A 58509-nucleotide genomic window follows, 5' to 3' on the forward strand; every position below is an offset into this window, starting at 1 on the left:
CTAGCACTGAACCCTGTGGAACTCCATAATTAACCTCAGTGTGTGAAGAGGACTCTCCATTTACATGCACAAATTGGAGTCTATTAGATAGATATGATACAAACCACTGCAGTATAAACAGTTGTAAACAGTTGTAGAATTATAATTATCGTATTGTACAGAATGATTGTCTATACAGCATATACAGTAGTGCAGTTAAGATAAGTGAAATATGTGGATAATTTCTACAGAGGCTATGTAAAGTGCTAGTGGTTGTGAGTGGTGGTTCAGTCCATGTTATTATTGTGTGTATGAGGGTACAGTTGTCCATTTGTTTGTTTTTGTTTTTGTCCATTGTGGTGTATGTGGTATGTGCTGTCCTTCTAAAAATGATAAATGTAAACTACATAGTAGATGCACTGGTCCTTATATAGCACTTCTTCTATTTAACATGACAATTCAAAAGATTTAATACAATACGCTTCATTCATCCAATGGATGCAAGTTGGGGTTAGTATCTTGTCCGAGACAATTTGGCATGCAGACTGAAGTAGCCAGGGATCAAACCACCAAACTTTCAATTAGTAGAGGACCTGCTGTACATGCTGAGGTACAGCCACCCCTGTGCCTCAGGAGGCCAGTATTAAGCCACTGGGTGTCACCTCTGTCAGTGCGCCCCAGGGTGGCTGTGGCTACATGTAGCTTGCCATCACCAGTGTGTGAATGTGTGCATGAATGGGTGGATGACTGAATGTGTAAAGCGCTTTGGGGTCCTTAGGGACTAGTAAAGCGCTATACAAATACAGGCCATTTACCATTTACCACTTTGTGTATATGACCTGTTAGTTATATTCTAGTTAGTTATATACAAATGGAGATTGGGATGTCTTCAAGTGACTGAACATTAGCTTCATAGATGTGTGTTAAGTGAATCTTTCAGTTTCTAGTTTTACGATGTTATTGCATCATGCTCATACAGTTTATGTATGCGATTTGTTAACCAAGCTTGCAAGTGTTAGCTGATAAGTTCAACTTTGGTCAAAATAGGGTTTTGGACATGAAATGGGAGTAACTTCAGAACTGAAAAGTAGTCCAAAACCAATTAAATTCTGATTACCTGTTGATCAAGAATGGTCAATATTTAGAAACTCTTTTCTAATAACTCTTTCTTTCTGTCTGCTTTGCTTTTGTTGCAAATCCATCACCTCTCTACAGTTTTTGATTTATTTGTATGCTCTTTACACCTGTGTTTTGTCCCTCCTCTCTTACTTAGGGCGTGTCCTGTGCTTGGAGTGCACTGTCATATATTAAGTATCCCACATTCTTTAGTGACTCACAGGTACTGCAGGTTAGACAACACGACTAGCTATTTCAGCAGCCTGTAATATAATAGTTGCCATTTACTGGGCCTGCTGAGAAGTTGTATTTTTACTTTTGTGCATGAAGGCTGGATACTGTGCGGTACTTAACTAAAGGTAACTTGTAGTGCAAAGGCACAGTGCTACATGGAAACCATAGAAAGCATTGCGGCAAATACTGCTCTTGTTAGAGCCAGAGAAGGTAAGAACTTTCTATATCCAGAAAGTTTATGTGAGAAGATGACATGCTAAAATGCTGACAATTTTTGACTTATTTCTCAATTTGGGACATGACCTCCATCAGAAGTAGTGCTTATATGGGTTATCTCAGGACAATGATTTTTCAGTCACAGTGTGGAAGAGTGATGTATGATAAACCTGATCAATGATGAGTTTTAAGTCTGGTTTTTTTTACTCACCAGTTCAGTTTAGGATAAATCAGTTTATCAATTTTAGCATTTCTGAATAAAGTGAAATTCTCTCTGAAGGCAACATAAATTTATTTGCTGTTACTTGAGACATGAAATAAATTTGGAGTGTGGAAATTGAGACGCAAACTATGAGTGATAGTGTGTAAAGTACGTTGCAGAGTAATGTGGTTCCACAGGCTTTGTTTAATTTGTTCCTGGAGCTATTTATAGTTCACTCACTGTAGTCGAACAAGCTATTGTCTGAAACCTGAAGGACTAGGCATGCTGATTGACATCTCAGTCTGAGTTATTCAATATGTCAGCACTTTGGTTATAGGCATGTATGCATATTCACAACACTAAAGAACTCCTTTTCTGTGTCCCCACTGTCTGTAGGTGGAGGAAGGAGCTGGAAATGGAAAGAAATGCTTCGCTTTCCCCACATTAGCCAGTGCAAAGACCTGGCCATGAACATAGGTGTGTATCTGCAAGTGTGTTTCAATAGTGTGAACAAGTTCTGGTTCTTTGTGAGATTTCACACCATATATTTTATTTTATATTTCTCCATTAGAACGAGACTACTATAGTCTATGTGTGAAGCAGCCTATTGGCAAGAAACTGTTTCAGCTCTTCTGTCGGAGTCGGCCTGATCTGCAGAACTACATTTCCCTCCAAGATGCTTTGGTACAAACTGTGAAAAATTCTTTTACTGGAATTTGAGTCCTTAAAAATATTGAAAATAATGGCACTTAAATATCAGTAATTATTTCAGAAGCTAGAGTTGCATTGCTCTTGTGTGTTTTAAGTAATGACATTGCAGTGCAGTGCGCTTTTTAAAAATATTAAACGAGAGATAAGAGATTAAGAGCAAAACAAATGTGAAACTAACATGAAGAACATTAGAAAACTGAGAACTGAAAATATACTTGAAGAATTACACCATAACACATATAATATAACATCAAAATAATCTATAGCATGTTGGAATTTCCATCTGTTATTTTTTTCTTTCTTTCTTGATTACTGATGGATAATGATGCATGAGACACCGCGGCATTATTAAATGATAAGAAAAAAAACATCAGCCAAATTTAACTCTGGTATATTCATATTGAGTAAAAAAGAAATTTTGGACTTCAGTGCACAAGAGGGTGACTCTTGTAGATACAACAGCTCATATAACCTTGTATCCTGTGCAGAAACAAAGTGTTACTGGACAGGTAGTATCTAATGAGCCTGACCCTCAAAACACTCAAAGCACCAGCGTTAAGCGGCAGCTGATTGCCTTATCAAGTGGCTAACCACTGCAACACTGGCAAATGTTGCAAAACAAACAAACAAACAAAAAACCCTAATATTTTTACCGTTACTTCAACTGGCAAGTAATCACATCCAGGGTACAGTAGGTAGTCTCAAAGGCAATATTAAACCTGAGAAATTAGATGAGAAGTGTGCTTCTCTAAAACATTTTAACCGCCCGAGTTTACACAACATTTTGTAAACAATAAATTATTCATTGACACAAGATCTTTTTAAGTTTATTGCACGACTTACAGATTGTGAATGAACTAAATCATTTAATTTACTGGTGATTTGCTTCATGTGTGAGCATCTGTATGTCTGACCACTTAAACATTTTGCAGTAAATAGCTCAAATTACTTCAGAAAAACTGACATCAGACCTTCTGTCTGATACTAGATTTTACTGTCTAAACCCTTTGAAGAACTAACCTGTACATATAGACTCTGCATCCACATATGCAAACAATCTTAATACCTATTTTCTTCTTTAGGACAACTTTGACATTCAGTCAGATGACAAAAGGAAAGAGTCTGGGAACAGGATCATCCAGAGATTCCTCATGAAGCAGGTGTGACAACATTTGTAGAAAACATGGTTGATAGTTTACAACCGTGGATATTTTTCTTTCATTATTTTCTCCTCTGAAGTTTGAAACAAGAATTCTTATATCATGCTACACATCACTTTATCCAAGTGTATCATGTTCCCTCAGTCCAGTGAGTGTGTGTCCATCCTACTGAGGCATGAAAGAAGCTGCAATCAGAGTCTGGAGCTCAATCCCTGTGGTGATGTCTTTCATGGCTGCAGGGAGTAAGTTATATCTCTCTGGTCTGCTTATAGATGGTCATGTTAAAACAAGTTTGTAGGGGACTCAATGCAGTCTAGAATACTTTGGTATACACAGGAATTCATAGTCGACTCAATGACTGCAAAGTGCCCAGGTCCTGTGGTTGCATTGGTGAAAAAGGTTATTTTCATCAATCTGGCATTATACATTGTGGCCAAATGTATCCAGTTTGGTTTTGTCTGTCCAAAGGACATTGTTCCAGAAGGTTTAGGGGTTTCAGATTTATCTTCAGCTATGCCATATTTTACTTAGAGAGAAGCAAGTTTCTCCTGGGAAGCAACACTTATTAGATCTTTTTCTAATTGTACTGTTGTAAATCTTTAACATTTAGCATGCTAACAGAGGCCTATAGAGTCTGAGATGTATTTTTTGTGTGTTTTGTAATTTCTTTGAGTATTGCACAGTCAGATTTTGGTGTGAATTTTCTGGGACATCCATGCCCAAATCTTCCTCAAATCAAACACATCTGAATGCATCTAACCATAACACTGCACTATACTGACTGTATATAATTTTAACTACTGGCTTAACTGGAGTTTTGCTGGCCTGATGTGATGACTATTTTTCTAATTTTGCTAAATTACTGGGATATACACAGTAATATATACAGTATGTCCAGTAGCCAATAGAAGAACTGCTTTTCAGAATCAGTTCTCTAAAGTGTGGCACATGCTGTTGAAAACTGTTGACCAATGGAGCAGATGGAGTTCATCTTTCTTTTGTGGATTAGAGACCTACATAAATACCTCAGCAACGAGCCCTTCACCCAGTACCAGGACAGCATGTTCTTTGCCCGCTTTCTACAATGGAAACAGTTGGAGAGGTCAGTAAATGTGTATGCCCAACAAAGGTATGAGACGAATTGTTTCATGGATCAGTGGTTAGCCAAGTAGCTGCTGTTTACAGTTCTTCTTAAAAAATGTATTTACAAAAATATTTCAAATGAAAACAACATGTCTGTCTCTTTCAAGGCAGCCTATCATGAAGCAAACATTTCGACAGTACAGACTACTGGGGAAAGGAGGGTTTGGAGCGGTATGTATGTTTTGGGATTTACTCTAAGACACAGTGTTAGCATATCAGACACTTTATGGTATATGTTTTTGAGGTATGTCTTTACCCACGGTGTATCAAAATGAAGGTAGTTTTTTTATTTTTTATTTTACATACATATTCCCTTGGGGGAATTCATGGACTTAGACCTTCACAACACAGTTCTACATCTCTGTTACTCTTTAGTTCCCTTACATATATTAGTATACTTTCACTTTGCAGCAACCTATTCTTTTTTGACATATTGAACAGCTCTGATACTGGCAACAGCATTAGATACAAATTTATCACAAGGGTGTTATTGTCTTACAATCCTGTTATTCTGTCTTGAGGTGTGGGCCTGTCAGGTGAGAGCCACAGGCAAGATGTATGCCTGCAAAAAGCTGGAAAAAACCCATGTAAAGAAGAGGAAAAGAGAGGACATGGCTCTCAATGAGAAAGAGATACTACAGGAACTGGATAGTCGCTTTGTGGTGAGACTGCTGTGCTCTTCAAATATTTGCATCATTTTTTAATTTGTCAATTTTTTTTACATTTTCAAACTAGTTTTTGTTCATTGTGATGGTTTTCACATTGCCTTGTTCATTTTTTTTTTTAAAATCAGTATGTTTGTTAACCAGTGTTATCTGTGTAAGCAAAGTTGGGTTATTCTTAAAAAGCAAATCCATGACCTGCACTGTTACAATGGTTGATATTTCTTTCTTCGTTAAAATAAACATATACACTGTTATTGAGTTACACTGTGACTACAATTCAGTTGAATTCAATTCAATTCAATTCAATTCAATTCAATTTTATTTATACAGCACCAAATCACAACAGCAGTTGCCTCAAGGCACTTTAATATTGTAAGGTAGACCCTACAATGATAGATACACAGAAAAAACCAACAATCATATGGCCCCCTATGAGCAAGCACTTTGGCGACACTGGGAAGGAAAAACTCCATTTTAACAGCAAGAAACCTCCAGCAGGCACAGGGAGGGGCGGCCGTCTGCCGCGACTGGTTGGGGAGAGAGAGAGAAGACGGTAAATGGTAAATGGCCTGTATTTGTATAGCACTTTACTAGTCCCTAAGGACCCCAAAGCGCTTTACACATCCAGTCACCCACCCATTCACACAGACATTCACACACTGTTGATTTGCCATCAACAGTGTGTTGATGGCACCCACCCTGGGGTGCCATCAACCCTACACCCACCCTGGGGTGCACTGATAGAGGCGAGGCTGCCGGGCCACCGGGCCCTCTGGCGCCACCGGGCCCTCTGACCACCACCAGTAGGTGGGCAAAGGGTCAAGTGTCTTGCCCAAGGACACAACGATCGAGACTGTCGGAGCCGGGGCTCAAACCGGCAACCTTCCGATTACAAGGCGAACTCCCAACTCTTGAGCCACGATCGCCCCAGCGGGATAAAAGACATGCTGTGGAAGAGAGACAGAGATTAATAAAGCTTAAGCTCACACCGAACGAGACATTAATAAGCAATTCAAAATAGTCTTTATAATTCCATCATAACTGACACTTGTTAAAAACTCCAGCTGCCAAATGTTTGAACAAATCATTTAACAAAAATGATCTTTACTGAATGTTTATACAAGGTATTTTTACAGTGAAGAGAAGTTTATCCTGTGACACCGATAGGAAACCTGTATAGGGTATACCCCATCTTTCACCTTATCACAGTTGGGATAGGGATAATGGACATGAACTCTTCTCTATGTTTTATAAAAGACATAGAAGAGGTGGCTGTGACTCAGGAGGTAGAGCAGGTCAATTATTAACTGGAAGGTTGGTCGCTCCCGTCTGCATACTCACCTATCCTTGAGTGCTCAAGTTAGGCAGAAAAGTACTTAATAAGAACCAGTCGATCTACTATTTATATATGCTTAATTAGAGACTCATCACATCATTCAACAGGTTTTATACATGTTCTGACACACATCCATCCATCAATTTTCTTCCATCCATCCATCCATCCATCCTCTTCTGCTTTTATCCACTACATCGAGGCTGTAGCCTATCGCATCCATCACAGGATGAGAGGCTGGACTAACAGGGCTAACATTGAAGCAGACAACTATTCAGACTCATCATCATCTTTGAGCTGTGGAAGGAAGTCTGAGAACTCTAAGAGAACTCATGCAGATGAAGAGAGAACATGCAAACTATACACAGAAAGGCCTCGGACTGGATTCAAACCAAGGACTTTCTTGGTGCCACTATACCTCGTCTCAGCAATATAGCTGAGTATAAAATAATCAGGGAGAGAACAAGTTCAAAAGCAACCTCGGTCAGACAGAATTCCTTTTATACTGATCTACTGATTCAGATGAATTTCGTGATCAAATAGTCTTATTTTTCTTAAGAATGATGTCCAGTTTTTATAATCAGTGAGCACAACTCAATTTTTCTAAAATGTGTATTTGCAGTTTCTTTTAACCTCCTAAGACCGGAACTCTTCCATGACATGCATTTTCAATTTCTCTTTGATATTTGGGCTGATTGGGACCCAATTAATGTAAAAACAAAGAATTACCAGATTTTTTTTTTTTTACCTGATTTTTGTTTCTAAGAAAAATGAGAGCCACATATGAGGATATTCATTTAACATTTTGATAGCACAGTAGCAGTATAATGTCCTCGTAAGTGGATATAGAGCAAAATTGAGTATTTTGGTCTAAATAACCCAAAATGTGATGTCCACATATGTGGATGCCAGGTCCTAGGAGGTTAAGGATAATGTTTAATCCTTATGATTGGCTTTCTTTCATAGCGAGTGGTGTTCTGCACTGAATTATACTGAATTGTTTCAAGTATTTTGTAAAAGCTGAATTTATAGTATTGCTGATGCCTTAGTGAGTTTTGTTTTCTTATTTTTGTTTTATTTTTTTATTGTTCAGGTGAATCTGGCATATGCTTATGAGACCAAGCACAATCTCTGTATGGTTTTGACCATGATGAACGGCGGTGACCTAGGGTTTCACATACATCGCATGGGGTCACCTGGTCTGACCAAAGACAGGGTACGTTTCTACGCTGCAGAAGTCTGCTGTGGTTTAATTCACCTCCACCAAAAGTCAATATTATACAGGTAAGTGTATTTCTACATGCATTAAATCACATCTCTACTAGTCGGGAAGAAGTTTTTAAATGCTGTGTTTCTTCTAGAGATTTGAAGCCAGAGAACATTCTCTTGGATGACAATGGTATGCGCAACTACAAAACAGTGTTTTTTTAATCATTCATGTACAATAAATAGCCTCAACTGTACTACAGTAACATCCAAGCAGATAGCATTCCAACATCCACACATAGCAAAAGCTGGCAGTTACTTTCTTGCTATTTTTAACTCTGAAAATAATCTGACTGTTTGAAATGCCACACATTTGGCCATGCAGCCTATCAGAAGCATCCACCTGCTCTCAAGAAAAATCTGTGTTGATTGTATTTTGACAGGGGTAAAAAAGAAAAGAAAAAGAAAAATAGTTTGAGGAAGTAAAAAAACCTGTTATCTATTTATAGAAACTTCCACACCTGTTCCTTCATTCTTGGAATAAAAGCAACAGTTGTAGTTTCCCATTGTGTCAGCTGGAGAAAAGTGAAGCCTAACTTGACAGGGCAAAAGTGAAAGTATGTGAGAAAAATAATCTCAACAATCATGCCATTTCAGTTAATCTTACTTTTTTTGTTCCATTAAGGACACATCCGCATCTCTGACCTGGGTTTGGCTGTGAAGATGTCTGAGGGGAGTCTAGTACCAGGCAGGGTGGGCACACTGGGCTATATGGGTATGTATGGAACTTCTACAGACCCACATAAATCACTAGATTATATGAGTGTGTTGGAAAACAAAGCAATTTATTTTTATGATTGTATGACTTTTATCCATACCTCTCAGTGGTGCTTACTGGCCTGCACACAGATGGATGGACTGCTTAAGTACTTACATAGAGTTTATCTATGTAAGTTTATCCATCACAAAGTCACTAATTGAAATTTAAGTTTATGATGCAGTTTGCATTGTGCTGGGAGTTGGTGATTTGTAGACCTGATTGTTTGTTTTAACACATCAGAAAAACAACAGAAACAAAAAATCAAACAACTGTCAATAAAATCAAAGCAAAGCAAATGGTGATTTTGCTATTTTCTAAGGAACTTTGAAAGAAAGGAATTGGAATTCTTTAAGTTTCTTGAAGATGTTTCACCTCTCATCCAGAAAACGTCTTCAGTTCTAAAACCAAATGAGTCCCAGGTATCTAAATCCTTGTGGGGCTTGTCACTAAAAGGGTTGTTGACCCACTATTAATTGTGTCACATGAGCCAAGGTGAGAAAAAGGCATGGATCATGACCAGCAGAGGTTTTGAGAGAAACTAATGTGATACCTTGGCTCACCCTATTAACCTGAGGTTAACAGAAACCTGAGGCACCTGGGAATAGATCTTAAAATTGCATTGTATGTGACTGACAGTTGGTGTCACAAGCCACCCCCTCTATTCAGTGATGGTCATTCACAGTGAAAATAGATGGCATCTTTTACTCCTCTTTCAAACAATCTGTCTTCTCAGTTCAGAATATGAAAATTGGCATCCTCAAAAGATTGACCTTTAACCTTTAGGCGCAGATCTTTAGCTGGTCTTGTCCTGCTATGTTGTGCCATGCATTGATAGGATGGCTGTTTGGTGTCTCCAATGTAGAATCTCTGAATTCTTGTATTGTAATAGTTTAAAACTTTCAAATTACCTGATGCTGTCAACTGGATGGGAAGAAAGAACCTATTATGACTTTATGTCTACAGTGCTTTCAGAAAATGTTCACAGTGGTTCACTTGTTCCACATTTGTTATGTTACAGCCTATTTCCAAAACTGATTAAATTCATTTGTTTCACCTCTACACACAATACCACATATTGACAAAGTGAAAAAATTAGCTTGAATTTTTTATTTTTTTTTAGCAATTTTATTAAAAAAACAAAACAAAACTGTAACTTAACTACCCACAGACTTTGCCATAAGACTCCAAAGTGAGTTGAATCCTGGTGCACTGGTCAGATGTTTCTATGACTTGATTGGACTCCACCTGTGGTAAAGTTACTGGGACATGAAGACATAATGTCCAAGGAATTGTCTGTAGACCTCAGAGACAGGATTTTATTGAGGCACACATCTGGTGAAAGGTACAGAAAGATTTCAGCAGTATTTAAGTTCCCAATGAGCACAACAGTCTCCATCATACGTAAAAGGAAGAAGTGTGGAAGCACTCCAGCCAATCTGATCTAAATCGGGGTAGAAGGGTCTTAGTCAGTGAACTGACCAAGAAGCCAATGTTCACTCTGGCAGAGCTCCAGCATTGCACTGTGGAAAGAGGAGAACCTCCCAAAAGGATAATCATTTCTGCAGAACTCTACCAGTCAGGCCTGTATGGTAGAGTGGCCAGTTGGAAGCCAATTGTCATTAAAAGGCACATGACAGCCTTCCTGGAGTTTTGCAAAAAGGAACATGAAGTACTTTCAGACAATGAGAAATAAAACTCTGGTCTGATGAAACAAAGATTGAAATCCTTAAAGTGTCATGTTTGGAGGAAACTAGGCAGCAATGATCCCCTGATGAATGCAATTGCTACAGGGAAGCATGGTGGTGGCAGCATCATTCTCTGGGGTTGTTTTTCAGGAGCAGGAACTACGAGACTAGTCAGGGTTTGGTTTTTAGTAATTTTCACGACATGGAAATATAGACTTATAGAGTACACAAGAATATTGCCTTGGCAATAAGTAACAGCAGCAAAGCATAAAAAGATTATTCGTTTGCATTCCCATTTCAGCTCCTGAGGTGATCGGCTATGAGCGTTATGGAATGAGTGTGGACTGGTGGGGCCTCGGGTGTCTGATTTATGAAATGACTGCAGGTCGGCCCCCTTTCAGGGCCAAAGGAGAACAGCCTAAATCCTCAGAAATGGAGAGAAGGATTCAGAATGAACATGAAGAATATGGCAACCAGTTCAGCAAGGAGACAAAAGACATCTGCTCCTCAGTGAGTTCTTCAAAATGAAACTATTTTTATTTCAGCATGCACAGAAGATGTTCTTTCATCCACATCATACCTTTATCCCCTGATGTATGTCAGATTGTTAAGACAGTACAACAATTTCCAAAAGCCAAGTCATATTCTAATAGGATAGGTTCAGGGTTGCTTACACCTTAGAGATTTACTACGCATACATGTGCTTTTCAGCCTAAATCCTAACCCCAATTTCGGAAGAGGCTGTATTACATCCTTCAAGCAATGAGAACACCTTTTTTTCCACTATTGTAGCTGCTGACCAAGGACCCCACAAAGAGGCTGGGCTCCCAGAAGTCTGGGGGAAAAGATGTAAAATTTCATCCTTTCTTCCAAGAGATCAACTTTCGGATGCTGGAGGCAGGACGCGTTGACCCTCCATTTAAACCTGATGTAAGTACCCAAATGAGATATCTATATCTATAGATTGATAGAGACAGATATCTAGATATGTATGTATATGTGTGTGTATGAATTTGAATTTTGAATATGTATACATACATACATACATACATACATACATACAGGATTACATTTATGTATTTAAATTGGATTCCATTTAGCTGGATGTAGTGTTTTCGATGTAAGAAATATCTTGTCAAGTGACTTTGGTTTTTAAAGAGTATGTAAAGTACTTAAATAAAAACTGATCAAATGTAGAAGAAGAAGATTTTAACAATCTTAAAGCCATTTAAATTTGTACTCACTGCATGTGGTCTTTTATTTTTAGCCCAGTCAGGTGTACTGCACTGATGTACAGGACATAGAAGAATTTTCCACAGTGAAAGGAGTCCATTTTGACCAGACTGACAGCTTCTTCTACTCCCAGTTCAACACAGGAAGCAATTCCATAATTTGGCAAAATGAGGCAAGTTCTAGGTTACATTACCAGGGTTAATCCAGACAAGAGCTTCAAACCTCACCTTCCTTCTCTGTCTTCCATGTAGCTAATAGAAACGGGATGTTTTGAAGAACTGAATGTTTTTGGCCCTAAGGGATCTGCATCTCCAGATCTCGACTGGTCCCAGGCCCCAGAGAGCCCCAAACGCAGCCTGCTGCGCCGAATCTTTCGCAAAAACGTAAGGACATAAAATACATTCTGTCAAAATGTGTGCCCTTTGTGGAAAGCTGAAGATATCTTTCCTCTTTTCACTCAAACAGCATCATTCAGATTCTGACGGAAGCAGAGAGAACCTGTTGTCCAGTGAGGGCTACAGCTCATCAGGAATACATAACTCTGCCCTGAATCCCAGGAAAGTCTAGAACAAAGACACCAAAAAACAACAAGTCATTGTAGCAAAGGGTTCTTCCCTTTAAATCGCAGCACAGCAGGCATTTATTTTGTGTTTTCATTGTCTTCCTTACACCTAATCTGTATTAGCATTTTCTGCTTCTCTCAGGTAAAACAAATGAATAATTTTACACCATCCCAACTTTTTAAAAAGTACTTGAATTTTTAAACAAGTGTACTAGTATATATAGTATATAGTACTAGTATTTTTTTTTAACAATTCCAATATAATAAATGTCATCTGAATAATAAATTATGTGGAATTATCTGGATTAAATGGGTCACCTGGACGTCCAGACGTGTTCAGACCTTTTGGGATTTCTTTACCTGGATGGAGCATGCATCAAGACATTAACTTGTAATAATTTTTCAATTAAAAAAGCAAGCTTGAACCAGATATTTGACATAAACATAAAAACTCAAAGCCAAGTCAGCAGTTAAGCAAGGTTCCTGGTAGAAGTAAAGAGGCAAGGGGGACCTAGTGTTATCTCAGGTATCTTTCAGGGACACAAATGAAGATTTAGGTTGGGGAAAATTGTCAGCCATCCAACTTTTAATAGAGTCTAAGCATCTATTTGGATGCCTTTAGAAAAATCTTGGAGCTTAAAAGAGATATTTAATTAGATGTCATGTTCAGCACAATTTGAGCACCTTTAAGGGCATGCCTTATCTCTGCTAAGAAGAGGGGAAGATATAACAGAAACAATAAAGGCTCCAAAATAGAAAGGCCAACTAACTAGGTAGCACCAGAAACGCTTGCTTGCTAACCAGGCCTCGCTTCCACAACAGGCTGAGCTTCACATGGACGCCTACTCTATTCTGTTCTACTCTACAGTGGGAGTGGGACGAACTGCAGCCGTCCGCATCAAAGCCAAATACTAGGGCTATCATTGTGGAAGTTTACTAGCTGCCACTTTGCTCTCTCTTGATGTTTTTTTCCTCCAAATCGCACAATTAGCTACAGGCAGCACTAAGTGTTTGGTTAGCTTAGACAACTATGCTCAGCTTAAACTAGTTTGGCAACGGATTATGGACACACAACCAGGCGAGTTACTGGTTGCATGAAGCAGCAGGGGAACTGTAGCTAAACTGAGCAGCACCCAGAGCTTGGAGAACCAATCTGAGCAAAGAATGAATGACATCTGTGGGAGCGCAGCAAAATCAAATGGGTTTTAGGCCTGAAGAGTAGAGGTGGTGAAAGCTGCACACTGAAACAGAGCAGTGTGGCCAGTGAATGAGAAAGAGGCTGCAGGCGACTGTGGACAACTTTAACTTTTTTTGCTTTTACAATAATTTTTAAAATGTTTATTTTGATGTGGCCAGTTTTAAAATGCAGGCAGTGACTTTTGATAAAGTACATTTGTAACTTTTCCACAAAGCTCTTCTTTTACAATAAATAAATTGTTCAGATGATAGGTATTATACTGGCTTTTTGTACCCTGTGTGTTAATAGGTTCTAAAATATATTTCACCTTCACTCTCTGTAATGCAATATTTTTTTTTTGTAAAACTTTATAAAAGCTATAAATTAAATCTTAAATCTGACTTCTAATTTGGGAAAAATACCTTTTTCAAGATCTTCCCAGTGGTATTGAACATTTTCCTTGGTAGTGGGTGAATGATGGTGTTCATTACAGCTCATTCAGACACAGTATAGGAGAGAAACTGTGTATAAATTAGTCTTTCTACATCATAGATACAAATAATTTCAAAGTTCACCAGTAAAGCAGCTCCTTAGAAAAAGGCTAGGTGAACCAAAAAGACCATTCAACAAAAAACAGATTTAATTAATCAGATCAACTTGGATGTGGGATTTTTTAATTAAATTTAACCCAGTGTAAAAAAAACACAAACAAATAAAATTCACCCAAAAGAGACAATAACAAAGACTTTCATTTAGACAATAAGTGAAATGGTGAATTGGCTCTGTTTGGCTGCAACAACACACACAACTTCATGGTGCCAAAAATGTGTTGAACTAAAACCTTTCTAAAGCATAACAACTTTAAATTATACACATTTGAAACCGGAGCACCATAAGTAAACTAATTCAGAAAAGCCTGATATGGAACTTCGCCCTATGGTAACAATGATATGCAGCCCACAGTTCGGTGTCATTTTAAATGTTTTATGTCTAGGAAGAATTCATTCAGCCCATACTGCTGACGATATTTTAATATTGCAAGAGCTGAAATGCTGCTTATTTGACCTACAGTTTACTGCAGGCATGAAGTGTTTTCATTTTGGCTATCTAAAGGTTGAACAACGTTTTTGACTCAGGGGTGTGTGTATAGTCAGTTCAATGTTTTCATCCCTCCCATGGAGGACTACGTCGTCCATCCACATCAGTCTCCACATGGTACAGCATGTCAGCCAGAGTGTGTTCGATCACAGCTCCCCAGCCCATGTCACTCATCTGAAAGTAATCAAACAATGACTCAGAGGAAGTTTCAAGATCATTTGGAGAAAGTTGGGAATCTTAAAAGGTATGAAGCTCTCACCGGCTGGTACTTAACATCCTTTGGAGGGTATTTGAAGTGGGGTCCAAAATTGACAGAAACCTGAAGAGGTAAGGGTATACTTAAAAAAAACAAACCCCTTTCCAACCTTAAAATCAAATAAATCATCAAATGTGCATGTGTACTCACTGTGCAGCTCTTGTATAGTGAGATGGCAGGGAAGTAGATGCCCTCAAACAGGTTTTCAAAGGCAACACCTTGGTTCACTCCATTTTTGTAGAAAATCATCTGAAAAACAAGAGCCGGGCCAATAAGAGGTAGGTAGTGGAAAATGACAGTAGGTTTTCTCCACTGGAATTAATTTTGAAAAAATGTTCTAACCCTGCTGGGACTCATTGGCTTGAGGCTTTTCTCTGCTTTGTCCACATAGTCCTTCTCCTCAAAGTACAGGTAACTCTTAAACTTAATTAGTGCCTGAAAAGAGAAACTGGTTTTAGATCCAACTAGTCCAAGAAAGACATGAAAACACCACACCCACACCAACCCCTGAGTCCCCGTGTTTTAACACGGCGGGCGTGATTGCGGATGCCGTGCAGGTGCGTCCGCACGGCACCGCAAACCACGCCCCACCACATACCCCCATCGCCCGATTGAGGCCGGGGAGCAATCTGGCCCCGCGAACTGGGGCGAGACTCGGCCCAAAACATCGGCGCCCCAGCCCAAGCGACGGGGAAGCGTCCATTCTGGTGGCCGCCCGCGCATCCAGCGGCAACGGCGAAGTTGGCCCGGAGGTCGGCCGCGTAGCAAGCGGACACGGCCCCACAGGCATGGCCGTGAGCTCCTGTACCCAGGCAGCTGGGCAGACGTCAGGCGCGCAGAATCGACTGGTGGCAGCGAGGCTGGACTAGCCAGCCCGCCGACCCCCGGCTTAGCGGGGCTGTCCCGCTCCTCTGCCTCCAACTCTGGCTGCGCAGGCTGCCCTGGAGCAGGGACCTCCGTCTCCTCGCACAGCTGCTCCGCCACTGCCTCCGCCACTCCCGTTTGGAGCGGCTCCCCGCACTGCGCCTCCGCCTCCAGCAGGCACAGCCCCTCGTCCACCTCTGGGTGGAGCGACTCCTCTTCCTCCGGCAGGTGTAGACCCTCGCCCGCCTCGTCCTCCGCCTCCGATTGGAGCGGCTCCTCCACCACTCCCGGCAGGAGCAGCCCTTCACCCGGCTGCTCCTCCTCCTCCGGCAGGCTCGGACCGCCGCGTGACTCGTCCACCACCTCCGGCTGCCGAGGTGCCCCACACGGCTCCTCCACCGCTTCACTGTCCTCGGGACACACTTGTAGGGGTGGCGCCCAGGCCCAGAGCAGCGCCACCAGCTCCCCAATCCTTTCCAGGTGGCGCTCGGACCGGTCCTGCAGCTCTTCCTGCTGGCGACGCACCTCCGCCGCCTGCTCCCACTGGGCGGCCGCCATTTCGGCCACCCTCCGGGCCAGCTCCTCCATTCCCTGGCTCCGATACGGACCCGCCGTGCCGCCTCCTGGGTTTCGGCACCAATGTGGCGTGAATAAGGCACGGCGGGACCCCGGAGCAACGTTCAGAGCCAACTTTATTTAATTCACGTCACACCACACCCACACCAACCCCTGAGTCCCCGTGTTTTAACACGGCGGGCGTGATTGCGGATGCCGTGCAGGTGCGTCCGCACGGCACCGCAAACCACGCCCCACCACAAATATATATTTATATTATTTTATTTATTTATTTATTTTTATTTACTCCAGCCTAGTAATAATACTGTTAATTTGTGTTATTTCTACAACACAAATTCTGGCTCAGAGGAACACATCTATCATTCCAACAGTTGCTGTTCCTTTAAAAAATACTGGCAGTGGTATCCAGTGGTATAAATCTGATTGGCATTTATCTCTCTTGTATAAGTAACATGGGAGGTGGACAAATGAAACACAGCCAAGCTCTTGGGACCATTTTGATACAACTGCATGTGACAGAAATGCAATGCTGAACACAAGAAGAAATCAGAAGTGCAGCTGATGTAGCTGCAGTTACCTTGTCCTTGTATGTATCAGGCAGAGCCTTCGCTGTCTCTGTGTCTTCAGGCAGCTCTATGAAGAAGCCCAGTGTGTCTCCCTGACTGTAGCCTGAGGAATAATGTTTTCCTATTGACTGGTGAAACCGCGTCCCTTTCTTACTGCGCCAAGAGTAGCTGAACTTGTCATAACCCAGAGGCGCCTGCAGGTTACCTAAGTTATAAATAAGATCCAACATGTTAGATATTGTGGTATTAACATTTTGTCAAAGCAGCTGAGTATCTAACTCTATATTAGGGCTGCCAGATTATGCCAAAGAATGATATCCACTATCCACTCTGGTAAAGAGTGACAACACAATTTATTATTTAAATTGAAGGGAATACATATTAACTGAAAAATGAGTAAGGACAAACAAACCTTAAAGCTGAAAGGAAAAAGAGGACCTGTTCTGATGTATATATCAATACATAATAATGGCAGATACTCATTAAAGAAAAATTTTGAGGTTTGTGAATTTCTTAGCCTCCCATCTAGTTAGGAGCCACAGAGGTGGCTGAAGGCTGTCCCCGAAGTCACTACATAAGACGCAGTATACACTAGGGCTGGGTCATATCATACAGTTCATGGTAATACTGGTATAATGTTGGGCAACGATAAGAAAATGAAATATCGTGATAGAATATGGGTAAAACTTGCATGTGCAGTGCCTTTGTTTTCATAGGCACATGGCAGAAAAAGCATGGCGGACGAAAGCGGATCGTTGAATGAAACGGATGAACCAGAATTGGTTTGTAAAAATGTTGCAACTTCAGTGTGGAACTGGTTTAGCTTTCGTCCGTCAGATACACAACAAAGTACTATTTTTGGTAGAGCATGCTAGCGGGCCGTCGTTATTACCGTGTTTTTTGGAAAATACGGCACACTTAAAATTAATCCTTTGATTTTTCTGAAAATCGACAGTGCCCCTTATAATCCCGTGTGCTTTATGTATGAATTCTGGGTGTGTTTACTGACCTGGAAACGATTTTATGTACACATTTTTATATAACTTTAATGCACATAAAAACAAAAACAGGTGCTAATGATCAACTGACCACTTTTTTTCTATGCTTAAGTGCTTTCTATCCAACAGTCACACGCCGATGGAAACAATGGAGAGCAATTTGGGGTTAGTATCTTAATATCCCTGCCAGTCTTGTGACCTACTCTGCCTCCTGAGCCAAAGCCAACATTAAATGTACATGTTGTGCATTTTGAACATGTTAATGTATATACAACTAATCTTTATTGTCCAAAAACTGAAAATAGCTCTGTAGTAAAAGCGCTATACAAATACAGGCCATTTACCATTAGATCGGCAGTAACAGCAGGTAGCCCCAATATAATTACTATCTCAGGAGCACAGCTTTGAGAGCCCAAAGGCAAACTGAATTCTGATGTGCCAAACACATTTGCTTTGTCAAGGGTAGCTCTACAAATCTCTCCTGCTACTCAATTTCTTTTCCTTAAACATAAATAAATAAAAAAAATAAATAAATACTATTCACATTAATATATTTATTACATAACAATCATGATAAGAGTGAGAAGCCAGAGATCCAGGAGATCTGAGCCCTGCATGGGTCCTCAAGAGTACAGAAGACCCAGACATCACCATGCACAGAGGACAAGACCCCAGGGCCTTAAACACCATAAAATCTTCCTGGCACCCTGCAAACCATCATTAGACGTCACCCTAGCCTCACTTTAAACAGCCTGAGCCTGATTTGGCAGTTCAGCTATAAGTCTAATGAACGGAGTGTCCCACTTGCTCTTCAGCCGAGCACACACCTGACCGACCCAAACCTGAATCTGTGGTCCTTTTGAGCAAGATTACTACTGTGACAAAATGTCATCACTAAGGGAAATCTAAAGGTCTAATATAAGCCATTATTTTTTCTTTCCATCATTTCATTTTTTTCTGTATTAAAATTTGATTTTCAATTTGTTAGTTTTTGTAACAAACAATTGTTTCTATAGTTTTAGTTTTTAAATCAGAATGAAGGCTCTGGTTATCACAATACACTTAAATGATATTGACCCACAGTGATGACATTCCTGCCTCAATGCACAAAATATACATTTCTTTTAGTTAATTTTTCAGATACACTATATAATTTTCTTTAAATTTGTTTTTATTCTTTTACAAGTTAAGAAAAATATCTTTCCACACCCAAGTTTGTATTTTTAGTTTAGCTTTACTGAACTATGATAACCTTGTAAACTCTTATTAATCTAATCTACAGTCAATTGATGAGACTTTATAATTATATATTATTTTAATGCCATTGTATATGTCTTTCTACTCTGTAGTAGAGCAGGGCGATATGGCCAAAAATATTTATCACGATATATATTTGAAAATTTGCGATAACGATATAACTGACGATATAATTGATGCGAGACAAAATACAACTCCACAACCTTACTAGCGCAAAAAGACAACCTTCCATTTATTTTCACTTAAACAAGAAACTGGTTTTTATGTACATTAAAGCTTTATAAAAATTTAACAGTGCAAATGCAAATTCCTTGCTGAAAGTTTAACCAAAAGGCATTTCCAGTAGAAATGTGCTGACATATCCTGAGCATAACCATGTATAATATCCACTGAAGTTAAAAAGAGGTGCTTTCCAACATTAAACTGCAGCGTGCAGTACGTATTTTTCGGACCATAAGGTGCACGGGATTATAAGGCACATTAAGCGAAACAAAGCAGTCAGATAAATCAAACTTTATTAAACTCATTCTTCTTGCTTCCTCCACTTCTGTGCCATTGATTCATTAATGTTGAATTCTCTGGCAGCTGCTCTATTCCCATGTTGTTGCAGTATATTAATGACTAACCTCGTATTGTGGATGGATTATCTCAGTTGTTCTCCTGACTGAAGTTTGGTCCGTTTACAGCATCCTGCCATGCGATTGCATTTGTCTCTAACCATGAGGAACCTTCACGTTAACTTTTATAAGTGGAAAAGTGTTAAGTGTTCGTCCTCCAGCTTCACTGTTTATGTTATGCTAACATAGCTGTGTCGCTAGCGAGCACGTAGCATATAATTATATACCAGCTAGCCCAACTTCAGTAACCCTACAAACGTCACTGCTGTTTAGTTTCCTGTCTTCATTTATGTTGGAAGTGATAGCAGAGCTGTACGTTTGATTTTTTTCAGAAAACTCTCAGTCAGAACATGCAATATCATGCTTAGGTAACTAGCGAAACTAGCGCGCTAACTTCCGCTAACTTCCTGCTAACTTCTAACTCCGTTAAATGTAATACATTTTGTTTTCATGGATGCCTGGAAGTTAAACTTCATAGTTACACCTGGTAAAGCAGCAATGCTGATCGTTTTATTAAAGATGAAAGAATTTAGACAGTTAACTCTTGGTGATGCTGCAGTGTTCGTTTGACCTGAAGCATACGGAGTTTAGGACCCAGATTACTCCCAGCATCTTAGTCCGACAAATACGACAATAACGACAGCCCGCTTGCATGTTCTGCAAAAAAATGTGCTTTGTCGTGTATCTGACGGACAAACACCAAACCAGTTCCACATCACTGAAGTTGCACCATTTTTACAAGCCAATTCTGGTTCATCTGTTTCACTCAACAATCGGCCATGTGCGTATGAAAACAAAGGCACTGCGCATGCGCGTTTTACTCCCATTCTATCGCGATATTTCATTTTCCTATCGTTGCCTAACATTATACCGGTATTACCGTGAACAGTATAATATGGCCCAGCCCTACTCTGTACACAAACTATATTGTAGATGTAAATGTAATCATATTTGTATGAGTACAAAGCACTACTGACCAAGTGGTTGAGACCAGCCAAGTCTGGCTGCGGTCTCTGGAGGCATGTCATCAACAGACACCTCAAAGTACCAGGCGCCTTTCCGAACGCCATGGGAAGCTCGGACCATTGAATAACCCTTCTCCCCAGTCACTGTCAGGCGGTCATCAGAGATCTTCAACTGAGGCGCTGCAACATAAACATACTTATTCATACACAGCATAAAGTAAAGTGCCATGAAAAGTCTTGAGTCACCTATAACCTCACTCCATTTTGTGTTCAAGGAACCGGACTTTTTTGTAATTTGTTTTTTAAAAGTGGTTTTGAGCAACAGTTGTACTTTCTGAACATCAAGATATTAACTACTTTTGGATTCAGTTTCAGTCTTTGTACTAGAAAATTTTCAGAGGAAAATTTGTTAAGCAACTCACCTATGAATGATTCAAACATTCATTAGTTTCTAAGTTGAGGGATGATTCAGTGTTGTGCCCAAGCATAACAGAAAACTTAGCAAAGGACCAATTTTCAGTTATATCTTTAGGCACTTTTTGCCCCTAAAGATATTGTGATCCTTATTCCTTTAGCACAAACATCACATTGTCTTTCCAATATGATGTTTGTGGTTTCAACAGCATGTTTGGTTGGAAGGGGTCCAATTTCACTGTAGGTAACAATTTTGCATCAGATGCCTGATAAACTACTCCCGAGGACTGCGAAAACGAATAACAAAAAAAGCTGCCAAAGAGAGTTCAGGCTGTTTTGAAGGAAAAAGATATATATCGACTTTCAAACTTCTTGACATTCTACACTCTGCCTCATATAATGAATTTACATTTTCGTTGTCCGTGTTTCAATAAACTGCCTCAAACAAAATACAATGAACTCAAGGGTGGCTCAAGCCTTGTGCGCAGTATTGTTCATACGAAGAAAACAGAACGTCCTTGAAACCCATACCTCTGTCATGTAAGGCCAGCAGCACTCTCTCATACAGACAGGCTCTGTACAGATCACCAGGTATGGGTTTGCCTGCCCAACAGTCCAACTCGAGCTTCTCTGGGTCTGGAGCATGCGGGTCTGGTTCTGCTAGGACATAACGGTAGCCATCTTTATTAAATGGGTGCTCCAGTGGGTAACCATGAGGAGGCAGCCGCTGAGCAGAGAACAGAGGGTCGCTGCAAAGAGATAGAATGACCAGTTGTAATTTAATGGTAGCATGCACGTGTTAAAGTTGCATGAGGAACAAAATAGATTTGCATTAGAAAAATGCATAGGGATAACTATGACATCTATATAACTATATATTTGTTATATATCCATAACTAAAATGCCCACAAGCTATGTTTTTTTTTTTTTAATAAATTCCCCAAAATCCAACAAGGACAGGGGGGTCCAGGCCCATCCAGCCCCTCCACCTCTGGCAGATCCTCCTGCCTGCAGAGTGGTCTCCTCAAAAGTAGTGGGCATCTTCAAAAAGATGATAAGACCTCCTGCCAGCTAATCTGAGAAGTTTATCATATTGAGAATCAACCAAATGAATGAAATGAAAAGGATTTATTGGTTTCCTCCAATTCTTGAATACTTGTTTTCTCTTTTCTTCTTTCTCTTTCGTCTTTAAGCAATGATTTATTAAATCTCCAGTTTTTACTTGGCAGAATGACCTTCTTAATTACTAGTATTAAAGACACAGGAGCATGATCGCTGACAGCTATTGGGTGTATCTAAGTGTCTGAAACAGTGTCTCAACAGTGAGCTGCTGACTAGGTAATAATCCAGACAAGAGTAAGAGTGATGAACATGTGAGAAGAAAGTATATTCCCTGCAGTCAGGGTGATGATATCGCCATCCATCACAAAGTCCGTAATCACTCATGTACTGTTTTCAGCCCAAGTGTTGCTTTTTATTATTATTATTTTTAAATGACTGTCACTTACACTTTGGAAAGCAGTTTCTTCCGGCTGTCTACGTGGACCTGCAAAACTACCATTCAATTTTCTGGGACAGATTTTTTTGCTTATATTTTGCCTTAGAGGTACAGGCTTCTCTTACAACAACATCACTCAAAAGTATGTACTTATATTGTGAAATGGAGGCAGGGCAACATGCAAATTGTATGGAGAGTGCACAAGGCTGTTGGTTCTGAATGATTCTGATTTACTATGATATGCATGTGGTGAGAACAAAATAGATGTATGATTAACTGCACCAAGTATGTGCAGTTAATCATTTCAACAGTAATTTTGTGTGGAATCCACTTTTTTGCACACAGTAAGAACATTTCCTCGGAAATTTTAATAAATGAGGCCCAGTGTCCGAATAGACTTACCTAAACCTTAAAACTTAAATAGACTCCGAAATCAAACTCCCTTGGTTGCCTTTAACTGCAAACATAAACTAAGCTGGTTGATCAATGCTCACCTATTGCCTGTGTATCAGGGGGAAAAAGAAGAAAAAAAGCCTATGTTGACTTTGTCCCAAAGTATTTCCCCTGGACATTATGCCTGTCACTTTGAGGAATTCTTCAACCAGAATGGAAATGCTAAGTGCCAGTTTGCCAAATTACCTCACCAACTAAATGGATTTTAGCCATCACCAAATCATATAATGTAAGCAAAGATGCATATTTTATATTTGTTTTAAACAGTAATGGCCATCATGCAGGCATATAGCCAGAAAGCTATAACTTAGCTATGCAATATGTATTTGACATTAGTTGATTCATCACATTTAAATAAACTTTGCTGATGTTATAGTGATAACTGAGTATATAATAAACACAAGCCTCCCAGTTGTTATACATGATACATAACAGACAGAACATACAACAGTGCAATATCATAATACAGGACCGTTAGTACCTCCTAGTTCTCTTAGCTGCTCCTGCAGCCGTCCCCTCTTGTTGCTGCTGTTGTTTACGTTTGGCACCTCTTCCTTTTCCTGGGCCAGGGGCCAAAGCACCTTCAAGAACATAAGATAGATTATTCAAATGAACCCACACAGGCACACAAACAGCCAGACAGTAGCAAAGGCAATATACACTTAGATGCCAATTTCTCACACAGTCCTGCAAGAAATGTTCCTTATGTCAGCTTTTCTCCCCTCTCATCAATCTCAACCAATATTCATGAAAGGAGAATTTATTGCAGGGCCGGCGTCTTAAATTAGCTTTCCATTAGCTTAGCTCTACCTAGGTGTGGTGGACATATAAAGACTTGCAGTACTGCAGGCACTAGTCTTCAGGTCTGATTACACCAACTGGTATTTACTGAACCTGACCTTAACTACTAGGTTGGTCTTTTCTTTCACTAGTTTGGTGCAGAAATCTGCAGAAATGACAGTGCCCTCCTGCAGTCCTGAGGGAACAGTCGACTCTGGGCTGACATGTTGACTGACAGTGATGACAAGGAGTTGTGGAAGTTTAACCACAAATGGACCTTGCCACTGTGGCACCACTGAATGAGGTACTGGAGATTATGAGGATCACTATGAGAACACCTCACAGCTCCTCATATCCAACTAGGAGGATGACGCATAAAATTTTCATTCCCCCTTGAGGTAAAGAGGACAGCGCACCAAACTCCCCCACTGCTAGGACAGATATGCAGAACGTCTGCAAATGTGCTACATTACAGGTTGAATATTACTTGGCTTGCTGTGGTAACAGAGAATACCAGCAAACCAGTTATTCCCAGCTGCTGGAAGAGGTATCAGTGTCACAGAAGGCATGTGTGGGAAAAGATCAAGGTGATTATAAAAATTTGGTGAACATAGGGCAGCATTTGCCCTGTTCTGCAGGGTCTGAACAGTTTACTCACAACATACAAATTTGGGATGGTCACTCATGTATCTCTGAGATGTCTAACGCACCAGGGAAACTGGTTTACATCTGTAGGACACATAATTTTACCCTGACAGCAGGTATCTGAGGCGCCTGTTACAAGTACACAGTGCTACACAGTGACCTACCTGAGCATTTCTATAAACACAGAAAAAGTTGTCAACAACATAACTTTTCTGGGTTATCCGTGAACTCAATTAAATTATATTCCATTTATATATGACCAAATCATAACAACAACTGCCTCACTTTATATTGTAAGGTAAAGACCCTACAACAATAAAGAGAAAATCCCAAGAATCGAATGAACCCCTTTGAGCAAGCACTTGGTGTCAGTGAGAAGGAGAAACTTCTTTTTAAGAGGAAAAACCCTTCGGAGGAACCAGGCTCAGGGAGGGGCAGCCATCTTTGGCAACAGGTTTGGGGTAATGGGAAGTAGACAGTTTAAAAGACACTCAATTTCCTTTACTAAAGTGAAGGCATTCAGAGCGTGCCTCATTCTTTACCACCTGCACAAATGGGTACCTTCAGATTATGCATTTGTTACTGGGGCTTATAGCATCAGGTACCCTAGTAGTCTGATTCAGCTGGGTATAGAGGAGGGAGTTTTAAGTGCTGGGTTTCATATCTCAGACCTAGCCCAGTGCACAGCAGAAAAGAGTAATTGTAACAGTAGAATGCACAATAGCATTATGCCATTGGTGACATCCAGCTTTTCTGACGCAAGGAGTCCCAGTGGGCACCGTGAAGTCTCAGAGAGCAGTCACTGTGGAATCAAGCTTGTCCAGCTGGGGCAGTTTACAGGAAGGGTAATCAGTAAATGTTCAAATGTTAGGGGGAACTGCATTCACACTGGTTGCACAAGCTGAAAAGTGCAAGAGCCGATGGCCTTCCACAGGGTTTAACACCATTTAAAATGCTTTGGGATCCACCAGATCTCTTTAAAATTGTAAACAGAGAATGAGGATTGGTGTCACATTCCCTTTCCATGTCTGGTTTGAGTAGTTTTTTGTCATTCTTTTAAGACCTGATTGACAAGCACATTTAAAGTTTACTGGGCTGCTATTACTATTTGTCATGTAGGGTTTGGGGATAAAACAGCTGGCCAACCATCCTGCATGTCCTTTTCTGGGGGCCCCTTTAAAATGAAAACATTTTAAAGGGGCCCCCAGATGGCCTCTGGAGACTTAGCAGTGATTTGGGCCTCTGCAAGGGGAGAGCATTCATTTCCTAACGTGATTGGTTCATATGTGCCTTTTATCTCTCCATGTCTCCTTTGGTTTTGTCTAAAGAATAATATGTGCCCTGTTTGCATTTCGAATGCTTTTTTTGTGCAGGAAAAAGAGTTTTCGGCAAAGTTCTTCAGCTTTTCATTTACTGGGTTGGCTTATCAGTGTTTATACAAGTCAGGGGCTGCAGGTGCCAGTGGGTCTGCAAGCTCACTTTACTTGTTGTCTAGCAGCATCCTGAGCTACAGTAAGTTATGACTGACTTAGCTCAAGTGCTGTTGGTGTAACTGAACCCAAAGGCCAGAGTACAGATAAAGCAGCAGTGAATTTGTGGACAGACAGCCATTGAAAACAAGTTGCAATAAATATGTGTAAATGACTTTAAAGACAAATGTTTGCTGCTCAATATTACTATTTGATATACAACTATTGTTTCTTTCTTTCTTTCTTTTTTTTTTATAATAATATTGCCAAAACCACCACTAAGCATACACACACAAATGGAGAAAGCAGCTTATTCAGCATCTGGAGTACACAGGAAGGACAGCAGACACAAAAAGGCAGGAATTAGTCCATGAGTTATGTGGCATTTTCCAAATACTATGAGCCTCTAATGCCTCTTTGATGTGCCCTTGCCACATCTGTCTGGCAAAATGTAAATTAAATGGAACAAGACCTACTCATTTGATTCAACTCATTCCTCCAAACACAAATAGAAAGTCAGAATTAAGTGCTCTAAGGTAAACAAGAACTAACCAAACATGCCCACTTATCAATAAGTTTAGTGATCCAAGTGATGGCTTCTCAGTAGCTGCACATAACTCAGTTCTTATTTTTCTAATTTTTAAGTCAAATTTTTGTCTCCAATTCTAACGTGCTACTCAGTTGTTCAATATACATCTGGACATCTTTTACTTTACCTGACTTTACTTTTAACTAAATTATAGGTCTTTTCCACTAGTACCTAATCACATATCTGCAGTTTTGGTCATTTTCATTACAACTGAATACCACCAAATGTACATGGGGTCATTATAGCAACATAGTCGAAGGTCCCGTGACTCATTTGCATGCAACACAAACCCCACAACAAAGGAGGACGCTGAGTCAACGGTATACCTGCTGCTCAGTGTATGGCTTTTTGTCAGATTCTGGGACCACAGTGTTCTTATTTTTTTGCCCCCTCATTGCTGGGTTTCAAAATTGGTGTTGATTTTCACGAAGGAGAGACACTTTCATCATTGGCACGAAGTATGTTGACGTCAGATTTTTGCCTCAGATTGCTTGGAACCCCAGCAGAGGTGGTACTAAAGAAAATACCTGGTACCATTTATATTGGAAACCCTACAAACCGAGTTGAGCCATGTCAAGCCAAACCAAGTAGGTACTAATGGAAAAAGGCTATTTGTGAACTACAGGTTTAACCACTGAATGTAGGTGTGAGCTGAAGTAATAAATGCATATTATAAACATCCCATTGCAAGTACAGCTTAATGCCAACAACAACTAATTTTTAAAATTCATTGTGATGTTAAAATATTTGATCATCACAAACTACAAACATTAAAGATTCTAATCTAGACATTATTTTCACAATTTCCATTTTATTTATTGAACACAATTGTTCGGTAAATAAAATGCGAGAAAATAATAAATGTTTCACACTACTGTAGGATATTTTTGTATAGATTGTTTCTAGAAATGTCTAAAACCTGTCATTTTGAGTTTTTTTTTCCCCTTTGCCGTCGAGCTTATCTTTTTAAAGTAATTTTATGGCTCCAGACCTGTGACACAAAACTTGAGATGGAGGCAATTGAAGAGGATGAGGCTAATAAGCATTGGGTAAAAGCCAATAGCAAATCAAAAATGAAAATCTATTCTTGCAGCCATTGCACTTTGGAAGGGCAGAGTGCCATTACAGTCGGGAGATTTTGAAGGATTTCAGAGCTCATTAGCAGCAAGCCAGAGACAAGAAAGATTCACAAATGAGGGTAAAAGCTTTTTAGAAGGTGGGTGGGAGACCAAACAGATACAGAGAGCAAACAGGGAGGTTACAACTGGATATGGATGAAGTTGCCCTCAAGATGCTTTTTGGGGATCAGTTTGGGTTGGTTTGTGCTACACAGGAAAGTCTGATTGGAACATTTGGGCCAACTTCTATCCAGAGAAGTTATGACACACACACACACACACACACAAACCCCACACTAATTACTCCAGATGCCAACACACCACATATTCACCTGAGAAAGAAGATCCACCTGGAACATAATGCACAGAATCACTATGGGAATCACATATCACACCATTTGATTGAGTTTGGGGAGTTTACAGCTCATTATTCATGTAAGGCTGATTTCACACCCAACCCATTTGGTTCAGTTTAGTCACACTCTTACGCCTTGATTATACTCTGTTGTGGACATGGAAAGGTAGAGACACAATGGCCAAGTAGTCATTCCTGTTACACTCAGATTGATGTTCACTTCTCTGTGGACAAGTCAGGTAGCAAAAGGGGGGAGAAGACAAACAAAAATCAATAGGCAGGCACATCAAGGTCTGCCCTGCCCTCACACTCACCATCTGATGGCAAAATTTATATCACTTGGACCCTAGCAAACCCTGGAGGACATGGAAATTGTAATCAAGGGTTTACTATGATAGATGCCAGCAGTTTGTGAAAGCTGTCAAACTCTGGTGCAAATGAAACCTAACCAACTCTGCCTGAAAAGGAGGGCCTTGGCATGTATCCAAGGAAATTTTATCCAGTTCTATGGTGAAAAAAAGCCCAATCAAAATAAAAACCATTTATGTTAGAGTGACTGCAGCAGAGAAAGTTTTAATCAACACAAGCTTGCTCTAACGCACTGTACATCACTCTCCTTCACTGAGACCTCAGTGCTTGTATGACCAAGGAGAGAGCACGGGAAAGCAAGAAGTCATTTCAAAAGCTAGGCTTTTTTGTCACTGATGTGACCAAGAGGGATGACAGTCAATCAAGATAAGGTGGTTAACTTGCTCAAAAAAAAAAAAAAAAATCTCTAGCCCCAAACCTGAAAACATTACACCTAACCAATAAATGAATCCACAAACAGTGGAATAACTGAGCAAAAGCTTCAATTTTTTAGCAAAAGAAAAGTTGCTATTATATGCTTCTGCACATTTTGCCCAGTTAGTATAACAGTGACCTCTTAACAATTTAATGAATATATCTTCTCTTTCAGCTGCTCCCTTGAGAGGTTGCCATAGCAAATCACCTGCCTCCATCTCACCCCATTCCTAACATCCTCCTCTGACACTTCAATGTTCAGCATGACCTCCTTCACAACATTAATGGACCACCTGTGTGATCATATCTTTTCCTTCTGATTCGTGAGTACTCCTGATTATGTTCTTTTCTCTTGAGTGTGACTTATATATGGATATAAATATACATCCAACCCTGTTGGACATACGCACTAAAAACACTGAACCTCTTCAGCCATAATGATCCACTTGGAAAAGGAAATCTGTTGGGCATTTCTCATGGCCTTCAGACAATAATTCTGATTGCTACAGAGTTATAAACATTATATGCTGGCTGAGCCAGAGCCAGATTATAATGCCTGCAATAAGTTTCTTGTTAATGATGATAAACATGTCAATGTCGATAAAGTGCACCATCATCTGCTGTGACATCTCCGAAATGTTATCTTTACATGTGCAACTGTGAGAGTTGTTGCTGCATGCAGGATGACAGCTGTTAAATCTATCCAAAATGTCTGTTTATTTTATAATAATGTCAAGTGAACCAAAAACGAATCAAACTGTGGGTGTGAAACCACCTGCAAATATTTTAGCCTCTTTTTCTTTAACACACAATGTTATATAACAGGACTAATCTGTGCTTATCGTTATTACAGTTTGGAATATTGTTTTGCACCCTTACCATTGAGCCCACCAGCCATGGGAGTACCAGTAGTCTGTTTCTGTGTGTCATATGAGGGTCCAATGTTTCCCAGGTCCTACACAAGAAATACATATTTTACATACTGTATTTTTTTAAAAAATGCAACAAATGCCCCTCCAGTGTGCAACAAATAACAGAATAAAATACCTGGTCCAAAAGGCCAAATTTAGGGTACTCCTCTTCAGGGTCTTTACTGCCTGGATCAGGGTGTTCCTTCACCAGGAAAACATCGCGCTCTTTGCACTGGAAAATAAAAGTTCTACTCAATACTAATACTACAACATTTCAATAATCATTACATATTTATTTATATGAGGATACCTGGTCATGATATAGCAGTGCAGCAGGGTGGATAGTTACAAGAATGGTTAAACAACATTTCTATAAATACCTCAGAGTACACATAGATAATAAACTGGACTGGGTTAAAAACATCACTTCACTCTACACTATTTTCTGAGGCGGCTGAGGTCTTTCAACATCTGGTGGACAATGCTCAGGACTTTTTCGAGTCTGTTGTGACCAGTGCCATCCTCTATGACGTTGCATGCTGGGGCAGCAGGTTGAGGGTCGCAGATGCCAACAGACTCAATAAGGTCATCCACAAGGCCATTAATGTTGTGGGGATGGAGCTGGACTTCCTTAGGTTGGTGCCAGAGAGGCTGGCCAGTCACAGGAGCATGTTCAGTAAGACAGTGAGATTATCAAAATGCACCACTGAATGACACAGAAAATCATTCCTTCCATGTGGCTCTCTCTCTGTACAACTCCTCCATCTAATGTACAGTGCACACTGCAACAGTTACACCCTTTTGCACATGCTCTACAGTAAAATAACAAATGACAAAGTTTAACAGGTTAAAGGTAAATGTCAATCATATATATTTCACCTCTGTAATATTCTTAATATTTAAATTGAGCTATTTGTATATTTAAGTGATATTTCTTACATTTTTAAACTTTATTGTACTATTTAATTAATTTAGTCTGTTACTGTTATTGTCTTGAAGCAACTGTAACCCACATCACTCCCTTACGGATTATTAAAGTATTCTGATTCTTTTCCTAACTGTGCTGTCTTCACATGGACATGTTTGTCTTTTGTTTTGTTTTTTAATAAAAAAAGAGAATTTAAAGCATAACTGCCTATATTTTCTGTGTAATGGACTGTAGCAGTCACTGTACCATCGTCTTCACTATATTGTTTGGCCAGGTGAGCTTCCCGGGTCTTTGTCGAGTTGTCATGCACTCCCAGTACTTGTCAATAAATGGGATGATATCCTGTAACAAAAGAAAATAAAAAGGAAAATTGAAAATTAATTAATCCTACAATTTAGGAGGGCTTCAACAAGTTAAAAAAAGGTAAACAATAATTCTTTCACATAAATGTCCATAAGCTTGAATTCTTCCCCCTGCTCCCTTTTAACAGGTTGTCACCACAGCGGATCATCTGCCTCCCACTTAATTTAGTCACTTAATTTATTTGTAAAGGATTTTACATTCAGCTCCCCTTCTGATGTAACTGGCCACATGTTTCCCAGCTTAAAACTGGTACAAAAGGTACACTACCGTCTGACCTCCCATGGCTCCTCTGAGATGACCATCCACCAGTGTGTGTTTATACATGTTTGTACTCATTTCCCATTATGATTTAGGAAATTAACTGGACTGGAATTTGTATAACACAAACCTCATTCACCCATTCACACCCACTTTAATACAGTTCTATAGTCTATCCTTTAACCCTTAGGAATATTGAAGGAGCTGGAGATGGCTCTTTTAGGTGGTAGATGACCTGCTTTACTGCCTGACCCTCAGTTTTCATATACTCAGTGCGCGTCAGGAAACGAACTCAACAACAGTAATTTAAGTAAAGATTAGCATTACTCAGAATTTAAAACTGTTCCATGAACATCTACTATGTCATTGGAAAAGCCAAAAACAGTTACACGCACCTTGTCTTTAGAGAACATGGTCTTTGGATGCTCGTCTTGTGTTCTGGATCTCCATGTCAGGTTAGCAAGAGCTGTGAGACACATCTCTTTCAGGTCTGAGAAACCAAAAGCGCTTTGTCAGTCATTCAAAACACAGAGTAAGTTATGATCTTAAAGCTTCAGAAAGGTTATTAGCTGGTTAAAGCACATGGCACACATACTTGCTTGTTTCCTGAGAAAATATGTGTTACCACTGTGATGGCACACGTTGCAGTGAAACACATAATTGGTCATAAAGGGCAGACAGGTCCTGTAGAGGAGGAGAAAGACTGGAGCATGAAAGCTGTCAGGACCGTTACACAGCTGCTGATATTGTACTGACCAGCTACCGAATAATAGCTTTACTCTGTGCCGATGCCAAATGTGTCAGCGGTGAACCACTTCATGCACAAAGCACATTGCAGCTCCACCTCTCCCAGCTGCCTGCCACTTTCCTCATCTCCTGATCCAGTGAGAGCGTCAGCAGCCTCTGAGCCTTCACCAGCTGCCTCCTGAAATAATCAAACTCAGATAATTAAAAGCAAGAATTTACAAAACAAAGCCTTAGCAGTTATATAACTCAGTACCATTACCTCTTTGCCATTAGATGACTCAGTCTCCATGGTCGGTAGCACTCCAAATGCAGTTTCCCTGAACATCAATGGACAAATCAGATGATCCAACAATTATTATACATGCAAAAGCAGCCATAAGAGAACTGCAATAACAACATTTCTATTAACTTTATAATATAAATGTCTATTTTTTTTTTTTAAAGGAAAACCAAAGTTTACCCATCCATGAAGGGATCTTATTTCAGCTAGTACATGCTCACTTGTTTACCCTTTGTTAGTTTTTATTTTAATCAAAAGCATACTGCTAAAGAAAATTGCTATTTTCCACATAAAGGTCTTCAGTTATAATTTCCAGATTTTACGCGTTTGTCAGCAGACCACGCAGTGTAGGGTCTGTTGGTGTAAAGCTGCTTTCTCTTTCAAACTGGCTTTATGTGTCCGTCTGCGTACGCTTTTCGGTAGGTCAGGAATTTAAGCAGAATTTATGGCCGCTGAGTATTGAGCTATGCTGTCAGATGGAGGCGGTGTGCAATGTCTTACAACCGGTCTATGAGACACTCTCGCATGTGTTGTTGTTGGTCCGTTAGCTAGCGACGGAGAAAAGCGAAGTTAAACCTGAATAGAAATCGAATGCATAAAACAATAAAAAAAAAAAGTGTCACTGCAACCACACTCTGTGCTACTCGTACTATAATTTTTGATATTTGGGTTTTGGCACGGTTTAATGGTCCCCGGTAAGCTCTATTCCGGTGTTGTACACGCTTGTACTACAGTGGAAATTATGGACCTGCAGATGCAGATGTTGGGAAACGTGTACGCGGATGGACACATTTGCGGGACCATAAATCCAGCTTAAACTCTAACATTAGCGTTTAAGCTGTAAGTTTAAGAAAAGCTAACGCTAGTTAGCAAGTTTAGCCAGTTTGCTAACATTGTTTCTGATAAAAACAGAACGTTAATGCTAATTAATGCGGGTTATATGTACACATATAATCCGCAATATGACCTAAAAATTCTATACAATAAAACTGTTGCATCAGGCGCACATACCCTTCTCCGGACTCAGGTTCGGCTGCAGTAGCAATGCCCGCCTCTACCTCGGACGCCATGTTTCGAATCAATAACAACAAAAAACATCGCGAGAAGATGACAGCTTCCGGTTAGTGAATCAGCGCCACAGGAATTCAAATTTGTGAAGTTGTACTCAACTTGTATACACAAAATTACCAAAAAACAAACAAACAAAGGCAAACCATTCTCAATCAAAAGCACAAATTACATCCAGCTGTACATTTAAAGGGCAGCATAAACAATCATGTTAGGTTAAAGTTGGGTTTTTTTGTTTTTGTTTGTTTTGTTGTTCTCTATTCATTAGAAACAGTCGAATCGTGATTATATTCTCTCTATTTATTTTTATTTTTTTTACTTTCACTATAACAGTACAACCATTTGAATCAACTTCAAGTCTCAGCCTAATAAAATCATTAATTGGAAAATTTTCATTTAAAATTTTAAAATGTAAATTGTAAAATCCATGTTAGGAGGAGTTGAAATATTTTAGTTTTCTAATTGTGGGTATCTGATCTAATTCAACAAGTTTAAAAATAGTCTTTACGTCTTAAATGAAATTTACTACCAGTCAAAAGTTTGGACACACCTCATTGTTTTTCTTTACTTTCATGAGTATTTACATTGCAGATTCTCACTGAAGGCATCAACACTATGAATGAATGCATATGGAATTATATAGTAAAGAAAAACGTTTGAAATAACTCAAAGCATGTTTTATATTTTAGATTCTTCAAAATAGATTGCTTGATTACTGCCCACACCTGGCATTCTCTCAATGAGCTGCATGAGGTAGATACTTGAAGGAGTTCCCAGAGATGCTCAGCCCTTGTTGGCCCTTTTGCCTTTACTCTGTGGTCCATCTCATCCCAAACCATCTTAATTGGGTTTAGATCAGTTGATTGTGGAGGCCAGGCCATCTAGCACAGCATTACTCTCCTTCTTGGTCAAACTGGTTCAACTAAACGCAAACTGGATGGGATGGCATGTCAATGCAGGATGCTGTGGTAGCTATACTGGTTCAGTGTCCCTTCACAATGTCACCAGCAAAGCATCCACACATATGTTTCTTTGGATTTTGAGTGTTCCTTGTGCTCACAGACTTGTTTTTCTCAGCAAAATTAACCAAAAATTCGGAATTGGCTTATTCCCAATCGACTGGCAACAAAGATGACATTACCTAGGGTGACCATATTTAGACTTCCAAAAAAGAGGCCACTCGGCCCAGTCTTGAAGAACTTTAATAATACTGTTTGTTTAAAGAAAATTTTAACATACTTAAACGATGTTCTCTGTGCGGTTAACTCATTCACTGCCATTGACGTCTATAGCCGTCAATGGCAGTGAATGAGTCAATGGGTTTAACTCATTCACTGCCAATGGCTGGCAGTGAATGAGTTAATGAATGGTGAAATAAAAAATATCATATAAGCTTTTACAAGTCAACAAGTGCAAAAAAAGAGGATGGTTGGTCACCCTACATTACCCTGTGGAAGAACGAATGGAGGAAGCAAAAGTGACGAGATAGGGAATGAGGTCAACAGGTGAGGTGGAGCCCAGCTGATGGTTGGGGATGAGGCCCGCAATGGCATTGAAGGAGGAAACTATCTGGAGCCTGCCACTGGAACTGAAGGTGGAGACCCTCTGGTGGCCTGGCTGGGGACCAGTGACAGTGACTAGAACCCACCAGTGGTTTAACAGGAGAGTGGGGCTGACTGAGAAGACTCACAGGATATTCTGGGAAGGCAAAAAAACAAAAAAAAACAAAAAAAAACAAAAAAAAAAAACATAACCCCAAACCCACACAACACAGGGTGGTCTGGAGATGCCAGAGGCTGGGGCTGCTTGTAGAGCATACAGCCAACCCTTCTGGAGGCAAGGACTGCAGCTGTTCTGGCTCAGGATTCACCGGTCTTGGTCTCGAGACCACTTTTACGTGGTCTTGGTCTTGTCTTGGTCTCGACGGACTTTGATCTCGGTCTTGTCTTGGAATTGCTGTCTCAGATCGACATAGTGGTCGGGAGATTTGGAGTAAACAGTATCCATGACACACAACGTAACGTTCGATAATGTGTCATGCACAAAAGCATCAGCTCTAAGAGCCGTGCTTAGAGAGTGCTTTGTAGTGAATCCGAAGAGTCGACTCCCACTGAGCGAGAGCCAGCTCCTCACTTAATTTCCTTTCGCTGCTCAACTCTCACACAGTGGCTCAGCTATGCTCCAATCACTCCATATTTTGGCCAATCACATGCAAGGATATTGGATAATATCATTATGTGAAAAACGGAGAGGATGAGAGATGCGACAGTCAAGTGGAGCGTGCGTCTGTCTCCTCGGTAAGTGAGTGAAACAGTAGACAGCGGTGAGGAGGGCTGTGAGAGTGCATCGCAAAAACACATAAATATGCCTGACACCCGTAAACGAAGCAGCATCTGGCTGTAGTTTAAAGACTTTTTTATCTCAGTCTCGTCTCGACTTTGTCTTGGTCTTGACTCGGTCTGTCTTGCTCTTGGTCTCGATACCCTCTGGTCTTGGTATTGTCTTGGGCTTGGTTTAGGCGGTCTTGACTACAAGTCTAATATACACAGGAGGGTGGTAGGGCAAGTAAAGACCGCTTGGGAGAACAAGACACAGCAGGAACAAATTAGGCATAATGAGACATTGGAAGAAAAACTGAACATAATATATGCAAGAAAAGGAACCATCAAAATAAAACAGGAAGCATAAACACTTAAACAGATACTGACACCTAGACAAAAAGTAAATAAACAAGGATGAAACACAGAGAGAGAACAGGAGTGGAACAAATGTAAGGTAATTTATGACTAAACTAGAAACAAAATAATACAATGGGGAATTAATAGGGAGCAGAGTAGAGCAAATGTATAAGAAATTTATAAGCACAACTGACAAACACAAGGAACCCAAAGCATAATTAATGCTGAGCTCAAAACCATTGCTGTTAGGGCTCTGTGTGCGGAGGGATGGAGAGGAGGATCCCAATGTAGGACTCGAACACTGAATTGAAACTCAAAAACCTCAGCTTTATTGCTGGCGAGAAAGCAAAACACGAACTGACACTGAATCACTGGAAACTGAAACACACAAGCAAGTCTGAGGGTACAACGCAACACTGAGCAAAGGCAAACACAGGGCTTATATACACAGGGGAGTAATCAGAGAATGGAAAACAGGAGGGAGACACAACTGGGAGAGATTAGGGCTAACAAGACAGGGGGAGTGAAGTTAGACATACTGACATAAGATGTAAACCTTCAAAATAAAACAGGAAACAATACACAAAGATGCAGACTAAGAAACACGGACTTTACATGGGCAGAACTAAACCTAAACCAGAATAAGCTGGAACATACTAAACATCATCGTCATCATCATCATCATCATCATCATCATCATCCTCATAGCCTGACAATAGATCAAGAAAATAAACAAAAATACAAAATCAAACCAAAACATGAAAACCCAAAATGCTGGGTCAGAACTGACCCAGAACCGTGACAATTGCATGCCAGGAGCTTGAACATAGCTCAGAACTAAAGGCATGAAAAAACACCAAAAGAAACCGGTTCAGGTATAATGAAATAAAGACCCATAAACCCAAAGAAATGGCACCACAAACATGCTATTTGCAAATTCCAACTGTTTTTCTAATTTTATTGTTAATGCATTTACAACAAGTGTCACAGAGGAGTCCACAATTAATCACTGGTTATAGAATGTTTTTGTATTTAATTTCAGAGATGCATTTTCAAGACAAATCTCAAAGGATCAAAAGGGGGGGGGGATTTTCCAACAAGAGGTAGAGGTCAGCATTTCCCTGATAACAAAAAATGTGTTAATAATAATGGATTGGATTTATATAGCGCTTTTCAAGGCACCCAAAGCGCTTTACAATGCCACTATTCATTCACTCTCACATACTGGTGGAGGCAAGCTACGGTGGTAGCCACAGCTGCCCTGGGGCAGACTGACAGAAGCGAGGCTGCCATATCGCGCCATTGGCCCCTCTGGCCAACACCAGTAGGAAGTAGGGTAAAGTGTCTTGCCCAAGGACACAACGACCAGGACAGAGAGCCCGGGGATCGAACCGGTGACAGATGCGCTTCCCAACCCCCTGAGCCACGGTCGCCCCCAACTGTTAATGAACTGTCGTCTGTGGAGACAATGAGGTTCCATTGAGACAAAAACTGATATTCTCTGGGGAATGTCAATTAACGTACATGCTGTGGGCACAGCTCCCTCTAAGACATTTGGGCCCTCATGCAGACCTTGTGGAGAAATCATGCACATGAATAGCCAGCTGGAGGTCATTTTTGTGGCAGTGTATGTTCTGTACCTCTAGACACAAAAGAACAGATACTAGTGCTGCAGCTTAGCTGATACCATTTACAGCTCTGTTGAGCTCTCCTTGTTAGCCTGTCACTAGCAAATTCTTGAGACTGTGCTGAGAGACACAGCAAGCCTTCTTCCTATGGCATTGCATGAATGCGTCATCCTGGACTACCTGTGCAACCTAAAATGGGCTGTATGTACTGTAATCAAAACTAGAGAAAAATCAGAAGGAATAAAGAGAGAGAAATGGTCTTTGGCCACTTTTCTTTTGGTGTAGGCAACTGTTTCCTTCTATTTCGCTGTGAATCTGAGCACTACCTGTTGTCAACTATATCTGGACTGAAACACAGTTTTTCTGTCTACAACTGGCCAACCTTCTTGAGGTGTCTGCAACAAAAAGTGGACCTGCCTTTCAGTGTGAGTTAAGGTTAAGGTACCAATTGGTTTAATTCATTCTGTTTTGTTTATAAAGATTCTTGGCACAGAACACTTTGATTTGTAAAACAAATTATTCAAAATTGCACATAATTTTTGTCATCAACATTTTTACAACAACTTTGTCACCAAGAATGTTGAAATAGGGGCAATTGTTCTCTTTTGTGGTCTAAATGTATTTTAATTGTTGAAAGTGGACATGAAACACCACATGTAAGGCTAATTTACAACACGAACACCTCCTCTAAAAAACTGCCATAGATTTAACACCATCCGTGAAGCTGGATTTAAGACATAACTGTTTACAGATTAAGTTTTTAGAACATGTTTGGCACCATTTTCTGTTTGTACAGAATGTGATATCACTGGGTTGGTTGGTTGGTTGGTTGCTGTAATCAACTTACATTAGTTAGTATTAGCTATAGTGACATATAACTTAGTGGGGGAAAAAGGAAAACTAGACTGTTTTCAACAGAATGTTAATATATACAGTAAGGAAAACAAATTGTGGGTAATCCTCAGAATAACAGAGGGCTTGTGCTGGTTGCCCATGAGAATTAACCATTCTACTTTGTTGCTGTTTGTCATAAATGTAAATGCTGAAAAAAGGGGCTGTTGCTGCAAAACTGACCTGACCCCATCCATTCATCTAAAGAACCCGAGGAGACATTACAGAGGTCACATATGTTGCTTCTTTTTATATTTCCAGCAGAAAACATACTTTTCATTTCATTGTAACACACCATTTGTGGGTTCATGAGAGGATGAATGCGTGAGTTGAGGGCTGCTAGTGATCAAAATTTCATAGAAAGGAAACATTTTTGTATATAAAAATGTAGTAAAGAATATAAAAAAACAAACAAATCAATTTAATTAATACTCGCTGATGTCTTGTTAGCTGCAGTTTTTTTAAAGTAGCTTTTCTATCAGCAGATGGACTGTTTCATTCAAAAAGCACACACATGTTGATAACAATTTCTCTCTACTTTTGTTTTTCTCTTCTTCATTTTTTGTTTATAAAGACAACACTAGAGGTTCACACAATGTTTCCTCTTGAATAGGGATGCAACGATACCAATTTTTTCAAACCGATACGATACCGATACTTGGATCTGAGTACTTGCCGATACAGAGTACAGAAAAACGATACTTCTACCACACACACACACACTCACGCACATAAATACAATTAATTGGAAGACAGGTTTTATTATATTCCCTGCCGATAAAAAAATAAAATCTTAATAAAAATGACCACAAAAAAATTTCAAGTGAAAAATAAGCACTTCTGTTAAATGATTGCAGAGTCTCCACATTGTAATTTTACAAAATATCACTGAACTATTGGCACTGTCTTGAGCTTTCAGAATAATAAATAAACACTTATGTTTGGAATAAAATAAATACAAATTAGGTTTGAGAATAGAATAAACTTTTAAATTATTGCAGTGTCCATATTGTAAACAAACAAACAAAATAACGAAAGTATTTGGCATTGACGAACAAACTCCTCATCAGTCTACTGTGCCGTTAAACCAAAGACTGACACACTGCTTGTCTTTACCTCTTCAGAAAGTTTTGGCACCATTATCTCCCTGATGTATGGGCAGTTGGGAATTTCATATCGCAGCTCGAGTATGCTGAGAAGACAATGCAATTCTATATTTTCCACGACCGGCATTGGCTGGTCATCCAGAGCGATAAAACCTGAGTTAAATTTGGCTGTTCCGGTCCACACTGCTGACATTTTGTTTAGTCTAGCTACAGCAGCCTCCAGTTTCTCTTTTTTATCTGGAGTCGCCAGTCTCACTCGCCTAACCCTGTGCCTGTTTAGCGCGGAATGTCCCCCTAGTGGCCAATCTAAAAAACTACAACAGAAATGACAAGCCACCCTCTGATTAATGAAATAAGTTGGTATCGGTTCATGGTATCGGTTAACTTTTACGAGTATGAGTACACACACATTTTACAGTATCGGCCCCGATACCCGATACCAGTATCGGTATCGGTGCATCCCTACTCTTGAACACTGGGACAGAGTAGCAGCTCATGCTTGACATGGATAGCAAAACCTTTGCACGTCGCTTGTGAGTCACCAAGCCACAGTTTGAATACCTCCTTACAAAGCTGCAGGAGAAGAGCTTACAAAAAGAACCCAGTTAAGAGCTGTCGCAAGAGTTCCTGTGACAAAGAAGGTGTTGATGTTCCTGTGGTACATGGCCAACCAAAATAGCTTCTGGGAGATCTTAGACAAGTTTGATATGTCATAGTCATCAACACGCAGTAGCATATTAAAAGTACTGAGCACCATGTGTACACAGGGCCAGTACCTTTATCTCCTGGCCAAACAGCTGTGAGAAAGTCATATCCGCTGCTGCTGCTGTCCATCTCTTGGTGTCTCAGCTGTGTGACAGATGCAGTTGATGATTGCCAATAAGGGTGCAGAGGCCACACATATGTAGAAGAGACTACATAAACAGAAAGTCCATCTACTCCACTGTATATGAAAGAGGGTGGTTCATTGATTTCTTGTTTGGTCTTCCGCCAAGGAGACTCCTTGATGTATCCTTCAGTCGTGAGGTCCTCCAACTTCTATGCTATGTGACCAATCACACTCTCCTCTCTCCTTGTAGAAAATAAAAGCTTTGAAATGATAAACGCTGTCTGCCTTGGGTGTGCATATGAGTCTTAATCATGTATTGGCCTTAATGGCATGACATATCAGAAATAGTGTGAGTAACATTTGTTGGTTTTTTTTAAGGTAATTGTTTGCATTTGTTTGCATAAACAAGATTTCTGTTCAAGTAAACATAATTTAAGAAATTATATGTTGCAGGAACTTTCATTAGATGTTTAAAATAGTAAGTGATTAGTCTTTATTAAGTCAAGAGTACATCAAAGTTAATATTTTAAGTCTGATGGTACAGTTAAACATGAGTGCCTTGAGTATCTTAAACAACACCAAAAAAGTGCACTGGTAGTACAATATAAATTTTTTAAGGTGATCAATTACTGACATTTGCGTTTAAGGTTAACTTCTTTCTATTTGTACATACAATATATCTAGTTAATTTGAATAACTAAGTGTAGAAATATAGTTAGGAAAGGCACAAGAGCGTTTTGATAATGAAGATAAGCCATTTTTTACACTCAGCATCATGTGCATATATTGATATTTAGGGTTACCTGTTTAGTGAAGTCATCAACAGTTTAGTCAGTTCAGTTTAAAAAATGCTGAATTCTTTCTGTTTTGTGAGTAACTCACAAGATAGATAGATAGATAGATAGATAGATAGATAGATAGATAGATAGATAGATAGATAGATAGATAGATAGATAGATAGATAGATAGATAGATAGATAGATATAACATTAGATTTTTTTAAAATTTAATAAGCATTTTAACACCAAATACCGGTACATAAAATAATTAACAGAAAGAGTGATGGAAAACTTATCTATCTTCACATCTTAACAGTCTTTCTAACGAGAAGGGCTGCACACGATCAGTCTGCGATGATCCGATGGCTGTCATAAAGTTGTCTGTGCCTTCTAATTAAACCCACAAGCTAATAAAACATAAGCTCTAAAAGACAAATGGCACCCTGAAAAGTGGAATACAAGGAAGGAAAAGGCTGAAACTTTCCCTGTGATGACTCAATAAATTAGCATAACAACCACCATGTACGTGTCCTAACAGCGGAAAATCCCCTATTTGCAAACAATAACTTGCCAAGCAACGATAAGGAACACGAGCTGAAAGAAAGAAGGCACATTTTAACCGGATCCGGAGCAATAAATAACTGCCCCACCACACCACACCACACCACACCACACCACACCCCCCCAACCCTGGGGCCTCACATTTACATTTTGAAGTACCCGAGGGTCCCACAGATCGTCCTCACATGGAGGGCGCTGGGTGCAATTGTTTCTGGAAGACGCATTGCTTCATTTGGGTATCTTTTTGAATGACATGTAAATTTCAAAGCGCCCCGGTGGTGTTCGAAGAGGTAGTACATATAAGCACAGACACCAACACTGATTACTTGTGCCCTTAGCGGACCACTGCAAGCTGAAATGCAGCCAGCTGAAGCCAAATTGCCGCTCATCCACAAAACATCGTTTTCCGTGGAAGATATTTTGGACCCAACGAAGTTTACAGGGGAAAAAATACGTAATGGGGACACAGGAGCTCCGGGTGAGAATAAAACTCTCTGAGGCCTGAGAATTTAACTTTAAATGTAATAATGTATTCACAAGTGAAATAATAATTTATCATTCTCTTTCAGGAAGTCATACTTCCAGAAATAAATCCAGAAAGCTACACAATCGCACCTCAAGTGAAAACAACAGCCCTATGGCCAGAGCGCTGTGTGCTACGCAGCTTCAGAGCTCGGAAGAAAAAAGCTGTCGGGTCCGTACCGCATTCACCCTGGAGCAACTGCAGGTTCTGGAGCAAAGCTTTCAGAAGTGCCACTACCTGTCGGTGCTGGAGCGACACACCATCGCCTCAGCCATGCGCTTGTCCGAGACTCAGGTAAAGATCTGGTTTCAAAACAGGCGCACAAAGTGGAAGAAAGAGCGTCTGCAGGCGAAGGAGGGCGAAGATGAAAAATACGGTCTGTCCTCCCATCCTGCGCTCTGCTCTTCTCTGTACTACAGTTCTCTTTTCCGCCAGCAGCACCCTCCGCTCCAGCTGTTTGCATCACTGCCCCTGGTGCACATCTGTCATTATTACACATAAGGCGTAAAATACGCACGGAGTGACTGAATATTGGACCAGAATGTCGCCCACCGGCATCTTCAGAAAAAAATTACATTGCAAAAATATTGCAGTGTTATCAAATTGTTGTAAAAGTTATACAAATGGAATGTATTTAGAAATGAAAATGGGTTAAATGTTTAAAGTTCTCTAATGTAATTATAATTTATTCCGATAGACAAATTTGTAAAAGCTTATTTTTTTCAAATTACTTTTCATTTGTTACCCAGATAGTTTCGTTTTCTTCATTACACAGTGCTAGTAAAGGCGGTAGGTTTATATTTAGATTTGAATCAAAACAAACTATCAAAAAAATTAATCCTGAATTGTTGAATTTTGTTTGAATTCAGACTGTTGGATTCAAAACTGGTTAGCAGTTGCTTTTTAAAACAATTCTGTGCTACAATTTGGATGCATTGGGGGATTTTGAAGTTCTAAGATTTATCATGTTCAGGGTGCAACTGTGCAGGGACATTTATGGAACGTTGAAAATCAGTTGGCACAAGACCCAGTAAGAACTATACTGTAACTTTAACAAGTGACAGCACTCTTCTCAGAAGAAAGAGATGGGCCCATGTTTTCCAGCCATGTTATAGGTATGTTAACATGTTTTCTGGCTGGCTATCCAGCATTAAGCCACTGATTAATACAAGTAAAAGAGACCTATTAGTTTACCCCTGAGCCTTCACTCTGAACTGCTGGACGGTCACTTGCTTCTATCTAATTTCACTTTCACTCTGTGCCAGCTATATAAGGTATACAAATAAATAAGCACTATTTTTACTGTGCTCTACTGTTTATTGTGTCTTTTTTGCATTCTTATTTGTTCTTTGGTATTAATGTCTCATGTTACTCAATTATTTCAAACTAACAGTAAATTTACTATGCTACACATGGCAGATACTTCCAAAACATTTTTATTTCTCATGGACAGTTTAAAGAAACAATTTTTTACAGCTTAAACCACATTTCATAGAAAAACTTTATTTGCAAGTGTTTGCTATAGACTTACTAAGCGCTAATGTGCATGTAGATTTATTGTTTTTCGTCTTATCACACTCACTTCAAAATGACCTCAAATAGCTAAAACTTAAGAATACAATAAATCTCTGACTTTATTGTCCTCATGATTTGTATATTCCAACTTTTTGTTGCTCCTTGTCTACATTGTAAAACCACTTACAAAAACATACACCTGTGTCTCCTCTGTCTCAGAAGCATTTTAGGAAATGAGAAATGTCCATGAAATTAAATGTCCAATAAGATGGAAGATATTTTTGGGGTCTCAAGAAAGAGAAAGGAGGCACAAAACTGAAAAATGAGAGAAGCCCAGCCTCTGACATTAGATAAATGGACAAACAACTTGTCTTGGAATCAATATGCTTTTACAGTAGTTTTCTATTTCCTGAGATTATGGGAGATCTGATATCTCTTATTACAATTGTAATAAGAACAATCACACCATATTGGCCAGTCTGTAGGCAAACTATTATGTTATTAAAGATTCATACCAACACTGTATAACAAATCCCTGAACTCCATAGATAAAGAATAAAAACTAGCAGACATTAATTAGTCATTAGAAGTCAACATACTTTTATTTTTAAAATGTAAACCTTGAATGCTATATTGTATTATTTGTCTTAATGAAAGTAGACAAGTGATGTATGTCTAACAGTGATTTTATTTTGTTCAGTTACAGGACATTAGTGCAGAAACCAACATGGTGTCATCGGAGTCTGAGAACTTGAAAAAAGAATGTGGAGGGAGTGGAAACTGTAAATCTCCCATACAGTATATCCATTTATATTAGGGCAACAAGTGGACCCAAATAAAGCAAAAGTGATGCAGAAAATCTAGTTCATGCATTTATTACTATTTATTACTACTTGATGTTCGTGAGTGGGAGGGACAGAGGGACAAGTTCAAAGATGAACCAATGGACCTCCTTTACTACCAACAATGGGGAAAAAACTGAGTGAGAAGACATTAGGGTTGCCAACTATCCTGTTTTAGCCGGGGTATCTCGTATAATGAGCAAAATTGGTTCGTCCCTTATTCTACATTAAACCTCCCGTATATTGATGTTACCGCCAATGCCACTTTCTGACCAACAGATGACACTCTTCGAAATACCAAATCTGATTTGACAGGAATTGTATCAGATTAGTTTTTGTGTACAGGCACACAGATATGAAGAGTAATGCGTAATTCATCAAAATAAGGTGCCATTTGATCTGCGTAGCATATTAAACTGGGTAACTGAAGCCTGTATTTACAATATTTCATGTTTAAAAAAACAATATCTTTTGTTTTTTGGTTATTTTTCAAAGGAAAACCCCATGTAATTTATGTTATATTTATCTTTCTTTATTGTTTTGATGAGGTATTGACATTTTTGTTATAAGAATATGAACTTACAGTGCATACACTATGCTCAGTTGACTGTGCATTGTGCTTCTGGCCCTTCAGAGTGTCCCTTAATTTATAGTTAAAAAGTTGGCAACCCTAGAAGACACTGCTGGAACCTGAACTGTCTGTCAAATATCTGAGCTAAAGCTAATGTCACAGCAGCACGCTAATCAATGTATTTATGCTGGATAGCTAGTTAGCTAACACCATTACTGATAGCCATAATGCTCATTCATTCTTTTTTATTTTTGCTGCTGCACAGGGGTGTAATTTCCAGGGGGTTTAGGGGGGTTATTACCCCCCAAATAATCAGACCCAACCAAAATAACCCCCCCAACAAAATTATGAATTATCTTGCATAAATAGGCTGTTGATTTTCTTTACTCATTTCAAGTATTACCAGCAAAATAGTTGCATGTTTAATCATCTGGGAATTTACCCAGATTTATTTATTTATTTAGACAGAGATCTTGACCTCCCCAGTGTTCAGCACAAAGTTACGCCGGTGCTGCTGCACCTACTGAGGAAGGAGCGATTTGTGGTGTCTTTCTGATCAAGTTATCAATCAAGGTGATCAAGTTAAACCCAGTTCCTAACTATGAACATATCCAACCAGGCCCAAATATGAATGAGAAGAATCCATCTGCTTTAATCTTTTTTCATTTTGCTTACACACACACACACACACACACACACACACACACACACACACACACACACACTTCAACACATCTGTATGCAATTTAACACATGCTCTTATACTCAATCGTCACGGACTCCTGAATTTGCCAATAAGTTAAACCATTATGGGAAAAGAAACCGTATTTAGTTTAAATAAATCGTATGGTTGACTTAGAAAAACTAAAATACATAAAGGGAGTAACTCAGTGAGAAAAAACGAATTTTGTTTGAAGCTACATATGCAACTTATACATAATTCTGACAGTTTTTAACAATATAACAACAGATTTTCCAATTTCAGAATATTAAATCAATACCTCTTAGTGCAACTTTTCAGGGAAAGACATTTGGAATCCAATTCATCAATGAGGCACTGGAATAATGGAAGCAAATAAAAGAGACAAAAGGAGAAAGAGGAAACATTTGTTCCACATGCATGCATGCACATGGTTCTGATTAGGGCAACGATTATGCAGTTTGTAGAAATCTAATCCATGTGGTGTGCATGATATAACACAACTTGACTGTCTGAAAGGTTTTGAAATAATAAAATGTAACCATGAGAATTGTCTCATTTTGCCTTCACACTAAAGGTATGTTTTGTAAATTAATGCATTTAAAAACTGTTTCTAGCCTTTCAAAATTAACTAACGCTATCAAAATAATATAACGAAACAACCGCTTTGACTTTAGTCAAAAACATCAGTTTGGTGTTAAAGAGATATCAAACAAAGTTGAACTAGGGCTGTACTTTAGTGTAATATACCAATTCATACCACAAAATGGTGTCGTGATGGTGTAATGTAATGGTGTAAATTTGTTTCAACCACACAATGCATTTAGAATAAATTCTTATTTAGACATGTGTGCTGCCAAGAGCCAAAGCTTGTTTAGGAAATTAAAATAAGGCTAAAAAGAAGTTGAAAAGGTTAAAAATAGCAGTAGTCTTCACTGCTCTATAAATGTTTTTGATTTCCTTGAGAGCTGGAGGTGTGCAGGAGATTCTCCGCCACTCTGGGATGGAGCTGAAGCGTTTCGATTTCCTGATCGAACCACCTGTTATTCAGCAACCTAATCAGCCACAGTACAAAGGGACTAGCCATCCAGACCTTGCCAGATTATCAGCATACTCAGTGTCTTAAACAGACTAGCTTTTATACTCTTCTCTTGCAAACTTGTCCTGTGCATACTAACGAAATATTGCCTTGTCTTCAGTTTGTGCCCTGTCAGTCTCCAGAGCCGTTTCTTCACATGAACTCACCAATATACAAAGGAACATTTATGGTCTGGAAATTCTAAAGTACACAATTAGTTTTCTGTCAAAAGTGGTGCACGAGAAAAAACATAATTTGAGCAAATCATTTAATTTCAGAGGCGTGCACCGGTGCAGCAGGAATTACCTCCAAGCACAGATAGTTACCCATGAGAGTATGAAACTGCAGAAAAATCAGGAGCACAAGAATCCAAATCAAAGCACACGAGTCCAACACCTGCCACTCCACCTGTTTAGGGGGCCTGTTAGACAACAAGGCATGACTTAGGGGCTTAGGCAGCAGGGACAACGCTGATCGGGAGGTTGGCAGTAAAGCAAAGACAGAGCAGTTTGGAGGTCAACCGGGAGGCTGACGATGAAGACTGAGCAGTTCTGGAGGTCAACCAGGAGGTCAACAGTGAAAAGCAGATCTGAAGGCCGGCGACGGAGATCCTCAGGTGGCGTGGCAGGTGGCCAACGTCAGTGGCAACTGAGAGGGAGACCTTCATTAGGCTTGGAAGGAGGCAGGAGAAGGAGGCTCTCTGGCTCAAGCAGAGTAGGACCAGATAGAGGAGCGCAGATCTCTGGCTCAGGTGGTACAGGAAGAGACGGTAGAGCAGAGACCTCTAGCTCTGCCTAGCAGGACTAGGTTCAAGACCAGGGGGTGCATATGATGGTGGTTGGACACCAACTATCTGAGGAACTGGTATGGATGCATGGACCGGAGGTGCCCTAGATGCTCCAGGAACTGTTGCAAGCTGTTGCATGAAATGACTTTAAATGTTTTAAAAAGAACAGTCATGGTTAATGAACACCACAAAGCATGCTTTGTGCATCTGTGTATCTGCCTTGAAAACTGTGATTTTTTTGTATTATTTATCTATTTATTTTTGGCTACATAAACACATATTTATCTGCAAATTGCTCTACTTGTTAGATTTGGATCTCTGAATTTTCTTCTAGTGAATAAAGTTCAAATTGAAGCACTGGAGGACATTCTGTGCATTTTACACACATGTACAAATACTGCAAATAGAGAACAGGACTTCCCAGCCTGTTCTCATCCCCAGAGTGTCAGTAAGTTCCATTTTGTCGAAACTGCTGCTGGCTTCAAGCATCACTCTGTGGTTTTTCCCAGTCATTCATGTCTCCATGATGCTTATCTTTTTGTCGGTATCAGGTTAGTGTGTCTTAGTCGCGACCTCAATATTAGTTATGTTTCCTGTTCTATTGTTATAGTCTCTTGTCTCATGTGCATTAGGTTCAATTTTACTTTCCTTGTCTCATTATTCCTGATTTGTTCCCAATTGTTTCCTCTCCCATCATTACCCACTGTGTATTTATTTTCCAAGTCTCTGTATGTTCTTTGTTATGTCCTCCCTCTTCCTGTGTGCTCCATATTTTTCATGTTACCTTAGTGGTTTCCTAATAAATAAGTTCCTGGTTCCTGTCTAGTCCAAGTTTGCTTATATTTTGTATTTTTTTTTTCATGTGAGTTCACCAATAAAGCTGCTGTTTAGTTTGAATCCTGCTATCCATGTCTTGCTTTTGAGTCCAAAACCTGTCTGCCTGCACAAAGCACTTTATGACAGATTCGGAGACTAGCTAACTGAGTAAAGTATGGTATCATCTGTAAAGGTGCACTTTAGCTGTAAATATATTCTTTCCTATAGTAGTAATGAAAATGGAAAATAAACCAGAGGCTAAAATCAAGCCTTGGGGGATCACTCTTAAAATCTTCAGGAAACTTGCCTTAACCCTCTCATGCATGAATTATGACAACCTCAGTCAATATTTCTTAAGTATTTTTATTCATCTCTGAAAAGATGAATAAAAAAATCCTGACATAAAAAATAATAATGTATATTTTATTGATCCCTGTGGGGAAATTACTCTCTCTGCATTTGACCCATTCACTCAGTGAAGCAATGGGCAGCCATTAAGCAGGCGCACCGGGAAGCAGTGTTTACGGACCGTACCTTGCTCAGGGGTACCTCAGGGTAACCTTTCAGTGGATTCGAACCCCCGATCTTCCGATCATGGGGCGACCACTCCACCTAAACGACCAGTGGGTGGCAGAGTATGGAGTGACATATGGATATGGAGTATGGTATGGAGTGTGGTTTATGTGCAAGTACACTGACACAAATACAAAAAAAACAGCCTTTGAATAGCTATCCACTGTAGTGACCACTATGCGTGAAAGAGTTAAATCCATCTGTACTGTGCAGAATCAAATGTCTTGGATAGATCAACAAACACAGGTTACAATGCTGCGTCCTGCCCAAGGCATTAATAATAGAATCTGTTACAGGCATAGCTGCTGTTATGGTATTATGACCTGACATGAAGCCAAACTGAGTTTAACTTAAGATATTGTTATCAACAAAGTGTTAATGCAGTTGTAAGTTCATTCTTTGGAAATTCTGATATATACACAGTGGCTTGCAAAAGTATTCGGCCCCCTTGAACTTTTCCACATTTTGTCACATTACAGCCACAAACATGAATCAATTTTATTGGAATTCCACGTGAAAGACCAACACAAAGTGGTGTACACGTGAGAAGTGGAACGAAAATCATACATGATTCCAAACATTTTTTACAAATAAATAACTGAAAAGTGGGGTGTGCGTAACTACTCAGCCCCCTGAGTAAATACTTTGTAGAACCACCTTTTGCTGCAATTACAGCTGCCAGTCTTTTAGGGTCTGTCTCTACCAGCTTTGCACATCTAGAGACTGAAATCTTTGCCCATTCTTCTTTGCAAAACAGCTCCAGCTCAGTCAGATTAGATGGACAGCGTTTGTGAACAGCAGCTTTCAGATCTTGCCACAGATTCTCGATTGGATTTAGATCTGGACTTTGACTGGGCCATTCTAACACATGGATATGTTTTGTTTTAAACCATTCCATTGTTGCCCTGGCTTTATGTTTAGGGTCGTTGTCCTGCTGGAAGGTGAACCTCCACCCCAGTCTCAAGTCTTTTGCAGACTCCAAGAGGTTTTCTTCCAAGATTGCCCTGTATTTGGCTCCATCTATTTTCCCCATCAACTCTGACCAGCTTCCCTGTCCCTGCTGAAGAGAAGCACCCCCAGAGCATGATGCTGCCACACCATATTTGACAGTGGTGTGTTCAGAGTGATGTGCAGTGTTAGTTTTCCGCCACACATAGCGTTTTGCATTTTGGTCTCATCTGACCAGAGCACCTTCATCCACATGTTTGCTGTGTCCCCCACATGGCTTGTGGCAAACTGCAAACGGGACTTCTTATGGTTTTCTGTTTTCTGGCTTTCTTCTTGCCACTCTTCCATAAAGGCCAACTTTGTGCAGTGCACGACTAATAGTTGTCCTATGGACAGATTCCCCCACCTGAGCTGTAGATCTCTGCAGCTTGTCCAGAGTCACCATGGGCCTCTTGGCTGCATTTCTGATCAGCGCTCTCCTTGTTCGGCCTGTGAGTTTAGGTGGACGGCCTTGTCTTGGTAGGTTTACAGTTGTGCCATACTCCTTCCATTTCTGAATGATCGCTTGAACAGTGCTCCGTGGGATGTTCAAGGCTTGGGATAGTGATGTGTCCTGTGTGTCGAAGCTTCGAATCGTGCGTCGGGTAATCGCGGGGGCGTTTTTCTGAAGCGCGTATCGAGGCTTGCTTTGATTACGTAGGCAGTGACGTTCGAGGCCTCGCGGGCAGTCCGTACCACGTGACTGATTCAGGGACTGGTTCACCGGTTCGCGCCAGATTCGAAATAACATGGGCAGGAAAACAGCTGATTCCCCATCACACCGTGTTGTGGAATTGGATTACGTACGTGCTACATAGTTACTTGTGCATTTCTTCTTCGATGGAACCAGCAAGGAAGAGATGTTTTTTTTTTTTTTAAATTTTGTCTCTCCTAATAAAGTATGCACACAGTAATAAATATCACAAATGATAAACACCAAAATATAAATAAACAACACTACATATCCTATAATCTGATTTCTGTCTTTTAGTTTATTAAAAAGTGAAGCACCAAACACTAGTTTGTGTCATTATCCAGATGTACATAAGGTTTACACATCATTATAATCAAAGAGCCCGCTTCACTTGAATTGTCCACTTGATGGCGCAGTAGAGCAAATGAATCATCACAATGCTTCGAACCATGAGTCGACCAATTGGATGGAAAGCTTCAGTTCATCATGAGGCTTCATCTCACCATCACTAGCTTGGGAAATCTTTTTGTAGCCTAAGCCTGCTTTAAATTTCTCAATACCTTTATCCCTGACCTGTCTGGTGTGTTCTTTGGACTTCATGGTGTTGTTGCTCCCAATTTTCTCTTAGACAACCTCTGAGGCCGTCACAGAGCAGCTGTATTTGTACTGACATTAGATTACACACAGGTGCACTCTATTTAGTCATTAGCACTCATCAGGCAATGTCTATGGGCAACTGACTGCACTCTGACCAAAGGGGTCTGAATAATTACTCACACCCCACTTTGCAGTTATTTATTTGTAAAAGATGTTTGGAATCATGTATGATTTTCGTTCCACTTCTCACGTGTACACCACTTTGTGTTGGTCTTTCACGTGGAATTCCAATAAAATTGATTCATGTTTGTGGCTGTAATGTGACAAAATGTGGAAAAGTTCAAGGGGGCCGAATACTTTTGCAAGTCACTGTATGTTCAGTTTTTGAGAGGCTTATGTTTCTAGTTCTTGGTTCATTTTTTGCTTTCATGTCTGTTCCCTTTCTCATGTCCAGTTTGCTTTGTCCTTTTATCTCCCCAGTTCCCTGTGTCTGTCACGGACCCGGGTCCAGGGACTCGGGGTCCGTGAGCAGTGTGGACTATTATTATTATTATTTGAGGGTTGTGTCTTCTGCACTGCTGCTGTCCTGTGTTCCTTGTTTGTGTACTGGCAGGTGTGTATGGGTGTGTGCGTGTGTGTGAGAGTGCGGCCTTTCAGGCCTGGTGGGTGTGGCCCTGCCAGCTGACCGGTCACACCCAAGAATCTCCACACACATCTGGTGCCGATCAAGCCTCGGCCACAAAACAGTGTGGCTGAGAGCTCCTCGACGCTGGATTGTTGAGTGACTTCCTGTCAGTCTCAGTAATATGTGCAAGGTTAGTGCCAGTTTGCCGGTATGCTAAGTACTCACGGCTGCCTTTGTATGCGTGTTTTCCCAGGAGGAATTGTGGGAAAGGAAGCAGCACATGTGTTATTCTGATAGGCTCCCATCTTGTGTGTATTATTTCAGTTTTGCTTCCCTTTCCTCATTAGTCAGGTTCTGTTCACCTGTGTTCTCCAGGTGTGTTCACTTTGCCCATATCTCCTCTCGTGTGTATATTGTCTTTTTTCCTCCTGTTCTTTGTTATGTTGTCCCCTCTTGCTGTGTGTTCCCGTGTCTCCCATGTTTCCCTTCTAGCTTCCAAATTTTCTAGTTCCCTATTTTTCAGTACCTAATTTCTAGTTCCTAGTTTTTCCCTTGTGTAAGTTTTGGTGTTTTGTATATCTTTGAGAGTATCTAAGTAACAGCAATAAAGCTGCCTCTCTTAGTTATTCTGAGTCCTACCATTGGGTCCTACACTGCCTATCACAGCCGTACACTACCCTTACACTACTCAGATTCCTTTTCTTCTTCTTTTTTAAACACGAGTAATAGACTTAGTAATAAAATTAGCTGCAAGCTTTAAAAGATAGAGGTTTAGATTATCAGGCCCAGCTGAGTTCTTTGGATCAATGACTTTCCAAGTTTTGCTGTAATAGAACTAGGCATGGTGATAAATGGGCTAGTTAAAGGAGCTGTACAAGATGTAAAACAAGATGTTTCCAAAATTCTGGAAAAGAATTGTTGTGGTTTTCTGAAATAGCTCTTAAGTACTATTATCACAGCCGCAGAGGCTGATCTGGGAAAGTGTGCCCAAAGCAGATGCAAGTGAGGAGACAACAGGTAGATTTTTAATGAAGCTTTATTTACTAAGCCAGCAGGTAGCAGTGTGAATTTGGGAAACAAGTTATGAATTGAAATGTGATGTGGGGAAAGCCGTGGCTCGCAAAATGAGAGTGGAGGTCACTGAAACAGAGGGAGAGAGACGTCAGAGGAATACTGTGAGAGGTGCCAGGGAACTAATACATTTTAACTTTCCAGGCTTACTTGCTCGCAGGTGGAGTGTGATGTGAGGGAGAGGCAGAGAGGTCCGGGTGAGTTTCCAGAAGGGCAGTGCCGAGTTACACAAGTCCACCCTGATTGATCCAGTGGTTCTAGGTAGTTGTGGCAGGAGGACAAAGAGATGGAGCAAAACAAATGTTTAAGCAGTGTGAACAGCATCCAGCCAGGTGAGTGAGTTTACTAATGACACAAGGAGATATGTGATAAGCATAAGCAAGAATTGGCTTTGAAATGCAACAACTTGGTGAAGCACTAATGTGGTTAGCAGACAATTTGGCAAAGACCGATTGTGAGTGCTGGGCTTAAATAGTGTCGGTGGATCATCATCAGATGTGAACTGCAGGTGCACTTGATAAGAACTCCACCTGGAGGTGGAGTCGTTGACACTGGAAAAACTGCACAACCACTTACCCAGACCATGGCAACAATTGTAATTTGTTTTTTTTTTGTAAGTTAACATTGTATATTTATTTCTTAGAAGACTTTCTATAAGAAGTCTAATCAGCAGGGGAATTTGCAGACTGTAGAGAACATTATTTTGCCTGTAATATCAGTCAGCTTGAACAGGTAGGTGGTGGGCCAGTGATGGTCTGGGGAGGTACATCCATGGAGGGATGCACAGATATCTACAGACTAGCCAATAACATCCTGACTCCCATTAGGTATCAGAAGAAAATCCTTGGACCCATGATAATGCTTGGCCTCATGTGAGTATGCAGTCAGGTCCTGGTTGACAAAGGAATCATACCACTGGCTGGCTCCCATGCTCACCTGACCTAAATCCTGTAGAACATCTCTGGGACATTATGTTCTAGTCCAGCGGTCACCAACCTTTTTTGCACCACAGACCAGTTTATGCCTGACAATATTTTCACGGACCGGCCTTTAAGGTGTCGCGGATAAATACAACAAAATAAAACTAGTACCGGTACCAAAAAAAAAGAAGATTTATTCATAACACACGTAAAGACCCAGTTAACGATAAAAACGATAACAAAATAACGCTGAAAATCGATAAAAACCCTGAAAACCATTTCACACCTGAGCCTCAACTCTCGCGGCCCGGTACCAAGCGACTCACGGACCAGTACCGGTCCGAAGCCCGGGGGTTGGGGACCGCTGTTCTAGTCCATTTGACACTACTAGGTTGCATCATACACTGGCCAAAAGCTCAGTGATGATCTGGGGGGGAGATCTCCCAGGACAGTGTAAGGAGGCTGGAAAGAAAGCGACTGGACTCCTTTCAAAGCTCCTTAGACTACCGTGACCAGGATGACTAAAAACCTACAGACATTTCAGAGGACACCATGCGTTGTCTCATTTTTGACCTTGGGGTCGAGCAATTCTTTCAGAAACCAAATCCGGTTAGCAGTAATTGGCACCACATCCTATGCTTAAATTGGAAGAACTATATTAGCAAATATGTACATTAATATCAGGAGAAGTATATTTTGTCATTTATTGACAAATTTTGATTTTATATATTTACTAAAATAGTGTTTTTTGATATGTTGCCTCAGTAAAACATTGTGCAGTTAGTCTACTTTTCTTACTGTTAAAGCAGTGTTTCTAAACTTTGGTCCTTGTGGCTGTTTGTTTTAGCTTTTCATTGTGTTTCCCTGCTCCAAAACATTTGATTCAAATTAAGACCTTGTTATCAGATGGCTGTAACATTTGATACCCTTTTGATTATTCAAATAAGGTGTGTTGAAACAGAGATTAGGAGATTAGGGTTGCATCTTGATATAAGTAGGCAAAAAATAATAATTACACTAACTTTCAGGAAATGTGCAAAAGATCGTTTTATGGGAGGAAAGAATGTTATAGTCAGTTATAGTCATTCCTTCAGTAAGGACTGTGGACTCGATAAGAGTGACCCCAGAATCATGTTTGAACCAGGAGATCAGGGGTCACTTAAGGGTCACACATATGAGATGTATGTGGGCAAGCAAATTTGTGTGTATTGAAATGATGACATGTGTGCATTTCTTTGTGGGTGTGTCAGAGGAAAGAGCTTTATGAAGGAACATGTATGGTACCATGATGCAATTGTATTCCTAGTCAAAGTCAAATTTTGGAAATGTGATTTTCACCTCTGTTTCATAAAGTAAAACACATAATAGTAGCTTTCAGGCATCTTGTTGTTCGTAGAGGTGACAGATGAAAGTGAATTAGACTGAACTTAATTGCAAACTTGAAAAAATACTTTTTTCTAGAATTTTGAGCTGCAGTTTGTTTTGAATCACTTTGAGTTTATAAACTCCTGATATTTAATATCACTGGGTTTAGTATATTTTTATTCCCCTTGTCACTCTGAAAACAAATGCAAAGCACTTCTTTCTGACAATCCTCCTGCCTCCCCATAGGAATGTCACATGTGGCAGATGCTCCTCCCCTCTGCTCAGAAGTTGAGGGGAAAAAGGGGGTGAAGGGCCATGAAGGAGAAATGTGATTGAGTATGTGGGAGAGGAGTTAGAGGAGGAGAAAGCTGGGAGGTGTGTTGCTCTGCTGCTGCTGGTTAAATCTACTCCAAATAGATGCAGTTTCCTCAGTCCCGCACGGTCAGGAGACTGCTTTGAAACTTTCAGTATTCAAGTTTTCTTCCTGTGTCCACGCTGACTCTCCACCAGGGAGGAGGAGACGCTCTTGTCCTCCCTCAGCTCATCCATTTGTTCTCTGCAGAACCGTACCCTTTCATGTTTCCTTAAAGACCTCAAATTCTGGTGACCCAAGATAGACGACTCCCTGCATCTGCAAGTCAGATGTTTCTCACTGTGAGTTATTTCTACAGCTAAAAATTTGGGGCTGTTCCTGGAATACGTCTGGTGTGTTTCATCCGAGTTAGTACTGTGCCGTCATTGAAAAAATGAAGGCTGAGGTGCTGATATTGTGGGTCGGCTTGACTTTGTGCTGCACCCTGATCTGCGGTCGAGAAGATGTAAAGGAGAACAAATTCGCTGGAGTTCAGGTGAGAGAACCTCAAACACTGACCAAGAATAGGAGACAAGCAGAAGAAGTGGATGCTGAAATGTTAGACAAGCTGACTGAAGTGGTGGAAGACGAAAAGACAAAATCAAAGAAGAAAAAGAAAACACCTGAGGAGATTGAAGCAGGTATGTAAAAGCCCCTAAATACAGGCACTCAAAGAACAACATTCACTTTAAACTATGACTGAATGGATACAATATACAAGATTATTCTTGACCTTTCCTTGCCTCTATGTTTGAGTTTCCAATCAAAGCTTGCAGCCAAAACACTCAGGATAAACAGACAGGAAAGGCTGCAATCAGCCTTTGAGGAAGGAACATTTAGTTTGGTTTACCTATACTTTCTTTATAAGCTAGGGAATTTGGATGAAAATATCTCTGTGACTAAGGAATGATGGGGCAGAAACTTGCAGTGATTCAGTCGGTGGTCTGACATTTTCTTGGCAGTGTGACCGCAATGTTGCTTACATGACCTAATTTTTCTGCCAGGATTACATAGTTAAACATCAGTGTGTTTTGTTCAAGGCAAGGCAAGGCAAGTTTATTTGTATAGCACAATTCAACAACAAGGTGATTCAAAGTGCTTTACAGAGACATTAGAAACAAGAACAAATAAAAAGCATGATTTAAAATTGAATAAAACAAGCAAATAAACTAACTAACTAATTAACAAACAAACAAACAACAGTATATAAAATCAAAACAGATAAAATCAGAACAGTAGATAAAATCAGTAGTTAAATGTAAGTTTTGAAATTTAAGCTTAAAGTGTGGAGCATAATGTGTGTGTTCAGCATAATTATCAGAAAATCAACCTTTAATGTGAGAATGGCATGTCTGTTTAAATTATATCTATAAGAAAGACACATCTGCGAAAAACACAAAGCATGACAAACTGCAGAAAAATTTCCACTATGATTTTCCACAAGTGAGCAGGCAGGATTTATGAGAGGACCCATTTTCAGTAGCATAGATACATGTTAACTTTCTGCTGCATGAAGCAAAACCACAAGCACAGCAGCAGAGTTGTTTTTTCATGTGTGGCTGATTTAGGTTAGATAAAAGGCCAACTAACCCAGAGATCCAAAGTGATTTTTCATTTCTCGAATTTTGTTTGACTTGAGACAGCTGTGCCGAGCATGCACATCTGTATCAGCTGTGATTGACAGTAAAACCTCAACATTCACTCCCAGTTTTTAAGTGAATTGCTCAAGAGAATTTCAGATGCAACTAAGAATGGAGACACTGCTACCATTTTTTTATTTGAGGTGGTGGGGGAGGGCTGACTTTATTTCACAGTTTAGCAGTGAAGAGTAGACAGGAAGGAGGAGGCGAGAGCAAAGGAAGAGACACAGCAAAAGCCTGCAGGTTGGACTCAAACCTGGGCTAACGCATTTCGGCATTAAGAACAAAAACCAAATGAAACACCCAAGCACAGGAATTAGGAAGACTAAAGAATTTAAATAGGCTTCACCAGGGTACAGAAACTATACACTACTAGGACATGAAGCTAAAACACATTGGGGGCTAGGAGACACTATGGCAAGGAGACCAGATGTTCTGACAAAGACAAAGGGGAAGACGGCAACTATAAGTACTCTAAGGGGTGATTGGGGCAGAGAGGATATGCTACATTACAATTTTTTTAAATTGCGTAAAACTGCAGACAAAAACAGGAAATTTTCTGTCTTCTAATTCTGTAAATATTACTTGGAAGAGGTCTTTATTTTGATTAAAGGCTGGTAATACTTTAAAATACAGTTAAAATTCTAAAATGCATGTTCTCCTTCATGTTTTCCAAAGCTGTCCAGTGGGCCAGACAGGAGTTTTTGCCATATGGATTCTGGCCTCCTTGTTCAATCAACCAGGGCTGTAAGAAATGTGTCTGGGAAAAATTTGGGACTGAATCTGAACTGCCTTTGGAATTAAGGTTGTAACAGGTGACACTTTCAGAGAGACTGTAAACACAAAAAAAGATTTAAACTACAAGAGAGAGGAGAGAGTTTGGACACAAGTTCATAACATGCAATAGTGGCATGCACATGTAGAAATCACTGTAGATGTAAAACAAAGGACAAACAGACAGCAACAACAGAAACTGTCTGACTCTCAATATAGTGGAGGCACTGATGGTGGGAAAATGTTTTTACAGGGATCAAAAATTGGTGGCCATGTTGTCTGAGGGTGAGTAACGGGTTGGCTGTTTGT

General features: G+C 40.0%; 4 protein-coding genes across 5 annotated transcripts in view; 3 read left to right on the forward strand and 1 right to left on the reverse strand.

Moving 5' to 3' along the window:
* The first annotated feature begins 1484 nt into the window (after nucleotides 1–1484).
* grk5 (G protein-coupled receptor kinase 5) lies at nucleotides 1485–12098 on the forward strand. The gene is made up of 15 exons (XM_085358578.1): nucleotides 1485–1539; nucleotides 2144–2224; nucleotides 2319–2431; nucleotides 3541–3618; nucleotides 3763–3860; nucleotides 4628–4720; nucleotides 4869–4932; nucleotides 5283–5423; nucleotides 7853–8043; nucleotides 8121–8158; nucleotides 8651–8740; nucleotides 10772–10980; nucleotides 11263–11400; nucleotides 11738–11875; nucleotides 11955–12098. The coding sequence occupies exons 1-15, from the start codon at nucleotides 1485–1487 to the stop codon at nucleotides 12096–12098; spliced, it is 1671 nt and encodes a 556-aa protein (XP_085214704.1).
* A 2015-nt stretch (nucleotides 12099–14113) lies between these two features.
* On the reverse strand, nucleotides 14114–33300 carry ash2l (ash2 like, histone lysine methyltransferase complex subunit). Of its 2 annotated transcripts, XM_085360083.1 has the most exons (17): nucleotides 33242–33300; nucleotides 32210–32267; nucleotides 31983–32128; nucleotides 31799–31887; nucleotides 31599–31693; nucleotides 30829–30924; nucleotides 29791–29886; nucleotides 29623–29698; nucleotides 27938–27955; nucleotides 23486–23585; nucleotides 21585–21802; nucleotides 20652–20819; nucleotides 16814–17007; nucleotides 15139–15231; nucleotides 14947–15045; nucleotides 14800–14859; nucleotides 14114–14714 (listed from the first exon to the last, which is right to left on the reverse strand). In XM_085360083.1, the coding sequence occupies exons 1-17, from the start codon at nucleotides 33298–33300 to the stop codon at nucleotides 14607–14609; spliced, it is 1773 nt and encodes a 590-aa protein (XP_085216209.1). In that variant the 3' UTR covers nucleotides 14114–14606. The 2 variants fall into 2 exon arrangements, with proteins under 2 accessions (XP_085216209.1, XP_085216210.1); XM_085360084.1 differs by lacking the exon at nucleotides 27938–27955.
* Nucleotides 33301–42018: 8718 nt separating this feature from the next.
* On the forward strand, nucleotides 42019–42794 carry pnx (posterior neuron-specific homeobox). The gene is given in 3 exon segments (XM_085358579.1): nucleotides 42019–42071; nucleotides 42073–42248; nucleotides 42340–42794. Coding segments are annotated over 3 exon segments (684 nt in total).
* A 12998-nt stretch (nucleotides 42795–55792) lies between these two features.
* aebp1a (AE binding protein 1a) overlaps nucleotides 55793–58509 on the forward strand; it is a 21331-nt gene continuing 18614 nt past the window's right edge. Inside the window, exon 1 of the mRNA XM_085360085.1 lies at nucleotides 55793–56427. Coding sequence (XP_085216211.1) covers nucleotides 56181–56427 — 247 coding nt within the window. The 5' untranslated portion in view covers nucleotides 55793–56180. The remainder of the gene's footprint in view (nucleotides 56428–58509) is intronic.

The sequence above is a fragment of the Diplotaxodon limnothrissa genome, linkage group LG7 (assembly GCF_057381915.1).
Source record: "Diplotaxodon limnothrissa isolate DT_005_m linkage group LG7, D_limnothrissa_male_GT1.1, whole genome shotgun sequence".
Taxonomy (NCBI): domain Eukaryota; kingdom Metazoa; phylum Chordata; class Actinopteri; order Cichliformes; family Cichlidae; genus Diplotaxodon; species Diplotaxodon limnothrissa.

Coding starts and splice junctions, on each gene's coding strand:
- ash2l (XM_085360083.1), bottom strand. CDS start 33,300: ATGGCGTCCGAGGTAGAGGCGGGCATTGCTACTGCAGCCGAACCTGAG. Junction 30,925..31,598: donor CCATGTTCTCTAAAGACAAG/GTGCGTGTAACT, acceptor CTTTTGTTACAG/GATATCATCCCATTTATTGA. Junction 14,715..14,799: donor AGGATGTTAAGTACCAGCCG/GTGAGAGCTTCA, acceptor GATTACTTTCAG/ATGAGTGACATGGGCTGGGG.
- grk5 (XM_085358578.1), top strand. CDS start 1,485: ATGGAAACCATAGAAAGCATTGCGGCAAATACTGCTCTTGTTAGAGCC. Junction 2,432..3,540: donor TTTCCCTCCAAGATGCTTTG/GTACAAACTGTG, acceptor TTTCTTCTTTAG/GACAACTTTGACATTCAGTC. Junction 11,401..11,737: donor ACCCTCCATTTAAACCTGAT/GTAAGTACCCAA, acceptor TTTTATTTTTAG/CCCAGTCAGGTGTACTGCAC.